This window comes from Nicotiana tabacum, chromosome 13, assembly GCF_000715075.1.
Source record: "Nicotiana tabacum cultivar K326 chromosome 13, ASM71507v2, whole genome shotgun sequence".
In the NCBI taxonomy this organism is placed as follows: Eukaryota; Viridiplantae; Streptophyta; class Magnoliopsida; order Solanales; family Solanaceae; genus Nicotiana; species Nicotiana tabacum.
The window spans coordinates 48524820-48596908 of NC_134092.1; the positions used below are offsets into that span (position 1 = coordinate 48524820).

At 39.2% G+C, this 72089-nt stretch overlaps 1 protein-coding gene across 3 annotated transcripts; it reads right to left on the reverse strand.

Annotated features, from left to right (window-relative positions):
- Window positions 1-3692: 3692 nt before the first annotated feature.
- Window positions 3693-35048, reverse strand: LOC107805567 (uncharacterized). 3 transcript variants are annotated; one of them, XR_012698003.1, is made up of 8 exons: window positions 34764-35048; window positions 6690-8533; window positions 6425-6601; window positions 6069-6335; window positions 5113-5394; window positions 4058-4252; window positions 3863-3955; window positions 3693-3791 (listed from the first exon to the last, which is right to left on the reverse strand). XR_012698003.1 is itself a non-coding variant. In XM_075227968.1 (6 exons), the coding sequence occupies exons 2-6, from the start codon at window positions 6889-6891 to the stop codon at window positions 4712-4714; spliced, it is 1248 nt and encodes a 415-aa protein (XP_075084069.1). In that variant the 5' UTR covers window positions 6892-8533; window positions 34764-35048; the 3' UTR covers window positions 4698-4711. The 3 variants fall into 3 exon arrangements, 2 of the variants coding, with proteins under 2 accessions (XP_075084069.1, XP_016488848.1); XM_075227968.1 differs by lacking the exons at window positions 3693-3791; window positions 3863-3955; window positions 4058-4252 and adding an exon at window positions 4698-5031; XM_016633362.2 differs by lacking the exons at window positions 3693-3791; window positions 3863-3955; window positions 4058-4252; ... (2 more) ...; window positions 6425-6601; window positions 6690-8533 and adding an exon at window positions 27086-31864.
- Between the last annotated feature and the right edge of the window lie 37041 nt (window positions 35049-72089).

Genomic DNA, 72089 nt, shown 5'->3' on the forward strand with positions numbered 1-72089 from the left:
AAAGTTTGGCTTCATTCCGAAATGTTTTAAGTGTAATTCGAACGCGTTCGTCGAAGTTTGAAAGTTAAAAGGAGGATTTGATCGTCAATTCATGGTTTTAATATTGTTTCGTGTGATTTGAGGCCTCTAGTAGGTTCGTGTTATGTTTTAGGACTGATTTGTATAATTGGACGGTGTTCTGGGGGCCTCAGGTGTGTTTCAGATGTGTTTGGGTTATATCGCGCTCTTATTTGATGTTTCAATGTCATTTCTTTGGACATAATGGGTACCATATTGATAAAACTACCTTGGATTTGTGGTTTTATTGAACCATTAGACCTGTATCATAATTACGGAACCATAGCAACAAGAATCTTTGTATTTCGAGGTCGTATGAGAGAGTTATGCCTATTTCCGTGTCGAGAAAGATTGCTGGTTTCTGGTACGGACCTTTTTCTTCGCGAACGCGAGGGAGGTCCCGCAAACGAGAAGAAGGAAATTTTGGTTGACCGGTCAACGCAAAAAATTGCTCTTCACGAATGCGATGGTGTCCCGCGAAAGCAAAGAACAAAATTCGCCACGACAGTGTTTTAAATGGATAGACCGAGCATTTTAGTGTTTTGAGCATATCTTGAGTTCTAGAGCTCCGTGTGAGGTGATTTTTGCGGCGTTGTTCTCGTCTCCGCAAGGGGGTAAATATATGACCTTTATTGTGATTTTTTACCATGATTATTTTCGTTGGTTATTATTTTTATCCGTGTTTGGATTGTAGAAATTGGGGTTTTGAGCCCCAAAGTTATGAGATGGTAAATCCTAAATTTGAGGGTCAATTCATGGACGAAATTGGATGATTTTCGGAATATAAACTATATAAGTTATGGGTAATAATTATTTTTGATAATTTTCAAAATCTGGACGCGCGGGCCCTGGTGTTGACTTTGTTGACTTTACTTGAGGAACTGGGAATTTATTTCTACTTGTTAAATTATGAGTATTGTAGTATATTTTGATTGGTTTGCACGTTCTTTGATTAGTTTCGGATCGTTTGGCATCGGTTTGAGGTGTTAGAAAGGCGTTGAAGCCGGTTATCGAATTTCGGAGTAAGGTAAGTCTCCTGTCTAACCTTATGAGGGGGAAATTACCCCCTAGGTATTATATTTGTTATGTGCTACATGTTGTGGGAGCTACACGCATATGAGGTGACGAGCGTCCGTGCGTATTCTAGAATTCCTGATTATTTCCGGGTAGACTTAGACTCACGCCATGCTTTATATGTATTATTTGCGTTATTCTTGCATGTTCAATTGCTTTAATTCACGTTATGACCTGAGACTAGATTCGCGTAAAATAATGGACTCGCTACTTGTTCAGTTGTAGAAATTGTACTCCCCTTACTGATTTCTTCCACGTTGTGCGTATCGATCGAAAATATTTCTTGAATATCATAACTCACACGTATATTTGTGAGTGGGGTCAAATACCAATAAAAGCTTTATATTCTAATAGGATCAGGCCATTCGCCTCGACAACTTCATGAAATACTCTTATGGGATCAGGTCGTTCGCCTCAGCAGTATCATGTAACACACTCTTAAGGGATCGGGGCGTTCGCCTTGGCAACTTCATGAAATACTCTTATAGGATAGGGTCGTTCGCCTCAGCAGAATCGTGCGTAATATTTGACAAGGAACCAGTGTATCCGTGAGTTTTCCTGACTTGAGTTGTGATGACCTATCTGGTGGGGACCACATTATATACTCAATTTGAGGAGGTAACTAATATTTGAGGACTTGTGTTTACTGTTCAGCTGAGGATCGTATCATGTACTTATATTTGCTTTCATTGTTTAATTACCATGCTTTATACTTTTTACTTTCTATTGTACTTGATTTATTGGACCATTAGTAAGTGTCAATGTCGACCCTTCGTAACTACTTCTCTGGGGTTGGGCTAGATACTTACTGGGTACGCATTGATTTACGTACTTATACTATACTTCTGCATTTATTGTGCAGGTATATATTTCTGGTGGTCTTTTAGGCGCAACTACTGCGGGGACTTTACGGTGAACTGCATCCCATGTTACGATCCGCAAGTATACAGAGTCTCCATCATAATTATTTGCATTATCCTGTCTATCTTGTATTCCAGACAGATGTTGAATTGTTATTGTACTTCCTAGTAGATGCTCATGCACCTGTGACACCAGGTTTTAGGGTGTTCTAGATTTTGTTTATGATTTTGCTTACCATTAAGACAATTTTACTTTATATTTGACTTAAATCATACGTATCTACGATTTTTGATGCATCAATCTCTCTAACTAATAAGATTCATGATTTCAAAAATAATAAAATGAACAATTAAGTTGGTAGTTCATCGTTGGCTTGCCTAACAACGACGTTGGGTGCCATCACGACCTACAGTGGGTTTTGGGTAGTGACAGCTTGGTATCAGAGCTCTAGGTTCACTTGGGTCTCACAAGTCATGAGCGAGTCTAGTAGAGTCTTGCGAATTGGTACGGATACATCTGTACTTATCTTCGAGATGCCATAGGGCTGCTAGGAGCACTTCCCTTCTTGATTCTTCGTCGTACAATTTGATTCTATTAAAGCTTATGCCTTCATTTTCTTCCTACTCTTTCTTATACGATGTTGAGCTCTTGTTATCAATTGGGCATCGAAGAGTTGTAGTGGTACTGCAAGTATGGTACATGATATTCCTTCTTGCGTATTCAAGTAGGCTATTATCATCGCCTTGTGGAAGATATTCATACGTTTCAGTCCAATGTTATTATTGCCTATGGTTTTGAGGCTATGCACATATTATTATGATGTTCATGCATTATTATCGCGTAGTGTTATTGTAATGGCAGGGTGCTTATTTATGTGTCGAGGTAGTGAATGACTCAAAAAGAGGATTTCTCGGTGCATGGTTTAGACGTCCGACACTTAATTCTAGAGGAGTAAAAGCAATTAGACTATGGGTGTTCAGACCTTGGTTGACGGAGTAGCGAGATTTGATATTAGAGACTGATGGATATTGATCCTTGTTAACTGTACAGTTGATTGCTAGTAGTAGTTTCAACCTACTTCCTTTTCCTTCTTTGAGTTGTTTTTAAGAGTTGAAGGGGGGAATCTCTCCTTCAACCAATGTTTAGCAAATATTGTTGCATATAATTATAATTATTATTGCAAACTGTTTCCCTATGCACAACCAGCAAACTCGTAATCAATGGAAGATATAAATTCCGCAAATGATATATAATAACATACACTTAAATAAACAAAATAAATTGATGTTTCGGGTAAGTTGTTACTCACTTGGTATCATCAAGGATCCGAATAGTCATTCTCCTGAAATGGAGGCTGTTCCGCTAAAAATAATTGCTTCAGTTCTTTCATCTCATTTTCAAAGTTAGACAAATGATCCTTCAAAGACTGATTTTCGTTTTGAGTTGAACATAGCTTAGCCAATAATTCAGCTTTTGAGGAAGTTCCACCTTTCAAATCTTTCGCCTTTAACCCACCCCCGAAGCCAAATACATGACTATGACTTTGAGGTCCAGAGCATTTTTCTACAATCTCTATGCTAGGAAGTGACGGTTCGGACTGCACCAATTCCTTGATTTGAGCCTACAAAGTATATAGAGAGATTTTTGTTAGATCCCATAATAACTAAAAGTAATGAACTTGTTCAATTAACCAAACGCACATGTTTCTCGATTGTTTCAGAATCAACAAGTATGTTCTTCTTCTTGCGAGTCTCGAAGAAAATAGTTGCCAAATCTATTGGTTTGCCATCTTTCTCGCCCTTTACATAAAAGTACATATGTCAAATAATGTCTCGTCAATATTAAGAAAAAATAGATTTGATGATAACACCTTTTGATAAATAATCTCTCTAATTGGCTTGCTACCAATATGATGAAGCATCTTCAACTTAGTTCTATTTGCTGCATTCCTGTTACTTCTCGCCTATATTTGAGTAACAATATTAAATTCAAATGCTATAAATAAATTGTCAGTTAAAAGATAATAGTATAAAATAAAATTACACAACTAAGTATTATGTCAAACCTGAAAACTTTCAGTAGAAAAATATTCCTTTACCAACCACTCCCATTGTTTCTTGTCTACCCCCTTGGGCACATGCTTAAGAGCCTCTTGTACATACTTTGCATGCAATTGTCCTCTCCATTTGTTCCATAACTCTTTCATCCATCCCAAAATATGATTGCGATGAATATCCATGTCATCACTCTCAAATTTATCCTGCAATATATCATGAGGATAATATAGGTTGATAGCCAATATCATCACAGAAACTCCATGTGATAGAAGAAAATATAGTTCTACAATCAGTCTTGAAATGATCTAGCCAAATTATTTTTTAAAAAAAAATTAGCTTTATTTCATTTTTGTGAATTTAAAACATAGAACTCACAATTTTATTACTACCTCCGTTTCAGTTTATGTGAACCTATTTCCTTTTTGGTCCGTTCCAAAAAGAATAACCCCTTTCTAAATTTGAAAATAATTTTGCTTAAAGTTATAATTCTACCCTTAATGAGAAGCTTTTATAACCACACAAATACTCTGGGCCCTTTTTGAATTGCGTAGGACCATAAATTTCAAAAGTCTTCATTTTTTCTTAAACTCCGTGCCCAGTCAAACAGGTTCACATAAATTAGAACGGAGGGAGTATATTTTAGTGAAAAACGTGATAAGAACTCAATAATTAAGTTCCAAGAATGGTAAGAAAAGAGGAATCAAAGAATAAACTAGAATAATCCATCCAGTTGCCGTAACAGCTGCCCACATGTGATTTAACTTTTCCTCCTTAATGCGATCCCACGATGATACTCCCAGTGGACATATATTACAGTCATGAACTATTTTTCCCAAGTGCCTCGAAAATAGATTGCTATTCTTTCCAACTGTTCGATTATTGTAAAATATTACTTTTAGCTTCTCTCCAACTTCAAGTGATGCAACTTCTCTGCATTTGTTACTTCCTCGAACCTTTTTTACCTTTTCAGCAGCACATGAACCTACATTTGCTTAATTTATAAATATCAGAAAATATTATAAAAATGATAAACATGGGATCAAATAGATTTGAGAAACCATACTTGTTTCAACTGTTTGGGTGGACTGCATAACTTGATCAATAGAAGGAGAAAATGGAATATCAGATTGCATATTCTCTTTGTCATGAACCAAAGAATTTTTATTCTTTGTTTGCACTCCTTGAGCGGCAAACATGGTTGTGTCTAATCTTGTACTCTTAGAAGGTCTTGACATGCTTTGACTTGCATAATGAGCATTATGATGAAAGGATCGTTCCTCATTTTCAGACTCTTCAAAGGAGCACATAGATCTAAGCTCTCGCCTTCGTCCTTTCCCTAGAGTACCTGATGTAAGAAATCATATTACTAAAAGTTTGGTATTAAAGTAAATTCAGTTAAAAAAAAGAATTGAATTGAGAAGTTACAGCATATTACGCCGCAAGCTGTTTTCATTATTTTACTACAGAACATTTTCAACACCAACACTTGAAATAGGAAAGCATTGTTATGGAAAAAGGTCAGTGAGTGTACTAAATAGATCCTACAACCTTTAACCTGATGCATAGCCTATAACTATCTTAATAACTAGGACAACCACAAGATATCATGTGCTCAACACCTTAGCAAAGCAATATAATTACTAAGTACAAGAACTATAAAAACCATCTATCAATGAACAATTTTGACATATCTTTGGTGTTGTCCACATAGACAGATGAGAAGTGAACGAGACCATTTTTCTCTATTCTGGTTCTGATCCTCAACATGCCAATAGGAAGTAACTCCTAAAATGAACTGAGAAACCATTGGTCAACATATATTATATCATTCATAGGAATGTGGATCATTTGGCATCCTAACAGTCATGTACGACAAATTTTGGCCAGTCCAGAGTGATGTAAAAGCATGACGCAAACAACAGAATACAGAAAAAGACATACACCAAGCAGTCATTATCATCAACTAAACAATCTACATTCACAACTATACTAAATGTCTCAATCGAAAAAAACACATACTTGTTTCCACTTTTTGGGTGGATTGCATAACTTGATCATCAGAAGGAGAAAACATAATATTAGTTTTCATATTCTCTTTGTCATGAACCAAAGGGTTTTTATTCATTGTTCGCAATCCTTGAGCAGCAAACATGGTGCTCTTAGAAGGTCTTGACATACTTTGACTGGCATAATGAGCATTCTGATGGAAGGATCGCTCCTCATTTTCATACTCTTCAAGGGAGCACATAGATCTAAGTTCTTGCCCTCGTCCCTTCCCTGGAGCACCTGGTGCAGGAAATCACATTAGTAAAGAAAATCAAATCTAAATAATTACAATTTTTATTCTAAAAGATAATAGCTTTTAGAAACCCTACTCATTGAATTTTGTTGGATGTATTGCATAACATCATCAATAGATGAAAAAGATGGAATATCAGTTTGCACATGCCCTTTCTTAAGAACCAATGAATTTTTATTCGTTGGTCCCAGTCCAGATACCCCTAAAGAACACAGAGATCTAAGCCCTCGCCCTCGTCCCTTCGCTACTGCACCTGGTATAAGAAAATCATGTTAGTAAAAAGTTTAGCACTAAAATTTAAGTGTACAAATTGATAACAAAATAAATTTGAGAAACCATACTCGTTTCAACAATTTGGTTGTACTGCATAACTTGATCAGTAGACTGAGAGGATAGAATATCTGGTCCAGATACCCCTAAAGAGTATATAGATTTAAGCCCTCTCCCTCGTCCCTTCCCTATAGCACCTGGTGCAACAAATGCATATTTGGTAGTAGCTTTCACAATGGATGCCACCTCATTTTCATTCTTTGAAGGTTTCATATCAAACCTACAAAAAACAAATTAAGACATTATAACAATAATGTACTAACAAAAAGATCATGTAATCAGAATGCATACCAATATGAATATGGTAATGGCATAAAGAGATACTTACCTCAGTTGTTCTTTTTCGTTTATTTTGTGTAGGATTTTTTAAATCTGCAACATCACCATCCATTTGTTGCAAAATCTAATAGGAATCACGAGGTTGCGTCTTTCTTGCTACACGCCAACCCTTATTGGAATTATTATTAGCATAAAATACTTGATGTGCCTGGTCTGCTAATACAAAAGGCTCATTTGTTTTCAAAAACCATTCCCAATTAACACTGACAATGCCATATTCATCTGTTTTAATTCCTTTCTTTTTATCATACGCATCAAACCAATTACATTGAAATAAAATCACTCTTCTTCCGGTGAATTGCAATTCAAGAACATCAGTTAAAACTCCATAGTAATCAATATTCTCACTATGTTCACCAGTCTCATCGACAACAACCACACCACAATTTTGAGTCCTTAAATGTTTATCATAATCTTCTACATGAAATCTATATCCATTAACAATGTAGCCATTATAATGTAATACATATTGGGTAGGACCACGTGAAAGTGCAAGGAGATCTTCCATGAGCTTACTATCATCTCCTTTATATAATTGTGCAACCTATCAACGAGATAAAGTTAATTACTTTAGAATGAGCAATATAATATTTGATTTTCAAATTTGATATGTATATATTACTCACCCTATCTTTAAACCATTCGATAAATTGTCAGTTCCATTCTGTATAAGACAAGTGTTGAGTAAAATCTACATGAATTTGTGCAAACTCTCTACAAATTTTAATCGAACCACAAATGTCATACATAAAGGAGAAATAATCCTACACGAAACAAGGAAAACAAAATATGATATGAAGGAAAAATTTCATACTCTAGAAATGGTAGAACTTCATCACAATTCTTCAGTATGTATATATGTGCTTGCTCCAATTCATCTGCTTCAAGATCATGATGTTTTGGAGCTCCTAAAGTTTTACCAGATTTACAAAGTAAAGATAAACCTCCATCAGAATTTTTTAAACCACCATCATAATTTCGTTCTGGCCGATTAAACTTTGTGTCGATTCTATGCAGATACCTTGAACATAAGGTCATACATTCATTTCCAAGGTAACCCTCTGCAATGGAACCTTCTGGACAAGCCCTATTACCAATGAGAGATTTCAAAAAATATAACCATCATTCTATAGGATACTGTCACGATCCAAAATCTAACTATGGTCGTGATGGCGCCTATCGTGTTACAAGGCAAACCTACTTCCCAAAATATTTCTACTAAACCGATTATAAGAATTTAATAAAACATTTCAATATTTGAATTTTTCATAAACTAAATCAACTCTAAATATAATTATACAAAATACGGAAACGAGCCCCAAACATCGGGGTGTCACTAAGTCATGAGCGTCTAAATCTATGAACTAAGAAATGAAACTGTCTAACGGTCAATACAATCCAAAAGAAGAAATGATAAAAGGAGTAACGAGGTCCTGCGGACGCTAGCAGCTACCTTGCAATCTCCACAGATAGCCGGCCTGAATTCAACGATCGTCGCGCTTTAACTCACCTGAATCTGCACATAAAGTGCAGGGTGTAGCATGAGTACAACCACCTCAGCAAGTAACAGAAATAACTAAGGAACTGAGAAATAGTGACGAGCTAAGTAAAACAGCCCAATTATTTATTTTTCACAATTTAAAAATAAACAGAAATAAATGGGTAAATTCCATAACTTAGTAAATGCCACAAAGAAGTTTAACAGATAAATGCAGCAACAACACAAATAAATACAACCTCACATCAGTGTCACTCCATCACTCATCACTCGTACTCAGCACTCAATACTCAAAACACTCAACACTCTGCACTCACTAGGGGTGTGTACAGACTCTGGAGGGGCTCCCAAAGTCCAAGCGCTAAGCACGGACAACTCACGCGCTATGGTATTAATACCTGGACCCGCACGGTCAACTCTCGTGCTACGCGGACAACTCACGCGCTATGGTATTAATATTCTCACAACCAGGCCCTCAGCCTCACTCAATCATCTACCTCACTAGCCTCATCATCACCAACAAATAAGGGAACACAACCCACATCAAGTACCACCGCATATTAGCAAATAATAGAGACTAAGGTAACATGTACAATAATTTCTATGACTCAGTACAAATAATGTGAGCATGAATTAAAGCCTAAGCATGATCTCTAACATGAAGGCAAACAAGTTCAACAACAAAGAAACACATAACCACAGATAATAGCCAATTAGGCCTCACAGCCTCAAGGGACAGACCAAGCCTCAATCACTCGCGGTGCACACCCACACGCTCGTCACCTAGCGTGGGTATCACTTCCAAACAATCACGTGATGTCAAATCTCCGGGTTTATACCCTCAAAGCAAGAGTTAAAACTGTTACTTACCTTAACAACGTAAACATCCTACTCCGGGATGCCCTCGTCTCTGGACCCGGTCTCCAAATGCTCTGAATCTAATCACAATCAGTACAACACCATCAATATACGCTAATGGAATATTTTCCACAAGAAAAACTACAAAATATGCCAAAAATCCGAAACCAACCAAAACCCGACCCCCGGGCCCACATCTCGAAATTAGTCAAAAATGGCAGAATAATAAACCTTGTCCTCGCCCGAGTCTAACCATAAATCGAACTCCGTTTGGTCCCTCAAATCCTTAAATTAATTTCCAAAATTTCCAAGCCCTAACCCCTCATTTTCACTAATTACCATGATTAAACAACGAAAAATCATCATATATACAAGTATTAGGGGTCAAGTAACTTACCTCTACGAAACCCCCTTGATTCCCTCTTCAAATCTCTCCCAAAAGCTCCAAAAACCGAATAGAAATGGTGAAGAACGCACCAAAATTTGCGAAGTGAGATATATACGGTCTGCCCCAGGGATTCCGCACATGCGAACCCTTTCTCGCACCTGCACTTCCGCATCTGCGGACTCCGGTGCGCACCTGCGCATTCAACTTAACTGGCCAGACTTCGCACCTGCGAGCCCGCAGGTGCGATCCACTCTTCGCATTTGCGACCATCTCTGCATCTGCGAGCCTCCCACGCACCTGCGATCATCGCACCTGCGGTTCCCAATCCGCAGGCGCGGACACACCAGAATAGCAGCTCCAGCTGCCTTTTCCAACTTCCAAACTCCCCGATACCCATCCGAAATTATCCCGAGCCCCTCGGGACCTCAACCAAAAATACCAACAAGTCATATATCAACATACCAACTTAATCTAACCTTCGAATCACTCGAAACAACATCAAATCATCAAATTACACTCAGATTCAAGCCTAAGAACTTCTAAATTTCCAAATTCGGCACCAGATGCCGAAACCAACCAAACCACGTCCGAATGACCTCAAATTTTGAACACACATCACAGATGACACTACGAACCTACTCCAACTTCCAGAATTCCATTCCGACCCCGATATCAAATTTTGTTTCCACTGCCGACCGAAATCGCCAAATTTCCAATTTCGCCAATTCAAGTCTAATTCTACCACGGACCTCCAAATCACATTCCGGACGCACTCCTAAGTCGAAAATCACCTAACGGAGCTAACGGCACCATCAGAATTTAAATCCGAGATCATTTACACATAAGTCGACATCCGGTCAACTATTTCAACTTAAGCTTCCAACATGAAATTCATTCTTCCAAGCTAACTCCGAAATACCTTAAAACCAAAACAGATAATTTACACAAGTCATAATACCTCATAGGAAGTTATGCAAGACCTCAAATAGTTGAAAGGAGTGTAAATTCTTAAAACAACCGGTTGGATCGTTACAATCTCCCCCACTTAAACATACGTTCGTCCTCGAACGTGCCAAGAGTTATTCTCAAAACCATCAAGAACTCTCTCTGAACCCCAGTGGCACAAAATCAATCCGTCAGGACTGAATCCTTCTAACTCAACCAAGCTACGCAGACCACCAAAAACCCAAGGACATTGCCAGAAAATACCTGTAAAACTCATTACCTCATACACACCCAAAGAACTAATCAGACCCATTACCATGCCAATCCAACCTGCTACCAAGATGTCCTATCTATCCGAGTTCCTTCTAAATTACCTTCAAATTGATACTTCTCCCCTCCATAACACCACAATCCTCAACCCAGACTCACCATATGAGACCGCCGCTGAATACTCTCTTAAATATCCCCAAAAGTACCACAAGCATGCGCTCACACAATCAACACCTCAGTGCTCAAGCTATAGTCAAACCCCGGCCTCGAGTCCTCCAGACTGGCCCAATATCAACACACAGAAATCACATCTCGCACCTCATCCAGGGAATCACAAGCCATCGAGGCACAACTGATACTGAGCGCTCATGTGCGCATACGAATGCGTGAAAGGAATTCAAAGAGTTACACTTCAAGTTGAATCATTACAGCACGATAAGAATCCAAGAATGTGAAATTTCGTAAGGGTTCTGCAGCCTCTTGAAGATAAGTACAGACGTCTCCGTACCGATCCGTAAGACTTTACTAAACCTGCTCATGACTCGTAAGACCTATGTTACCTAGAGCTCTGATACTAACTTGGCACGAACCAAAATCTAACCATGGCCGTGATGGCACCTATCGTGTTACAAGGCAAGCCTACTTCCCAAAATATTTCTACTAAACCGATTATAAAAATTTAATAAAACATTTCAATATTTGAATTTTTCATAAACTAAATTAACTCTAAATATAATTATAGAAAATACGGAAACGAACCCAAACATCGGGGTGTCACTAAGTCATGAGCGTCTAAATCTATGAACTAAGAAATAAAACTGTCTAACTGTCAATACAATCCAAAAGAAGAAATAATAAAAGGAGTAACAAGGTCCTGCGGATGCTAGCAGCTACCTTGCAATCTACACAGATAGCCGGCCTGAATTCAATGATCGCCGCGCTTTAACTCACCTGAATCTGCACATAAAGTGCAGGGTGTGGCATGAATACAACCACCTCAGCAAGTAACAGAAATAACTAAGGAACTGAGCAATAGTGACGAGCTAAGTAAAACAGTCCAATTATTTATTTTTCACAATTTAAAAATAAATAGAAATAAACGGGTAAATTCCATAACTCATTAAATGCCACAAAGAAGTTTAACAGATAAATGCAGCAACAACACAAACAAATACAACCTCACAGCAGTGTCACTATATCACTCATCACTCGTACTCAGCACTCAATAGTCAAAACACTCAACACTCTGCGCTCACTAGGGGTGTGTACAGACTCCGGAGGGGCTCCCAAAGCCCAACCGCTAAGCACGGACAACTCACATGCCATCATATCAATACCTGGATCCGCACGGTCAACTCACGTGCTACGCGGACAACTCACGCGCTATGGTATTAATATCCTCACAACCAGGCCCTCAGCCTCACTCAATCATGTACCTCACTAGCCTCATCATCACCAACAAATAAGGGAACACAGCCCACATCAAGTACCACCGCATATTAGCAAATAATAAGGATTGAGGTAACATGTACAATAATTTCTATGACTCAGTACAAATAATATGAGCATGAATTAAAGCCTAAGCATTATCTCTAACATGAAGGCAAACAAGTTCAACAACAAAGAAACACATAACCACAGATAATAGCCAATTAGGCCTCATAGTCTCACGGAACGGACCAAGTCTCAATCACTCGCGGTGCACACCCACACGCTTGTCACTTAGTGTGGGTATCACTTCCAAACAATCACGTGATGTCAAATCTCCGGGTTAATACCCTCAAAGTCACAGTTAAAACTATTACTTACCTTAACAACGTAAACATCCTACTCCGGAATGCCCTCGTCTCTGGACCCAGTCTCCAAATGCTCTGAATCTAATCACAATCAGTACAATACCATCAATATACGCTAATGGAATGAATTCCACAAGAAAAACTACAAAATATGCCAAAAATCAGAAACCGACCAAAACCTGACCCCCGGGCCCACATCTCGAAATTAGTCAAAAATGGCAGAATAATAAACCTTGTCCTCGCCCGAGTCTAACCATAAATCGAACTCTGTTTGGTCCCTCAAATCCTTAAATTACTTTCCAACATTTCCAAGCCCTAACCCCTCATTTTCACTAATTACCATGATTAAACAACAGAAAATCACCATATATACAAGTATTAGGGCTCAAGTAACTTACCTCTACGAAACCCCCTTGATTCCCTCTTCAAATCTCTCCCAAAAGCACCAAAATCCGAATAGAAATGGTGAAGAACGCACCAAAATTCGCGACGTGTGATATATACGGTCTGCCCTAGGGATTCTGCACCTGCGGACCCTTTCTCGCACATGCACTTCTGCATCTGCGGACTCCTGTGCGCACCTGCGCATTCCACTTAACTGGCCAGACTTCGCACCTGCGGAAGTCTCCTTGCACCTGCTAGCCCCCAGGTGCGATCCACTCTTCGCATGTGCGACCATCTCCTCATCTGCGAGCCTCCCACGCACCTGCGATCATCGCACCTGCGGTTCCCATTCCGCAGGCGCGGACATACCAGAATAGCAGCTCCAGCTGCATTTTCCAACTTCCAAACTCCCCGATACCCGTCCGAAATCATCCCGAGCCCCTCGGGACCTCAACCAAAAATACCAAGAAGTCATATATCAACATACCAACTTAGTCTAACCTTTGAATCACTCGAAACAACACCAAATAATAAAATTACCCTCAGATTCAAGCCAAAGAACTTCTAAATTTTCAAATTTGGCACCCGATGCCGAAACCAACCAACCACGTCCGAATGTCCTCAAATTTTGCACACATCACATATGACACTACGAACCTACTCCAACTTCCGGAATTCCATTCCGACCCCGATATCAAATTTTGTTTCCACTGCCGACCGAAATCGCCAAATTTCCAATTTCGCCAATTCAAGCCTAATTCTACCACGGACCTCCAAATCACATTCCGGACGCACTCCTAAGTTCAAAATCACCTAACGGAGCTAACGGAACCATCCGAATTTAAATCCGAGATCGTTTACACATAAGTCGACATCCGATCAACTATTTCAACTTAATATTCCAACATGAAATTCATTCTTCCAAGCTAACTCCGAAATACCTTAAAACCAAAACAGATAATTTACAAAAGTCATAATACCTCATAAAAAGTTATGCAAGACCTCAAATAGTTGAAAGGAGTGTAAATGCTTAAAACAACCGGTTAGGTCGTTACAATCTCCCCCACTTAGACATGTGTTCGCCCTCGAACGTGCCAAGAGTTGTTCTCAAAACCATAAAGAACTCTCTCCGAACCCCAGTGGCACAAAATCAATCCGTAAGGACTGAATCCTACTAACTCAACCAAGCTACGCAGACCACCAAAAACCCAAGGACATTGCCACAAAATACCTGTAGAACTCATTACCTCATACACACCCAAAGAACTAATCATACCCATTACCATGCCAATCAAACCTGCTACCAAGATGTCTTATCTATCCAAGTTCCTTCTTAATTACCTTCAAATTGATACTTCTCCCCGCCATAACACCACAATCCTCAACCCAGACTCGCCACACGAGACCCAAGCATAAAACCACACCGCCCTAAGGCTCATAAGCCGCTGAATACTCTCTTAAATATCCCCAAAAGTACCACAAGCATGCGCTCACACAATCAACACCTCAGTGCTCAAGCAATAGTCAAACCCCGGCCTCGAGTCCTCTAGACTGGCCCAACATCAACACACAAAAATCACATCTCGCACCTCATCCAGGGAATCACAAGCCATCGACGCACAACTGATACTGAGCGCTCATGTGCGCATACGAATGCGTGGAAGGAATTCAAAGAGTTACACTTCAAGTTGAATCAATACCGCACGATAAGAATCCAAGAATGTGAAATTTCCTAAGGGTTCTGCAGCCTCTCGAAGATAAGTACAGACGTCCCCGTACCGATCCGTAAGACTTTACTAAACCTGTTTATGACTCGTGAGACCTATGGTACCTAGAATTCTGATACCAACTTGGCACGACCCAAAATCTAACCAAGGTCATGATGGCACCTATCATGTTACAAGGCAAGCCTACTTCCCAAAATATTTCTACAAAACCGATTATAAGAATTTAATAAAATATTTCACTATTTGAATTTTTCATAAATTAAATCAACTCTAAATATAATTATAGAAAATACGGAAATGAACCGCAAACATCGAGGTGTCACTAAGTCATAAGCGTCTAAATCTATGAACTAAGAAATGAAACTGTCTAACTGTCAATACAATCCAAAAGAAGAAATGATAAAAGGAGTAACAAGGTCCTGCGGATGCTAGCAGCTACCTTGAAATCTCCACAGATAGCCGGTCTGAATTCAATGATCGCCGCGCTTTAACTCACATGAATCTGCACATAAAGTGTAGGGTGTAGCATGAGTACAACCACCTCAGCAAGTAACAAAAATAACTAAGGAACTGAGCAATAGTGACGAGCTAAGTAAAACGGTCCAATTATTTATTTTTCACAATTTAAAAATAAACGGAAATAAACGGGTAAATTCCATAACTCAATAAACGCCACAAAGAAGTTTAACAGATAAATGCAGCAACAACACAAATAAATACAACTACACAGTAGTGTCACTCCATCACTCAGCACTCAATACTCAAAACACTCAACACTCTGCGCTCACTGGGGGTGTGTACAGACTCCGGAGGGGCTCCAAAGACCAAGCGCTAAGCACGGACAACTCACGTGCCATCATATCAATACCTGGATCCGCACGGTCAACTCACGCGCTACGCGGACAACTCACGCGCTATGGTAATAATACCTGGACCCGCACAGTCAACTCACGTGCTATGCGGACAACTCACGCACGGTGGTATTAATATCCTCACAACCAGGCCCTCGGCCTCACTCAATCATGTACCTCACTAGCCTCATCATCACCAAAAAATAAGGGAACATAGCCCACATCAAGTACCACTGCATATTAGCAAATAATAGAGACTAAGGTAACATGTACAATAATTTCTACGACTCAGTACAAATAATGTGAGCATGAATTAAAGCCTAAGCATGATCTCTAACATGAAGGCAAACAAGTTCAACAACAAAAAAAACACATAACCACAGATAATAGCCAATTAGGCCTCATAGCCTCACGGGACGGACCAAGTCTCAATCCCTCGCGGTGCACACCCACACGTTCGTCACCTAGCGTGGGTATCACTTCCAAACAATCACGTGATGTCAAATCTCCGGGTTTATACCCTCAAAGTCAGAGTTAAAACTGTTACTTACCTTAACAGCGCAAAAATCCTACTCCGGAATGCCCTCGTCTCTGGACTCAGGTCTCCAAATGCTTCGAATCTAATCACAATCAGTACAATACCATCAATATATGCTAATGGAATGAATTTCACAAGAAAAACTACAAAATATGCCAAAAATCCGAAACCGACCAAAATCCGACCCTAGGCCCACGTCTCGAAATCAGTCAAAAATGACAAAATAATAAATCTTGTCCTCTCCTGAGTGTAACCATATAAAATTCATCAAAATCGGACTCCGTTTGGTCCCTCCAAATCCTTAAATTACTTTCTAAAATTTCGAAGCCCTAACCCCTCATTTATACTAATTACCATGATTAAACAACGGAAAATCACCATATATACAAGTATTAGGGCTCAAGTAACTTACCTCTACGAAACCCCCTTGATTCCCTCTTCAAATCTCTCCCAAAAGCTCCAAAAACAGAATAGAAATGGTGAAGAACGCACCAAAATTCGCGAAGTGTGATATATAGGGTCTGCCCCAAGGATTCCGCACCTGCGGACCCTTTCTCGCACCTGCGCTTCCGCATCTGCGGACTCCGGTCTGCGCATTCCACTTAACTGGCCAGACTTCGCACCTGCGGAAGTCTCCTTGCACCTGCGAGCCTGCAGGTGCGATCCACTCTTCGCATCTGCGACCATCTCCGCATCTGCGAGCCTCCCACGCACCTGCGATCATCGCACTTGCGGTTCCCAATCCGCAGGTGCGGACACACCAGAATAGCAGCTCCAGCTGCATTTTCCAACTTCCAAACTCCCCGATACCCGTCCGAAATCATCCCGAGCCCCTCGGGACCTCAACCAAAAATACCAACAAGTCATATATCAACATACCAACTTAGTCGAACCTTCGAATCACTCAAAACAACACCAAATCATCAAATTACCCTCGGATTCAAGCCTAAGAACTTCTAAATTTCCAAATTCGGCACCCGATGCCGAAACCAACCAAACCGCGTCCGAATGACCTCAAATTTTGCACACACATCACAGATGACACTACGAACCTACTCCAACTTATGGAATTCCATTCCGACCCCGATATCAAATTTTGTTTCCACTGCCGACCGAAATTGCCAAATTTCCAATTTCGCCAATTCAAGTCTAATTCTACCACGGACCTCCAAATCACATTCCGGACGCACTCCTAAGTCCAAAATCACTTAACGGAGCTAACGGCACCATCAGAATTTAAATCCGAGATCGTTTACACATAAGTCGACATCCGATCAACTATTTCAACATAAGCTTCCAACATGAAATTCATTCTTCCAAGCTAACTCCGAAATACCTTAAAAAAAACAGACAATTTACACAAGTCATAATACCTCATAGGAAGTTATGCAAGACCTCAAATAGTTGAAAGGAGTGTAAATGCTTAAAACAACTGGTTGGATCGTTACAATCTCCCCCACTTAAACATACGTTCGTCCTCGAACGTGCCAAGAGTTGTTCTCAAAACCATCAAGAACTCTCTCCGAACCCCAGTGGCACAAAATCAATCCGTCAGGACTGAATCCTTTTAACTCAACCAAGCTACGCAGACCACCAAAAACCCAAGGACATTGCTAGAAAATACCTGTAAAACTCATTACCTCATACACACCCAAAGAACTAATCATACCCATTACCATGCCAATCCAACCTGCCACTAAGATGTCCTATCTATCCGAGTTCCTTCTAAATTACCTTCAAATTGATACTTCTCCCCACCATAGCACCACAATCCTTAACTCAGACTCACCACATGAGACCCAAGCATAAAACCACACCGCCCTAAGGCTCATAAGCCGCTGAATACTCTCTTAAATATCCCCAAAAGTACCACAAGCATGCGCTCACACAATCAACACCTCAGTGCTCAAGCTATAGTCAAACCCCGGCCTCGAGTCCTCCAGACTGGCCCAACATCAACACACAGAAATCACAGCTCGCACGTCATCCAGGGAATCACAAGCCATCGAGGCACAACTGATACTGAGCGCTCATGTGCGCATACGAATGCGTGAAAGGAATTCAAAGAGTTACACTTCAAGTTGAATCATTACAGCACGATAAGAATCCAAGAATGTGAAATTTCGTAAGGGTTCTGCAGCCTCTCGAAGATAAGTACAGACGTCTCCGTACCGATCCGTAAGACTTTACTAAACCTGCTCATGACTCGTGAGACCTATGTTACCTAGAGCTCTGATACTAACTTGGCACGACCCAAAATCTAACCATGGCCGTGATGGCACCTATCGTGTTACAAGGCAAGCCTACTTCCTAAAATATTTCTACTAAACCGATTATAAGAATTTAATAAAATATTTCAATATTTGAATTTTTCATAAACTAAATTAACTCTAAATATAATCATAGAAAATACGGAAACGAATCCAAACATCGGGGTATCACTAAGTCATGAGCGTCTAAATCTATGAACCAAGAAATAAAACTGTCTAACTGTCAATACAATCCAAAAGAAGAAATAATAAAAGGAGTAACAAGGTCCTGCGGATGCTAGCAGCTACCTTGCAATCTCCACAGATAGCCGGCCTGAATTCAATGATCGCTGCGCTTTAACTCACCTGAATCTGCACATAAAGTGCAGGGTGTAGCATGAGTACAACCACCTCAGCAAGTAACAGAAATAACTAAGGAACTGAGCAATAGTGACGAGCTAAGTAAAACAGTCCAATTATTTATTTTTCACAATTTAAAAATAAATAGAAATAAACGGGTAAATTCCATAACTCATTAAATGCCACAAATAGTTTAACAGATAAATGCAGCAACAACACAAATAAATACAACCTCACAGCAGTGTCACTATATCACTCATCACTCATACTCAGCACTCAATAGTCAAAACACTCAACACTCTGCGCTCACTGGGGGTGTGTACAGACTCCGGAGGGGCTCCCAAAGCCCAAGCGCTAAGCACGGACAACTCACATGCCATCATATCAATACCTGGATCCGCACGGTCAACTCACGTGCTACGCGGACAACTCACGCGCTATGGTATTAATATCCTCACAACCAGGCCCTCAGCCTCACTCAATCATGTACCTCACTAGCCTCATCATCACCAACAAATAAGGGAACATAGCCCACATCAAGTACCACTGCATATTAGCAAATAATAGAGACTAAGGTAACATGTACAATAATTTCTACGACTCAGTAAAAATAATGTGAGCATGAATTAAAGCCTAGGCATTATCTCTAACATGAAGGCAAACAAGTTCAACAACAAAGAAACACATAACCACAGATAATAGCCAATTAGGCCTCATAGCCTCACGGAACAGACCAAGTCTCAATCACTCGTGGTGCACACCCACACGCTTGTCACCTAGTGTGGGTATCACTTCCAAACAATCACGTGATGTCAAATCTCCGGGTTAATACCCTCAAAGTCAGAGTTAAAACTGTTACTTACCTTAACAACGTAAACATCCTACTCCGGAATGCCCTCGTCTCTGGACCCAGTCTCCAAATGCTCTGAATCTAATCACAATCAGTACAATACCATCAATATACGCTAATGGAATGAATTCCACAAGAAAAACTACAAAATATGCCAAAAATCTGAAACCGACCAAAACCCGACCCCCGGGCCCACATCTCGAAATTAGTCAAAAATGGCAGAATAATAAACCTTGTCCTCGCCCAAGTCTAACCATAAATCGAATTCCGTTTGGTCCCTCAAATCCTTAAATTACTTTCCAACATTTTCAAGCCCTAACCCCTCATTTTCACTAATTACCATGATTAAACAACGGAAAATCACCATATATACAAGTATTAGGGCTCAAGTAACTTACCTCTACGAAACCCCCTTGATTCCCTCTTCAAATCTCTCCCAAAAGCTCCAAAAACCGAATAGAAATGGTGAAGAACGCACCAAAATTCGCGAAGTGTGATATATAGGGTCTGCCCCAGGGATTCCGCACCTGCGGACCCTTTCTCGCACCTGCGCTTCCGCATCTGCGGACTCCTGTGCGCACCTGCGCATTCCACTTAACTGGCCAGACTTCGCACCTGCGGAAGTCTCCTTGCACCTTCTAGCCCCCAGGTGCAATCCACTCTTCGCATATGCGACCATCTGCTCATCTGCGAGACTCCCACGCACCTGCGATCATCGCACCTGCGGTTCCTAATCCGCAGGCGCGAACATACCAGAATAGCAGCTCCAGCTGCATTTTCCAACTTCCAAACTCCCCGATACCCATCCGAAATCATCCCGAGCCCCTCGGGACCTCAACCAAAAATACCAACAAGTCATATATCAACATACCAACTTAGTCTAACCTTCGAATCACTCGAAACAACACCAAATCATCAAATTACCCTCAGATTCAAGCCTAAGAACTACTAAATTTTCAAATTCGACACCCGATGGCGAAACCAACCAAACCACGTCCGAATGTCCTCAAATTTTGCACACACATCACATATGACACTACGAACCTACTCCAACTTCCGGAATTCCATTCCGACCCCGATATCAAATTTTGTTTCCACTGCCAACCGATATCGCCAAATTTCCAATTTCGCCAATTCAAGCCTAATTCTACCACGGACCTCCAAATCACATTCCGGGCGCACTCCTAAGTTTAAAATCACCTAATGGAGCTAACGGAACCATCAGAATTTAAATCCGAGATCGTTTACACATAAGTCGACATCCGGTCAGCTATTTCAACTTAATCTTCCAACATGAAATTCATTCTTCCAAGCTAACTCCGAAATACCTTAAAACCAAAACAGATAATTTACAAAAGTCATAATACCTCATAAAAAGTTATGCAAGACCTCAAATAGTTGAAAGGAGTGTAAATGCTTAAAACAACCGGTTGGGTCGTTACAATCTCCCCCACTTAGACATGTGTTCGCCCTCGAACGTGCCAAGAGTTGTTCTAAAAACCATCAAGAACTCTCTCCGAACCCCAGTGGCACAAAATCAATCTGTAAGGACTGAATCCTTCTAACTCAACCAAGCTACGCAGACCACCAAAAACCCAAGGACATTGCCACAAAATACCTATAGAACTCATTACCTCATACACACCCAAAGAACTAATCATACCCATTACCATGCCAATCAAACCTGCTACCAAGATGTCTTATCTATCCAAGTTCCTTCTAAATTACCTTACAATTGATACTTCTCCCCGCCATAATACCACAATCCTCAACCCAGACTCGCCACACGAGACCCAAGCATAAAACCACACCGCCCTAAGGCTCATAAGCCGTTGAATACTCTCTTAAATATCCCCAAAAGTACCACAAGCATGCGCTCACACAAACACCTCAGTGCTCAAGCTATAGTCAAACCCCGGCCTCGAGTCCTCCAGACTGGCCCAACATTAACACACAAAAATCACATCTCGCACCTCATCCAGGGAATCACAAGCCATCGAGGCACAACTGATACTGAGCGCTCATGTGCGCATACGAATGCGTGGAAGGAATTCAAAGAGTTACACTTCAAGTTGAATCAATACCGCACGATAAGAATCCAAGAATGTGAAATTTCCTAAGGGTTCTGCAGCCTCTCGAAGATAAGTACAGACGTCTCCGTACCGATCCGTAAGACTTTACTAAACCTGTTTATGACTCGTGAGACCTATGTTACCTAGAATTCTGATACCAACTTGGCACGACTCAAAATCTAACCAAGGTCATGATGGCACCTATCATGTTACAAGGCAAGCCTACTTCCCAAAATATTTCTACAAAACCGATTATAAGAATTTAATAAAACATTTCAATATTTTTCATAAACTAAATTAACTCTAAATATAATTATAGATAATACGGAAACGAACCGCAAACACCGGGGTGTCACTAAGTCATAAGCGTCTAAATCTATGAACTAAGAAATGAAACTGTCTAACTGTCAATACAATCCAAAAGAAGAAATGATAAAAGGAGTAACAAGGTCCTGCGGACGCTAGCAGCTACCTTGAAATCTCCAAAGATAGCCGATCTGAAGTCAATGATCGCCGCGCTTTAACTCACCAGAATCTGCACATAAAGTGCTGGGTGTAGCATGAGTACAACCACCTCAGCAAGTAACAAAAATAACTAAGGAACTGAGCAATAGTGACGAGCTAAGTAAAACGGTCCAATTATTTATTTTTCACAATTTAAAAATAAACGGAAATAAATGGGTAAATTCCATAACTCAATAAACGCCACAAAGAAGTTTAACAGATAAATGCAGCAATAACACAAATAAATACAACACAACAGTGTCACTCCATCACTCATCACTCGTACTCAGCACTCAATACTCAAAACACTCAACACTCTGCGCTCACTGGGGGTGTGTACAGACTCCTGAGGGGCTCCAAAGCCCAAGCGCTAAGCACAAACAACTCACGTGCCATCATATCAATACCTGGATCCGCACGGTCAACTCACGTGCTACGCGGACAACTCACGCGCTATGGTAATAATACCTGGACCCGCACAGTCAACTCACGTGCTACGCGGACAACTCACGCACTGTGGTATTAATATCCTCACAACCAGGCCCTCGGCCTCACTCAATCATGTACCTCACTAGCCTCATCATCACCAACAAATAAGGGAACATAGCCCACGTCAAGTACCACTGCATATTAGCAAATAATAGAGACTAAGGTAACATGTACAATAATTTCTACGACTCAGTAAAAATAATGTGAGCATGAATTAAAGCCTAAGCATGATCTCTAACATGAAGGCAAACAAGTTCAACAACAAAAAAACACATAACCACAGATAATAGCCAATTAGGCCTCATAGCCTCACGGGACGGACCAAGTCTCAATTCCTCGCGGTGCACACCCACACGCTCGTCACCTAGCGTGGGTATCACTTCCAAACAATCAAGTGATGTCAAATCTCCGGGTTTATACCCTCAAAGCCAGAGTTAAAACTGTTACTTACCTTAACAGCGTAAAAATCCTACTCCGAAATGCCCTCGTCTCTGGACCCAGGTCTCCAAATGCTTCGAATCTAATCACAATCAGTACAATACCATCAATATACGCTAATGGAATGAATTCCACAAGAAAAACTACAAAATATGCCAAAAATCCGAAACCGACCAAAATCCGACCCCCAGGCCCACGTCTCGAAATCAGTCAAAAATGACAAAATAATAAACCTTGTCCTCTCCCGAGTGTAACCATATAAAATTCATCAAAATCAGACTCCGTTTGGTCCCTCAAAATCCTTAAATTACTTTCTAAAATTTCGAAGCCCTAACCCCTCATTTATACTAATTACCATGATTAAACAACGGAAAATCACCATATATACAAGTATTAGGGCTCAAGTAACTTACCTCTACGAAACCCCCTTGATTCCCTCTTCAAATCTCTCCCAAAAGCTCCAAAAACCGAATAGAAATGGTGAAGAACGCACCAAAATTCGCGAAGTGTGATATATAGGGTCTACCACAGGGATTCCACACCTGCGGACCCTTTCTCGCACCTGCGCTTCCGCATCTGCGGACTACGGTGCGCACCTGCGCATTCCACTTAACTGGCCAGACTTCGCACCTGCGGAAGTCTCCTCGCACCTGCGAGCCCGCATGTGCGATCCACTCTTCGCATCTGCGACCATCTCCGCATCTGCGAGCCTCCCACACACCTGTGATCATCGCACCTGCGGTTCCCAATCCGCAGGCGCGGACATACCAGAATAGCAGCTCCAGCTGCATTTTCCAACTTCCAAACTCCCCGATACTCATCCGAAATCATCCCGAGCCCCTCGGGACCTCAACCAAAAATACCAACAAGTCATATATCAACATACCAACAAGTCATCTCCGGGTTTATACCCTCAAAGCCAGAGTTAAAACTGTTACTTACCTTAACAGCGTAAAAATCCTACTCCGAAATGCCCTCGTCTCTGGACCCAGGTCTCCAAATGCTTCGAATCTAATCACAATCAGTATAATACCATCAATATACGCTAATGGAATGAATTCCACAAGAAAAACTACAAAATATGCCAAAAATCCGAAACCGACCAAAACCCGACCCCCGGGCCCACATCTCGAAATTAGTCAAAATGGCAGAATAATAAACCTTGTCCTCGCCCGAGTCTAACCATAAATCGAACTCCGTTTGGTCCCTCAAATCCTTAAATTACTTTCCAACATTTCCAAGCCCTAACCTCTCATTTTCACTAATTACCATGATTAAACAACGGAAAATCACCATATATACAAGTATTAGGGCTCAAGTAACTTACCTCTACGAAACCCCCTTGATTCCCTCTTCAAATCTCTCCCAAAAGCTCCAAAAACCGAATAGAAATGGTGTAGAACGCACCAAAATTCGCGAAGTGTGATATATATGGTCTGCCCTAAGGATTTTGCACCTGCGGACCCTTTCTCGCACCTGCACTTCCGCATCTGCAGACTCCTGTGCGCACTTGCGCATTCCACTTAACTGGCCAGACTTCGCACCTGCGGAAGTCTCCTTGCACCTGCTAGCCCCCAGGTGCAATCCACTCTTCGCATATGTGACCATCTCCTCATCTGCGAGCCTCCCACGCACCTGCGATCATCGCACCTGCGGTTCCCAATCCGCAGGCGCGGACATACCAGAATAGCAGCTCCAGCTGCATTTTCCAACTTCCAAACTCCCCGATACTCATCCGAAATCATCCCGAGCACCTCGGGACCTCAACCAAAAATACCAACAAGTCATATATCAACATACCAACTTAGTCTAACCTTCGAATCACTCGAAACAACACCAAATCATCAAATTACCCTCAGATTCAAGCCTAAGAACTACTAAATTTTCAAATTCGGCACCCGATGCCGAAACCAACCAAACCACGTCCGAATGTCCTCAAATTTTGCACACACATCACATATGACACTACGAACCTACTCCAACTTCCGGAATTCCATTCCGACCCCGATATCAAATTTTGTTTCCACTGCCGACCGAAATCGCCAAATTTCCAATTTCACCAATTCAAGCCTAATTCTATCACGGACCTCCAAATAACATTCCGGATGCACTCCTAAGTTCAAAATCACCTAACGGAGGTAACGGAACCATCAGAATTTAAATCCGAGATCGTTTATACATAAGTCGACATCCGGTCAACTATTTCAACTTAATCTTGCAACATGAAATTCATTCTTCCAAGCTAACTCCGAAATACCTTAAAACCAAAACAGATAATTTACAAAAGTCATAATACCTCATAAAAAGTTATGCAAGACCTCAAATAGTTGAAAGGAGTGTAAATGCTTAAAACAACCGGTTGGATTGTTACAATCTAACCCACTTAAACATACGTTCGTCCTCGAACGTGCCAAGAGTTGTTCTCAAAACCATCAAGAACTCTCTCCGAACCCCAGTGGCACAAAATCAATCCGTAAGGACTGAATCCTTCTAACTCAACCAAGCTACCCAGACCACCAAAAACCCAAGGACATTGCCAGAAAATACCTGTAAAACTCATTACCTCATACACACCCAAAGAACTAATCATACCCATTACCATGCCAATCCAACCTGCCACCAAGATGTCATATCTATCCGAGTTCCTTCTAAATTACCTTCAAATTGATATTTCTCCCCGCCATAACACCACAATCCTCAACCCAGACTCACCACATGAGACCCAAGCATAAAACCACACCGCCCTAAGGCTCATAAGTCGCTGAATACTCTCTTAAATATCCCCAAAAGTACCACAAGCATGCGCTCACACAAACACCTCAGTGCTCAAGCTATAGTCAAACCCCGGCCTCGAGTCCTCCAGACTGGCCCAACATCAACACACAAAAATCACATCTCGCATGTCATCCAGGGAATCACAAGCCATCGAGGCACAACTGATACTGAGCGCTCATGTGCGCATACGAATGCGTGAAAGGAATTCAAAGAGTTACACTTCAAGTTGAATCATTACAGCACGATAAGAATCCAAGAATGTGAAATTTCGTAAGGGTTCTGCAGCCTCTCGAAGATAAGTACAGACGTCTCCGTACCGATCCGTAAGACTTTACTAAACCTGCTCATGACTCGTGAGACCTATGTTACCTAGAGCTCTGATACTAACTTGGCACGACCCAAAATCTAACCATGGCCGTGATGGCATCTATCGTGTTACAAGGCAAGCCTACTTCCCAAAATATTTCTACTAAACCGATTATAAGAATTTAATAAAACATTTCAATATTTGAATTTTTCATAAACTAAATTAACTCTAAATATAATTATAGAAAATACGGAAACGAACCCAAACATCGGGGTGTCACTAAGTCATGAGCGTCTAAATCTATGAACTAAGAAATAAAACTGTCTAACTGTCAATACAATCCAAAAGAAGAAATAATAAAAGGAGTAACAAAATCGGACTCTGTTTGGTCCCTCAAAATCCTTAAATTACTTTCTAAAATTTCGAAGCCCTAACCCCTCATTTATACTAATTACCATGATTAAACAACGGAAAATCACCATATATACAAGTATTAGGGCTCAAGTAACTTACCTCTACGAAACCCCCTTGATTCCCTCTTCAAATCTCTCCCAAAAGCTCCAAAAACCGAATAGAAATGGTGAAGAACGCACCAAAATTCGCGAAGTGTGATATATAGGGTCTGCCCCAGGGATTCCGCACCTGCGGACCCTTTCTCGCACCTGCGCTTCCGCATCTGCGGACTCCGGTGCGCACCTGCGCATTCCACTTAACTGGCCAGACTTCGCACCTGCGGAAGTCTCCTCGCACCTGCGAGCCCGCAGGTGCAATCCACTCTCTGCATCTGCGAGCCTCCCACGCACCTGCGATCATCGCACCTGCGGTTCCCAATCCGCAGGTGCGGACACACCAGAATAGCAGCTCCAGCTGCATTTTCCAACTTCCAAACTCCCCGATACCCATTCGAAATCATCCCGAGCCCCTCGGGACCTCAATCAAAAATACCAACAAGCCATATATCAACATACCAACTTAGTCGAACCTTCGAATCACTCAAAACAACACCAAATCATCAAATTACCCTCGGATTCAAGCCTAAGAACTTCTAAATTTCCAAATTCGGCACCCGATGCCGAATTCAACCAAACCGCGTCCCAATGACCTCAAATTTTGCACACACATCACTGATGACACTACGAACCTACTCCAACTTCCGGAATTCCATTCCGACCCCGATATCAAATTTTGTTTCCACTGCCGACCGAAATCGCCAAATTTTCAATTTCGCCAATTCAAGTCTAATTCTACCACGGACCTCCAAATCACATTCCGGACGCACTCCTAAGTCCAAAATCACCTAACGGAGCTAACGACACCATCAGAATTTAAATCCAAGATCGTTTACACATAAGTCGACATCCGGTCAACTATTTCAACTTAAGCTTCCAACATGAAATTCATTCTTCCAAGCTAACTCCGAAATACCTTAAAACCAAAACAGATAATTTACACAAGTCATAATACCTCATAGGAAGTTATGCAAGACCTCAAATAGTTGAAAGGAGTGTAAATGCTTAAAATAACCGGTTGGATCGTTACAATCTAACCTACTTAAACATACGTTCGTCCTCGAACGTGCCAAGAGTTGTTCTCAAAACCATCAAGAACTCTCTCCGAACCCCAGTGGCACAAAATCAATCCGTCAGGACTAAATCCTTCTAACTCAACCAAGCTACGCAGACCACCAAAAACCCAAGGACATTGCCAGAAAATACCTGTAAAACTCATTACCTCATACACACCCAAAGAACTAATCATACCCATTACCATGCCAATCCAACCTGCCACCAAGATATCCTATCTATCCGGGTTCCTTCTAAATTACCTTCAAATTGATACTTCTCCCCGCCATAACACCACAATCCTCAACCCAGACTCACCACATGAGACCCAAGCATAAAATCACACCGCCCTAAGGCTCATAAGCCGCTGAATACTCTCTTAAATATCCCCAAAAGTACCACAAGCATGCGCTCACACAATCAACACCTCAGTGCTCAAGCTATAGTCAAACCCCGGCCTCGAGTCCTCCAGACTGGCCCAACATCAACACACAGAAATCACATCTCGCACCTCATCCAGGGAATCACAAGCCATCGAGGCACAACTGATATTGAGCGCTCATGTGCGCATACGAATGCGTGAAAGGAATTCAAAGAGTTACACTTCAAGTTGAATCATGACTCCGGAGGGGCTCCCAAAGCTAAAGTATTAGGGCTCAAGTAACTTACCTCTACGAAACCCCCTGGATTCCCTCTTCAAATCTCTCCCAAAAGCTCCAAAAACCGAATAGAAATGGTGAAGAACGCACCAAAATTCGCGAAGTGTGATATATAGGGTCTGCCCCAGGGATTCCGCACCTGCGGACCCTTTCTCGCACCTGCGCTTCCGCATCTGCGGACTCCGGTGCGCACCTGCGCATTCCACTTAACTGGCCAGACTTCGCACCTACGGAAGTCTCCTCGCACCTGCGAGCCCGCAGGTGCGATCCACTCTTCGCATCTGCGACCATCTCCGCATCTGCGAGCCTCCCATGCACCTGCGATCATCGCACCTGCGGTTCCCAATCCGCAGGTGCGGACACACCAGAATAGCAGCTCCAGCTGTATTTTCCAACTTCCAAACTCCCCGATACCCATCCGAAATCATCCCGAGCCCCTCGGGACCTCAACCAAAAATACCAACAAGTCATATATCAACATACCAACTTAGTCGAACCTTCGAATCACTCAAAACAACACCAAATCATCAAATTACCCTCGGATTCAAGCCTAAGAACTTCTAAATTTTCAAATTCGGCACCCGATGCCGAAACCAACCAAACCGCGTCCGAATGACTTCAAATTTTGCACACACATCACAAATGACACTACGAACCTACTCCAACTTTCGGAATTCTATTCTGACCCCGATATTAATTTTATTTTCACTGCCGACCGAAATCGCCAAATTTCCAATTTCGCCAATTCAAGCGTAATTCTACCACGGACTTCCAAATCACATTCCGGATGCACTTCCAAGTCCAAAATCACCTAACGGAGCTAACCGAACTATCAGAATTCAAATCCGAGATCGTTTACACATAAGTCGATATTCGGTCAACTATTTCAACTTAAGCTTCCAACATGAAATTCATTCTTTCAAGCTAACTCCGAAATACCTTAAAACCAAAACCGATAATTTACACAAGTCATAATACCTCATGGGAAGTTATGCAAGACCTCAAATAGTTGAAAGGAGTATAAATGCTTAAAACGATCGATCGGGTCATTACAGATACATCAACCGATACTGAACAGGTCCAGCAAGCTTAGCTTCATTAGCTAAGTGAGTAGGCAAGTGCACCATGATAACAAAAAATGAAGGAGGGGAGACCTTTTCTAACTTACAAAGAGTTATAGGAATTTGAGCTTCAATCTGATCCAAGTCATTAGTCCTTAATACCTTTGCTCCCAACACATTAAAAAATAAAGACAACTCGATAAGGGGTTCACACACAGTTTTAGACAACATACCACGTAGTGTAAGAGGGAGTAAATGTTGTAGAAGAACATGACAATCATGACTCTTTAAGCTAGAAATCTTATGCTCTTTCAAGTTAACACATTGAGAAATATTAGACGAAAATCCATATGGAACCTTTAAATTCTTTAAGAAAAGGCATATGTTGTGCTTTTCTTGGGGAGATAATATATAACATGCAGTTGGAACTTCATATTTTTCTCCATTTTTAATAGGGTGCAATTCCGGTCTAATGTTCATTTCTTGCAAATCTAGTCGAGTTTTAATGGTATCCTTGGTCTTTCCTTTGGCATTCATTATCGTCCCCAAAATATTATCACAAATATTTTTTTCGATATGCATAACATCCAAATTATATCGCAACAAGAGAGATTTCCAGTATGGAAGTTCAAAAAAGATACTCCTCTTATTCCAATTATCTTTTCGAACATCATGTGATATCTTGATCCTTTTCATTGGATCCTTTGTCAATTGGAACCCTTTAAGATCTTCCACTTGATTAAGTATCTCAATACCAGAACGCATTTTTGATGGGAGCCTTTTCTCTTTTGTGCCATCAAATGATTCCTTATCATTCCTCCATTTGTGATTAAGAGAAAGGTAACGCTGATGACCCATAAAATATTGTTTCTTACCATTCTTCAATCTGATTGAGGAAGTGTCAATGTTGCAACATGGACATGCCAATTTACCTTTTGTACTCCATCCAGATAAATTTTCATATGCTGGAAAGTCATTGATGGTCCATAACAAAGAAGCATGTAACTTAAAATTCTGTCGAGTTGATGCATCAAATGTCTCAATACCAATTTCCCACAACTCATTTAATTCCTCTATCAAGGGTTGAAGATATGTGTCAATTACATCACCTGGACTATCGGGACCAGGAATAAGCATGGACATAATGAAATTTTCATGTTTCATACACAACCAAGATGGTAAATTATAAGGAATAAGTACCACAGGCCAAATACTATATGAGGTTTTTGAATTCCTAAATGGCTGGAATCCATTACTAGCAAGTCCAAGTCAAACATTACGAGGCTCGGCCGCAAATGAGGAATGAAATTCATCAAATGATTTCCATGCCATTGAATCAGCTGGGTGCCTCGTTGTTCCATCATCAACTCTTTCATTATGATGCCATGTCATTAGAGAAGATGTCTTTGTAGACATAAACAACCTTTGAAGCCTAGGCTTCAATGGAAAATAGAGTAACGTCTTTGATGCTATTTTTTTACCATTCTTATTCTTTGCTTCCCCGCTATGTTTATCTGTTTTCCATCTGGATGCACCACAGACTCTACAGGAATCAAGTAAGTTATTTTCCTTCCAATATAACATGCAATCATTTATACAAGCATCAATTTTTTTGTAGGACAACCCAAGGTCCCGAATCACCTTCTTTGCCTTATAATATGAATTTGACACATTCGCTCCATCAGGCAACAACTCATCCTTCAACATTTTTAATAACATTGTAAATAACTCATTGCTCCAACGACCCATACTTTTTATGTGAAGCAGTTTAACAAAGTGGAAAGTTTTGAAATTTTCGAATTTTGGTATAGTGGCTTTTCGAAATCTTTCGATAGGTTGTAAAACTTTTTGGCTTCAACATTCTGTTCCTCTACAAGTAAATTATTATAATTAACGTCTGCAGTACCTCCATCATGATTAGGATACAAATCCCTCAGCATTTCATGTATTTCATCCTCATCCTCATAATCTTCTACTTCATTATCATCTTCAACTTCGCATTCCGACTGTGGCTCACCCAAAACTTCACCATGATGATATACCAAAAGGTATAATTTCGAATTATTCCATATACTTTTAAATGTATCTCGACTGTCTCACGTGTTCCCAATGTTGTGTTACAACATTTGACACACGGACAACGTATTTCATACAATTCTCCTGTTCTTCTAAAGGCATAATCCAAAAATTTTTGCACCCCAATTAAATAGGGTTCATCAAGTCGATTATCAACAAGTTGCATCCATTGCTTACTTGGTGACATAACCTTGGAAGTAAATAAAAAAAAAAATTAAATAATTAAGATAACAAAAGTATTAAGATGCACATTACTTTAAAAAAGAGTACTAAGATGCACATTACTTGTTATCAAACTTGTTACACTCATCTTTATGATTAAACTTCCTACGATTTCACAAGAATGAGATAAACTACAAGTTGATATGCATAACATATAACACACAATTGCTTAAGAAAATGAGAAATTAAAACACATAAGATACTTCATAGCTAAATTACTGAGTTTCTATCTTAAAGGTTAGATGCATAGAAAGCTTGCATTGCAGCAAGGATAAGTCAGTTCGTACAACTAGAAGGCCAAAGATATGTGATTTTTATTTTAATAGATTGGTGCATACTTGTTACTTCAGGTGCTTTAAACTTAAGAAAAGAATAAGCAGAAAAGTTTTCCATAGTATTCTATTGGTTCAGAGTGATGCAGTGGCAACTGAGTAAGTTGAGATTCATGCTCTTATGGGCTCTGTAAATTAAGTGAAAACTTAAAATGGTCTTCTGTATAAATTCAAACATCATATGTCATTGAAAAACTGATGCTACCACACTGATGTAGACCACTTATAAACTGGAGTAATTTTCTAGTTAAACGATCTTTTCATCTAACAACCATTACAGCCTTCCACACTTAACGAGTATTAAACAATTACTAGCATATAAGGGAAGTTTCAAAATGGTGATTCATGGTCTATTTGCAATATTGTCTAAGAAACTTTTGAATTGCATCATCAGTTGTTGACCTAGCTTGATGAGCGGGTCTAGTGCATGTTTACTACTTTGTTAAGTCTTGCAAGAAATTAAGATGCAGCTGCTTATTAAAGGCATCCTCTGCAATAAATCCGGGAATAGATAACTGATAATTGAAATCATTATATGCCAAATGGTACTGTTTAACTAAAGCCAACAAAGATAGCAGACTGTAACTTATCACAACTTAATGTAAAAAAAACAACTACTATGCTTCGTCACAACCAAATTAGGATCCGCTATTTGTATCCTCACTATCCATCCCATGCCATTTAAGACCGTCTCAGTCCAAAATGATCATAACTTAATATACCACCCATAGATCCATTATTACAAGAGGCTCGAATATGTATTAATTACGGTACCTAAATTTCCATGGGTGCTCGCTTTCTACTAATAATAATAATAATAATAATAATAATATGAATAAAATAATACCACTAGCCTTTTGGTCTTTACATAAGATAAAATAAAGTTTAAAAAATAAAACAACTAGGCAGCCGGCCTTGCCTTCATTGTGTTCCTAGATATTTATTTACTCATTGGATTTGAAAGCTATTGTCAGTGTTTCCACTTTTTCCACAGGTTGACCCCGTACCTATGCCATCATCATGTGCAAAAGGTCTTCATATACCTTATGGTTCTTCATCTACGAATTTTAGAACCCAAAGATGATCTTATTAATAAATGGTTTTCATACGGCTAGACTAGTCCATTGTTGTGGCATCAGTGGAACGTACAAACAGGTATATTCCTTTAAGTAGTTATCATTTCTTTATACTTGATGGATGTTTTACTGAATCCACGGCTTCAACACAACACACGATGGCTTGACAACCAGGTTGCTCTATTGTGTTCACGAGTTGTATAGCTACCAACAATATGAGATGCAAAAAACAAAAGACAGAGCCAGTGATACATTGCCACTGCAAGGAAAGCCAGCAAGTTGCTTCCTACATCCATGTTTTAAGGCAAGTTTAGTCCTTTTTGCTATTTTGTTTGAGGGGTTTATCAGTTAGCAAGACCTTTATTATATATGACGTCGCGCTAGTTTGTTAGTTTAAAGCAAAAGGAACTGCCTTACTGGACCAGGACCTATTTATCCCTGCAATATCTCTAGAACATGAGGAGGACTACATGCATTACACAGTGCAAGAAAGAACATAACAAGAGAAAACAAGGTGGCTTGATTGAAATGTTAAACTGATATTTATGTAGGGTAAATGGTGCAATAACTCTTCAAAATCCATAAATAAAGTAATAACATGGCAAATCGTACTCGTTGAGAGACGTGGGAGGAGGAAAAACAAAAAACAAAAGAAAACCTTACATTCAGTTGATCTAGGAAAATCTACGCAGTGATACTGAAATGCTAAATGTCATTTCCCAAGAGTATGTGGCTGTCATAATTGTTGAAAGAGATTGGACAATCTCATCCATACCAGGGCAATGTGAAGGATCTTTCTTGATGCAGTTATCGATCAATCTTTCCACCAAAACCACAGGTTCTCCTTTTCTTTTTTCTAGTACCACCATTCATCTCTTTTTCTGAACTAGTAGATCGTCTTATCATCCCTTTCCCATAGTGCGTGTACATATAAATTTTTTTATCATTAAATTCTGCAATGTGATTCAGTCCATTTTTGCTAGATTTTATCTCAAATCATTTGAATTCCAACTAAAGTCTCCATCTTTTTCTTTAAATTGCAGGTTTTATTTATTGAATATGCCCATAGCGATGGAATTAGGGGATAACAAAATTTTTTAACGTAGGGTTGCTGCTAGCAGCGACCCTACTGGGAGCCAAACTCATGACCCTTCAAGCAAGTCCCCGGAAGAATTGTATAATGCAAATCGCAAAGGAGAAAACTATCGCAGAGACGAAACACTACAAGAAAAACTCAAATTTCTCCTCCTTGACCTACGAGCCCCATCTTTAAACCAATACTCTCACTTTTATCGCTCACACAATAACTATCAGTACTCTAAACAACCCAATTGCAGAAAACAACTAAAGAAGCAGAAAATTACAAAACCCGATTTACGATTTCTGGCTCAATAAAAAAAAATGCAAGAAGAAGAAAAAAGGAAACGAAACAGATAAAAGAGAAAGAAATTAAACTTACTCTTGATTAGGCAGATAATCCAATAGTAGAGTTTGTGTAAAGTCCCTCGGAGAGAGATTAGAATTTTGACGCCAAAGTTCGGAGTGATGAATCTTGCAAGCTTCTGAGGTCTGACCGATGAATTTTGCAACCTTTGTGAACTTTGAAGAGAATTGAAGTTGCTGGGATTGTAGCGTGAAAGTGATTTTTTGGGGGAGATTTTAGGGTGAAAGTGAATTTCTAGCGGGATTTCACAGTGAAAATATATTTTTGGAGGGTTTTTTTTACTTTACTTTCAGATTCCCGCTCCTATCCCGCTAAAATTGACTATTAGAGACCATATATTAAATTTTATATAGACCAGAATAAGCCTGCTAGTGTATTTAGAAAATAAAATTGGGTATTAGATACCAAAATAAAAATTTATCCCTATAAGTACACTTTTAGGTACCATATAAAAAATTTGTCGCTAAATATTGGTCCCTAATAAGTCTTTTTCTTGTAGTGCATGTTTGAGTAGTTAATTTATTTATTAATTTTTTTTTAAAAGTTTATTTTAAAATAAATTTTGAATGTCCAAATTTATAGGAGATTTGTCCTAAAACGTGACACTTATTAAATTTTTGTTCTTAAACTTGGTATCATAATATTTATTTGCCTCTCCTATTATATATATATATATATATATATATATATATATATATATATATATATATATATATATATATATATATTTGTTTTAAATTTTATTTTATTGTTCTCAATAATATTGTCTAAACTTTAATGAATAAATGCACTTTTTATTTATAAAAAAGGAAAATGATTTAAGCAAAAGAAACAATGAAATTAACTAACTTAAGTCAACACTCACCTATGTTTGAGTAGTTAATTTTTTCATGTCTTTTTTTGTTCTTTTTAAATATTTTTTGAATCTCCCATTTATAGGAGGTTTGTCCTAAAATATGGCAATTATTAAATATTTTTTGTTACACTTGCATCATCACATTGATTTAATTTTTATTTTTTTTAAATAATTTTAAAACTCCAACTTAAAACTACTCCCCAATTTGAATTAATTTATTTTTTAGTTTTCATCTTTTATTTTAAAATAATTTTAAAACTCCAGCTTTGTCGAAGCTTTGTCCTAAAAATCTACACTTTTTAAAATTTTGTGATGGAAAGGTTTTTTTTAATTTTGAAATGGACAATTTTTTTTAAAATTTTGAAATGGACAATTTTTTTTGAAAATTTCGTTTCTTATTATAAAATATTTTATTTTATTATTTCATCGATATTTTAATTCAAAATCAATAACCAATAACTAATTATTAACTATTTATGCCATGTGATTTTTTTCTAGGTTGTCACTTGACTTAATGTGGTACATTTTTCTTTGGCTTTTAATAATATATAGATGGCCTAATACTCTATTTTCAGCCATTTTATAATAATTTATTTCTATTAACTATTACAAATGGGACGCCGCTTGCCTTTGTGAGCTCGAAAGAGAGGAAGGAAGGGTTATTATTAGTAGTAATAATGAAATTAACTAACCTAAACCAACACTCACCCATGTTTGAGTAGTTAATTTTAGGTAGTTAATTTCTTTATGTATTTTGTTTTATAAATAATTTTTAAATCTTCAAATTTGTGGGAGCTAACCTAACTAATTTTGTCCTAAAATTTAACACTTGTTGAATTTTTATTATGACACTTGACATCATTACATTGATTTGCTTATCCTATTCTATATAAATCTAGATTCTAATATATGACTTCATTAATCCTTTTGACTTTTAAAAAATTCTACACTTAAACAATATTAGTCTTAACATATGCGCATTGCGCGTGTACCCATGTTAATAAAAATAAAAAATTTAAAATAATATAAATAGTATATTTAAAAGATATTTGTGACAAATAAAAATTAGCAAAAATATGATTTCCAAGGATAATGCTTTCAACCCACACTAATTAACTTTTTCAAAAGCTAAAATTCTCATCATCTTGTGATAAATACGTTTTCTTAGCTTTTTGTAATGATGTTAAATTCTAGGACATATTACGCCTGTTGATGTTATAATTATATTATTTTTTTATTAGGCGAATATGTTATTTGATATTTTATATTTTGCTTAACGTCTATATTTGTTGATAAAGTAATTTTTAATAAATGAAAAGAATTAAAATTGCTAGTATTTGGCCATATGAAAATAAAAAGATGAAGAAAGAGAAAAGAATAGTCAAAAAATATTTTTCTGCCCAATACCTTGCTTTAAATTGATATATTATTTGGAGCCAGATTTCATATATTTTTTGTAAGAAAGCACGAAAAGAAAAAAAGAAACTAATAATTTTTCAATACTGATCTACACCAAACAATGTTGATGGAAAACCCCGAGAAGACATAATAAGCCGCCGACCTCGAGAAATTTTTCAATGTTTATTAGGATTTATAAAAGTAAAATCATATTTGATTTTAAAATTTTAAAATTAGGTATTCGTACATTTTTCAAATAAAAAGGTTTAGAATCTTAACTGTTTGAAAAATAATTAAATTACTATTCTTAAATATTAAAAAATAATAAACAACTATTTTGTCTAGTGAGTAGTGTCCATAATGAAAGATTTAGAACTCTAATATATGTTGCACATGTATGTGTTTATATAATTTAGAAGGATTTAGAACAAACATTAACAATACAAAAATTTCTTTATAATTCGTACAATATATTAATCGTTGGCAGAAGGTTACTCTTCTTAGACTATCAACCACATTTACTTTATAAATTAATATACTTGATTTTTAAATACCCAATAGAATAACAATGTTTTTATTTAGCATAGAAAAGAATATCAACTAATTAATACAGTCTAAACCTAAAAGGAATACAAAGTGGCAAAACTTTGTATAATTCGATATATTAGGAAATTAATTTAATGACTATTTCTAAATTTTAGAAAAATAATTAAATGATTATTTTTAAGTATTAAAAAAATAATAAATGACTATTCCTAAGTATTAGGCAATTAATTGAATTACTATTTTGTGTAGTGCGAACCCTATTTTATAAGGGTAAAAAAGGCGAACGACATTTTACTAATGGCCTTCGTGCTTTTAATATAGTACTAGTTTTAGTGTACGTGCATTGCACGTGTGCATCAAGTTCATACATTATATATATATATATATATATATATATATATATATATATATATATATATTGTTATTATTATTGACACAGTAGATGAATTCAATATCTTCAAAATGACGTATTTAGTTAAATTAGTTATACAATATTTATACTACAGTAATTACATAAAAGTCTCATCTATGAAATTGCATGATTCTTACAGTTAACAATTTTGTCCTAGAATTTCCTCATAATAACTGACATTATCCAAAAGTAAATTAGTATTGCATAGCGATTAAAAGTCTGAAAGCCGAAGTCATGTCATATTATGCAAACTTTAGAATCTCAAAAGCAGTTAAAGAAATAAGTTCACATGCTATGACAAAATTCAACTCGAAGAAAATTTATGAGGCTTACCTTTGAGATTGTCACTATGGTGTTCTATTCTTTACAAAGCTGCACAAAAAATATAATGAACTACTTATCAAAAACTAAATACTCGAAACACCTCCGCATAGCTTTTTGTTTTCTTTCTAAAAAGTTATAGCACTACTTTCGTTAAAAATAAAGATTTATAGATATTAATAACGAATATAGCAACTTGCTAACTCTACATATTGTGTAATCTATTTTTGATATGTTAGAAAATTTTATTATGCACTTAAAATATTCAACTGAAATGAAAGGAAAAATACTATCAATCTAATTAAAAGGCTAAGACAAGTCTTTCAAGTTTTAATTATACGATTAAAAAAAAGTACAGTAATACCTTGACTTATACGATTAAAAGAAAATAATGTATAGTGACGCCTTGAAGATCTATAAGAAAACACGAGAGACCATGTTCCCATATTTCTTTAAGTAAAAATGCTGGCACGCGTCTCTGTAGTATGAGAGAAAAGAGAGTGGAGGAAATTAAATTAATCTTCTCTAGTAGGGACATACGAAAATTAATATTATCCTTGACAGTGATAACTCTGTTTATACATAAATTTATGTTAAGATTATTGCTCATATGTAGAGGAATAATACATGGTAAATATTTTGAAGAAAATTTTGACAATCAACTTTCACTAATTGGCCTTATGCATTACACATGTATGTATACATATCAATAAATATGTACAAGTAAAGATATGTATGCAAATAGACCTCTAAAGATTAAAAATCTTTCTTTGCCTTTAGTAGTACGAAGTAATACAATTTATGGCATGAATTATTGTGCCATGAATCAACCAAATCTATGGAAGGATCTATTAACTATGTGCAAACCACAGTCTACGTAAGTTATAATAGATTGTATAATTTAAAAAGAATACAATCTCAAAAGAGAAAATTATTGAGCATGGTCTTAAGGTGTTTTTTTTTCCGCCCATCGCTGGAATTCTTTATAGACATATGCATTTTTACAATCATAATAGAATTTTATTTGCAGCTAAAATTCGGAGATAGTATTTAACAACAAATATATTTCTTAAAAAAATTAATTCAATTTTATTTATTATTAAACACTTAACAAAGTTGCCAACAAAACCATAGGAATAGGAGTCCTGAGTTCTGACGTGGATGGAAACTAATTTAGAGCCTCTTTTCCTTATTTTTCTTTGTGTTGATTTAATGATCAAGATTCTATATATATAGAATTCAAAGTGGCATGTTCATAATTGACTTCAAATTACTAAAAAGAAGCAATATTTTCTCAGGGTTTGCAGCGCGTGAACTAGGAGTTTAACTTAAAAAACGGAGACTTTGTTCAATTGCATTCAAAAATACCTATGAATAATAACAACTATGAATACTAATCTATTATAATTCTATAATACAAACTAAGAAACCTACAATACCATATGTGAAAACGATAATTTCCTAGTTTTCCTTTAAAGAATGTTCTCATGATCAAATATGTCATGACCCAAAATCCGCTAAAGGTCGTGATGGCGCCTAACACCGCCGTTAGATAAGTTAATAGTGATTGATCAATTTAATTACTCATTCTAGTACTTTAAAGTCCTAATTTTTACTAATTAAATCGTATGAAATAGATTTTTACAGAGTAAGTGATAATATTTACACAATTACAATAACGAACAACCCGTAAGAACCCCCAAAACCTGATGTCACAAGTGCATGAGTATTTTTTAAGGAATATAATAATAATACAACATCTGTCCCGAATGTAATAAGACAGAATAAAATAAATAGTATAATGGAGACTCGGTGGACTGCGATGCGTAGCCTGGAATGCAGCTCACATAAAGTCTCCTCAACAGGTGCGCCTACGCGCCAAGGTGTTCATCAATGAACCTGTCAGATCCTGTACATTTAGTGCAGAAGTGCAGCATGAGTACGTAAATCAACGTGTACCCAGTAAGTATCTAGCCTAATCCCAGAGAAATAGTGACGAGGGGTCGACATCGACACTTACTAGAGGTCCAAATAAATAATAGGATATTTCATAGCAGATATGAAGTGTACAGCTATAGTGAAGTAAATTTGTAATCTCATAATTTTCCAATTTATTCCCTTTAAAGCATAAATTTTTTCAATCTTGTATTCTTCCTTAATATCTCAGAACATGCCAAGTGTCAATACCAAATAAATAAGAAATACCATAAAATGACGGGCGTCAGTGGAAAGATTAGCTCGTGAATATTCGGGCTAGTAACGATATAACGCACGATATTGTCGAGGTCGTTCGGCCCGATTCGGAATAATGTGTACACTGCCGAGAGTCGTGCAGCACGAACCATAGATGCATTTATATACTGCCGAGGCATTCGGCCCGCTCCACAAGAAAAGCAAGGAAGTTATCGAATTACGAGACACGTATTTACAATACCGTACATGGGTACAAAATAAATATAATCTTTACCGTTTCTCAAATAACTCGCCCACAACTCAAACTGTTAAGGCTTGGCCTAGTATACATATATTTATTTCTAAATCAATTCATTTATAACTTCAATCAATAAAGCCAACAACATGAGTTTAAATAATTCAAATACTGCAAAATAAGATCCTAAGTCTCCCCGGACATGAACATGCTTTAGTTATGTACGTACTCTCGTCACCTCGTGCGTACGTAGCACCCACAACTAGTTGCACATAACAATAAATATCACCTAGGGGTAGTTTCCCCCTTACAAGGTTAGACAGGAGACTTACCTCGCTCCGAAGCTCCATAACCGTCTCCAAAGCCTCTCTAACACCTTAAACCGATGCCTGTCGATGCAAAACTAGTCAAACAAGGTGCAAATCAATCAAAATATACTCTAATATCCATAATTTATCAATTTAGACAATTTCCAACTCCGCTCGAAAAGTCAATAAAGTAAACTCTCGGGCCCACGTGCCCGGATTTCAAACATTTTCGAAGATAAACCTTATCCATAACATTACTAACTCATATATATAATTTATTCTTAATTCTATTTCCAAAATCGTGGTCAAAATCCAAAATTATCAATTCTAGATTTTCTACCAAAATTCCACAATTTTCCTAAATTTTCCTCCTTAAATACACATTTAAACCTTACATTTAGCTCACAACAAGTGAAAAATTACTTACCTTGTGTTACATGATGAAAACTCCTCAAAATCGTCGAAAAATTGAGCTCCCAAAATCTCAAACAAAAATGACGAAATGACCAAGTTCGATCCCCTTATGTTCTGCCCAGTTTCCGCTTCTACGGACCTATTTGTGCATCTGCGGCCTCGATTTTGCGAGCCAAAATGCGCATCTGCGGAAGCATTTTCGCTTCTACGTAGGCGCTTCTGCGATGGCCAATCGCGCATCTGCGGACCAGCCGCTTCTGCGTCTTCATTTCTCGCTTTTTCGATTCCGCAGGTGCGGGAATTTCTTCGCACCTGCGACCACTGCCTTGTCCCTTCCCATTTTGCTTCTGTGATCTCGACCTCACTTCTGCGATGTCGCTTCTGCGACCAAGACATCGCATAAGCGAGCACACCAGCTGCTGCCCAGCTTCAGTATTTCTTAAGTCCAAAAATCAATCCGTTAACCATCCGAAATTTACTCGAGGCCCTCGGAACCTTTACCAAATATACCAACATGCCCCAAAATACAATACGAACTTAATCGAGCCTTCAAATTACATCAAACAATGCTAAAATCACGAATCGCATCCCAATTCAAGGTTAATAAATTTTAGAACTTCAAACTTCGACGAACGCATCCGATTCATACTTAAATATTTTGGAATGACGCCAAACTTATGGACAAGTCATAAATTACGATATAAACCTATTTCAAGGCTCGGAACCCCAAACGGACATCGATAAGACCAAAGTCCACCTCAAACCAAACTAAGAAAATTCTAAAACCTTCAAAATGCTAACTTTCCATAATAAGCGCCGAAATGCTCCCGGGCAACCTGATACTCAACCCGAACATATGTACATGTCCGAAATCATCATACGAACCTATTGGAACCTTCGAGTCCCGATTTCGAGGTCGTTTACTCAAAAGTCAAACCTTAGTGAACTCTCTCAACTTAAAGCTTCCAAATTTAGAATTTTCTTTCCAAATCAACTTTGAACTCCCGAAATTCAATTCTGACCACACGTACAAGTCATAATACCCGAAGTGAAGCTACTCAAGGCCTCAAACTGCCAAATGACGCACTAAATCTCAAAACGACTGGTCGGGTCGTTACATTCTCCCCCACTTAAACGTACTTTCATCCTCGAACGTGCTAAGGACTTCTCCGGAATTGTCCAAAATCTCTGTTTAACACTTCGTGCACCTACCCGTGCCACCACAATCAAGTTGAACACATTAGCTCGAGCCAGACTGAAAATCCTCCCTATAACCTTAGCTAACAAGCTTAAGAACCAAGTTCCAACTTCCGAATTTCTTTACAAGGCCTGATTCTAACACAAGAACACCGTACCCATCACCACACACTGTACCAAAACATGATCATACACCTATGCTGAAATCACACCATGTACCACATAAGTCGATTGCCCATGATAACATCCTCTGACCACAATAGTTGTAATTTCACGAATCCGGTGCCCGCAATACATCTCACGACACATATAAATCCTATTACAAATCTCGCAATACTTCCACGATGAAAAAGACGTGTAGAAACTCATAACCATCTGCCGAATCAATAATTCATAGTCTCTCCTTCTGACAAGAACCATCCCACCTTATATTTCCACATGCACATCGACCCCTATCCTTATACTGCCACATGTACATCAATATCACATCACAATAATCAACTCGCACCACACGTGCCTATATGCCACAACATTTCCAAAATCAACAATACCAATGTTACCACAACACATAGGCCATGGCTCAACCACAATATGTACAAGAATCTCAAAAATAACAAAATGAATGGGAAACAACTCAACAAGGAAAGATATCCCAATAATCAACAACTTCAACCATAAAGTGTTAATAGCTTTCATAACTACAACCTCAATAACTCAACAATGAAGGTATTCTCATGAAATGACAACTTCCAATTAAGGTACATAACATAAGCTTAACAATGAAAGAGATAGAATAGAATAATAACTACAACTAAATACATGAGAATAGCTCAACAATGGAGAGAATAGCATGTAACAACAACTACAAACAAATGCATAAAAGGGAAACCTCGACAATGGAAACTAGGACCTATATTAATAACTTCAATTAAAGCATGTAAGAGTAAACTTGACGACAAAAGATAGAACAAATAATAACAACTTCAATTAAATGCTTACAAGTAACCTAAGAGTCCAAACCGGTCAGTTGTTCATATATAAGCCCGTGTACACACTCGTCATCTTATGTACATGCTTTCCACATAATTCAAATAGTATAATCAAACCCAATACTAAGGGGTAGTTCCCCCACACAAAGTTAGGCAAGATACTGACCTCAAACAAGTTAAGTCAATCCACTAGTAAGCCCTTTCCACGCAAATCTAACTCTTGACGGCTCGAATCTATCCAAAATAACTTAATATTATAAATAAAAGCCATAGGAAACAATCTCGGATAATAAAGATTTGATCTTTAACTATAATCTAAAAGTCAATCCAAAAAGTCAACCCTGGCTCGCACCTCAGAATCCGACAAAACCCATAAATTTCAAACAACCATTTCGATATGAGTCCAACCGTACCAAAATCATTCAATTCCAACCTCAAATCGGCCTTCAAACTATCAATTTATATTTTAGAGAGTTTTTACTAAAATCCTCAATTTCTCCAATTCAAATACTTAATCAAACACTGAAAACGGGGTTGGAATGATGAAATAATAAAAAATCGGAGTAAAAAATACTTACCCCAATCCAAGTAGTAAAATCCCCTCCAAAATCGCCCAAAACCGAGCTCCAAAATCTTGTGAGAAAAAATAACTAAATTTTGAAAGAAGAAAAAAATACAGTAGTTGTTCCAGCTCGAATCAGGTCCTAGATGATCCCTAAATCCACATTTGATAAGCCAAATATGATCCTTGCGAGATTACACCCAAGATAGCCTATTGAATCACCCAATTTGGCCTTAAAATGAGGGAAATATAATGTTTTGAAGTTTTAAAAGAAATCTAAAATTTTCTGGGACATAAATGGCATTTTCGTAATTACTTACACCAGAAAAAAAAAACCAGCAATAAGAAATCTTCGTTTTAGCACCCATAACTCATTCGAAACCTCCTTGGCACAAATCGTATATATGCATTGCAATCATAAAGCACGTTGCGAACTTGCTCGCTCACTCAAAACACCGAAAAGAGGTCATGTTGACCCGATATTGACCATGGTCAAACTTCAAATCCTTAACTAGTTTCTCAACCAATGATCTAAAACACATCCGAGCCCCTCGGGACCCCATCCAATCATATCAGCAAGTACAAATACATCATCCAAACTTATCCAAAGCCTCAAAACACCCATGAGAATATCACAACAAAGAATCGAGGCTCAAACCGAATAGAATTTCTCTTGAGTTGTTAAATCTTCATTCTTTTAAAAGAGTGTCCGAATCACACTTAAACACTTCGGATTACTTTCAAAATTTGCACACAAGTTCAATTCAACTATATATACCTATCCAAAGTATCGGAACACCAATTGGAGTCCAATAAAATCAAAGTCAACTCTTGGTCAAACTTATGAACTCTTACGTTTCTCAAATTGCCAACTTTCGACAAATAGTGTCGAATTCTTCTAGGAACCTCCAAAACCAAATTTGAACATACGTACAAGTCTAAAATCATCATATGAACCTATCGGAAAAATCAAAACCCGATTCCGAGTATGTTTACTCAAAAGTCAAACCTTGGTCAACTCTTTCAACTTAAAGCTTCTAAAACGAGAATCATTCTTCCAAATCAATCCCGAACCACTCGAAAACCAAAACCAACCATACACGCAAGTCATAATACATAATATGAAGCTACTCAAAGTCTCAAACCACCGAATGGAATGCTAAAGCTCAAAACGACTAGTCTGGTCATTATATTCTCCCCATTCGTCCTCGAACGTGCCAAGAGTCATTCCAAAGCCATCAAATCGCTGTATAAACTTGCCATACACATACCCATTAGTGATCCCACATCACCTCAACCTATATAAGTCTGGCAACATAATCTAACTAAAGATCTTTACCTCAAGCTTAGCTCACACCCCTTAGAACCTAGTCTCCAACTTCCAAAATTCATTATAATACCCGATTCTCACATCTATACGTTGTATAAGTCTGAATCAAGCTACATCATGCCATAACCATATCCCAAGTATAATCACATGATATTTCACATAACCCATATACACATAGCAATAGCTCCCAACCACAATAGCTGCTCAAATATCAATGAAAACTTTGTTCCAAATCTTCGTACACTGCCAATGATGAAAGAAACATGCATAAACTCATAACGAGCCATCACATAAACTCATAACGAGCCATCACATAATCAAGTCATGGAGCTTTCTTGCCCGACAAGAACCTTAGCCGAAATCTAAGTTGACTAGTGACGTTATTCTTCCAAACATACCTTAACCAAATCCAATGACATTTATTCCAGGTCAAATAACCTCACTATATCTAGTACAAACTGCTCTACCAACATGGCACACTAATCCTATTTAGAGTCACACACCATGTAATCGGTGCACCAATGAACACTAGCTCATATATACCCAATAATGGAAAGGGAATGAAATGAAAGAACCACCTCGCTAGCTCAACAGATACCATCACCAAGCGTAATACTACAAAACCATCACATAAAGAGAAACAAACATACTGGATACGCTCAAGGATCATATCCCAACATAACCCTGTTGCTATACGTGACCGAATCCAGGCACCAGTCCATATGGAATACGTCGAGCTATGAGGCTTGCAATCAACAACCGTATGCATATCAACAACAAACACGCGAAGCACATGACCATAGCCATGGAGAAATAGAGATCACCATATATAACAAATAGAAGACCATAATCAAGGCGCAGTCAACCATGCAACACTCCAAGAGCCACCTGAACTGAATTTCCCTAACTCAACCAAGTCACGTAAGCCGTCAAACCCAAGAGTACTGCCACAAAATATTGGTAAAGCATTACCACACCAAAAGAACCAATTACCTTTATTGCTATGCTGACCCAACATCACCTAACTGACCCATTTCTTTGAATCCTCCTCGTCTTGTCTTTATGTTAATACATCCCCTTGTTGGTACACAATTATCTTAAACCAAATTCCACTGCAGGAGATCCTAGCACAAACCACGTCGTTCGAAAGCCCATAGACCACTGTATTTTCTCTGAAGCACCCAATAATACCGTAACCGAGGTACCCACTTTGAAGAGAAATTTTGTGTATCTGAAGCTGTTTTTCCAACTTTTCTGATACTGAAATGTAGAATTTACAATGATACAGAAATATTGCAAGTCGCAGCATTATCCCATGCAAATATCTGACCCTTAGCCATATACAATTTCAGGGAATCCTTCAATACCACAAATATAACTCATACAAAAACTGATATAACACATGACCATGCAATCTGACCGTCGATAGTAGACTCCCCCAATTGGCGCGAAGCCATAGGAAATATCATCTGATGATCCACATACCCACCTTCATTGAGATTTAGACCTCAAATTAAGGTTGAATTTTGAAACAAATCACACATTCGGGCTCAGGGATGAATGTGTAATCTGGATTTGGTCTTAATTTTGGATTTCAACCACGTGGGATCTAGTTTACTTTTTGTTGACTTTTCTAATTATGTTAAGATTGAACCTTTTTTGTACAAGGGTAGTTTTTAAAGCTTGTTTGACTTATTTGAGTAATAATTGACTAAATTCGGGTGGTTTGAAGGCTTGTTCCAAAGGGAAGGTCATGTTGGATTATTGATCTTGCCCTATAAAGAGGTAAGTTTCTTGGTCAACATTGATTGAGGGAATTAGGGTGTAATTAAGTCTATTTGCTATGTGATCTATGTGTTGTGGCCGTCGTATATACAAGGTGACGAGTGTATATGCATTGGCCATGAGATAAGCATGCGGGTAGAACTAGCCTTAATTGTGCTATGTTACTTTGTGTATTATGTCTTCCATGCGTTAGATAAATTGTAAAACTCTTTGATTTCTCGTGTTCATGTTGTTTCCTATGTTGATCTTATTGAGATATTGAGCGTTGAGATCATTGAATTTTTAATTGGTTGTTGGTGCAAAAGTGTTGGTTAATTCTCATATGGAGAGTTATGTTCAAATGTTACATTTGATGTTGTTTATGCTTCCCACCTTTCTTGGTATTGTGTTTTATGTGATACTTGGTGAGTAAGAGTGAAATGGACGAAGGGTATTGCCGTGCTTGTGACGTAGAGTGATTGGTTTCTTTTGTTGTTTCGTTGTTCCTTTCTTTGTTATTCGGATTGTTGACTTGGCTTTGTGGTTTCGTAATTTACTTTTGAAAGATTGTCAGAGTTGTTGAAAAAGCATGAGTTGTTGTTCACTTAGTGATACCTTCCTTTACTATCTCATTTTATCTTCCTTTACTTATGTACTTATTGTCTTTCTCACACGTTATTATCCTGCTTTATACTTTGTACTTGTCATCTCGCATTTCTTGATATTATAACTACTCAGGTTTAGTTGTAGGAGTCTTGTCTTAGCCTCGTTACTACCTCATTGAGGTTAGGCTCGACAATTACGGAGTACGTTGGGTCAGTTGTACTCTTACTACACTTCTGCACTTCTTGTGTGTCGATTCATACATCGGTACTGGTGAAGTCCCAAGAGGTGCTTAGCGGATACCACATAGATGACTCGAGGTAGAGCTGCATTCCGTTCGCAAGCTTTATAGTCATCTTCCTATTTCTATTGTACCATTTCTACTTTCCAGAGAGTATTGTATTTCTTTCAAAATAATGTATTTAGTAAACTCTAGTAGCTCATGTACTTTTGACTCCACGTCTTGGGATGGTTGAATGTTAGTGTTGATCTTAGACTATCCATGTATACTTTGGAGTTGCTTTTACATCATATTATTATGTTGATGTTAGTCGTAAATTGCAGTTTTTTCGTTTTTTCTATTGTGTATTTTCTTGCCTAGCAAGCGGTATTAGGCACCATCACAACCCTAATTGGTTGGGATTTTGTATCGTGACAAGTTGGTATCAAAGCCCTAGGTTTCATAGGTCTCATGAGTCATGAGCAAGCTTACTAGAATCTTGAAGATCGGTACGGAGACGTCTGTACTTATCTTCTAGAGGCTATAAGGCTTTAGGAAACTTCACTTTCTTTCTTTCTCTATCGTGCAACTTTGTTCTATCATTAAGATTGAATCTTTCTTCTCTTATCTTTCACAGATGGTGAGATGCCTATGTCATCCATAGCTGATCAGGAGTCAGAGCCCCAAATTGTAGGCAGTACCAGGGATAGGGGCCGAGGCAGAGCCAGAGTTATAGGCAAAGCTCAGCCTAGAGCACACGTAGTAGCACCCGTTGTCAAGCCTTAGATAGAAAAGGATGATGAGATCCAAGTTCTGACTAAGCCATTAGGACCAACTCAGGTCCCAGAGGGGTTCATTGCTACCCAGTACTTCAGGATGCCTTAGTCAGCATGGTTGGCTTCATGGAGAGTATGGCTCAGGACAGTGTGTTTTATGTGGCACCATCCATTTTTCAGGTTGGGGGAGGAGTTCACACTCCCGCTACTCATACCCTAGAGCAAATGGTCCATGGTTATCAGACCCTAGTAGTTCTACTAGTTAGGGCGGCTTGGCCCATTATTGCTATACAGCCCGGGGACAGACCCGCGATGTCAACTGATGAGCTGAAGAGGTTTGATAGGTTTACTAAGTTTCCCCCTTACTTTAGTGGTGTACCTTCAGAGGACCCAAGACTTCTTGGACCATTGCCATGAGATTTTGCGCAACATGGGACTAGTGGAGTCTAATAGAGTTGATTTCACTATTTTTTTCAGATGTATGGTTCCGCCAAGAGGTGGTGGAAGGTTTACGAGCAAGACAGGCCAGCAGGATCACCTCCTCTCATATGGGCTCAGTTTTGGCAGTTATTTTTGGAGAAGATTATTCACTTCACTCAAAGAGAGGAGTTGCACAGTCAATTCGAGCTCTTTTTGTAGGGTAGCATAACGGTTTCTCAGTATGAGACTTAATTTTTTGATTTGTCATCCCATGCAGTTATCCTGATCCCTACTGAGAGTGAGAAGGTACGGAGGTTCATAGAGGGTCTTATATGTGGCATCAGACTTTAAATGACCAGAGAGATCGAGGCTGAGATTTCTTTTAACTCAGGAAGTGGAGATCGTATGGAGGATTGAGCGCATTAGAGGCCAGGCGAGGGAGACGACCTCTGACAAGAGGCCCCGTTATTTTGGAGGATTCAATGGTGCCTCATTTGGAGGTAGGGGTTCCTTTAGTATAGGACATCCTATCAGACCGATACAGTCAGCTCTACAGGTCACCCATGGTACATCAGCCAGCCCCAATGCTTATGGATCTCATTTTGAGCAGCTATCATTCAGTGCACCTCCAACTCCGGCTAGTGAACCTCCGATATAGAGTTACTAGAGTAGTTATTCAGGTTGTATGGAATAGCTCCATGTTAAGATGCCATATCAGTAGAGGGATTATTATGTATGTGGGGATCTGATGCACGTCATTAGGTTTTTCCCAAGGTTGCAGAGCAATATGCCACATCAAGGTACTCATGCCATGATTTTGGCATCGGTGGCTCCACCACCCGCTCAGCCAGCTAGAGGCGGGGGTTAGGTAGCTCGAGGTGGAGGACAAATAGTTAGAGGTGGAGGTCTGTTAGTGAGAGTCGCCCTAGAGATGGAGGATATGTTGGTGGGATTCATCCCCATTGTTATGCATTTTCGGCTAGACCTGAGGTGGAATCGTCCGATGCAGTTATTACAGGTATTATCTCAGTTTGTCATAAAGATTCTTCCGTGTTGTTTAATCCGGGTTTCTTATGTGTATTCATATTTTGCTTCGCATTTGAGTATTTCTCATGAATCTCTTGATGTTCCTATTTTGGTATCTACACAACTTAGAGATTCCATAGTAGTTGATTGGGTATACTGGTCTTGTGTTGTTACTATTAATGGTTTTGATATTATACTTGATCTTCTGTTGCTAAATATGGTGGATATTTAGGTAATTCTTGGTATGGATTGGTTGTCCCCATATCACACTATCTTGGATTATCATTCCAAGACTGTGACTTTATCCATGCCGAGGTCTCCTAGATTAGAGTGGAGAGGGACCCTTGGGCACTCCACTAGCAGGGTGGTCTCATATTTGAAGGCTCGATGTATGGCCGAGAAGGGCGTTTAGCGTATTTGGTTTACATCCGGGATTTTATTGTGGAGGTTCCTTCTAAGTATTCAATACCGGTTGTGAGTGAGTTTCTAGAGGTGTTTCATACAGATTTTCGGGGTACGGCACCCGACAGGGATATTAACTTTTGCATTGATTTGGTTCCAGACACTCATCCTACTTCTATTCCACTGTACCGTATGGCTCCAGTTGAGTCGAAGGAATTGAAGGATCAATTGCAGGATTTGCTTGACAAGGGATTCATTAGACCTAGTTTTTCACCGTGGAGTGCGCAAGTGTTGTTTGTTAAGAAAAAGGATGGATTGATGAGGATGTGCATTGCCTATCGGTAGTTGAACAAGGTCACTATCAAGAACAAGTATCCATAGTCTAGGATTGATGATTTATTTGACTAGATTCAAGGTGCCAAGGTGTTTTCCAAGATTGATTTGAGAACTAGTTACCATCAGGTGAAGATTAGGGCATCAGATGTCCCTAAGACAGCTTTTAGGACAAGATATGGTCACTACGAGTTCTTGATGATGTCATTTGACTTGTCTAATGCTCCAACATTCTTCATGGATTTGATGTACCGAGTATTCAAGAATTACTTGGATTTCTTTATGATTGTCTTCATTGATGATATTTTGGTTTACTCCCATAGTAGGGAGGAGCACGAGCAGCACCTGTGTAATATACTTTAGACTTTGAAGGATCATCAGCTATATGCCAAGTTTTCGAAGTGTGAGTTATGGTTGGACCCTGTCCCTTCTTGGGTCATATTGTGTCCTCGGAGGGTATCAAGGTTGATCTTAAGAAGATAGAGGCAGTTCAGAACTGGACATACTTCAGCTATAGAGATTCGGACATTGGTACTAGTGGAATCCCAAGAGGTGCTTAGCGCAACGACTCGAGGTAGAGCTGCATTTCGTTTGCCGACATTAAAGCCATCTTCCTATTTCTATTATATGGTTTCTACTGTCTAGATAATATTGTATCTCTTTCAAAAAAATGTATTTAGTAAGCTCTAGTAGATCATGTACTTGCGACTTTACGTCTTGGGATGGTCGAACGCTCTAATGATCTTAGAATATTCATGTATACTTCTGAGTTGCTTTTACATCATATTATTATCTTGCTATTAGTCGTAAATTGAAGTTCTTTCATATTTTCTATTATATGTTGGCTTGATTAGCAAGTGGTGTTAGGCGCTATCACAACCCTGATTGGTTAGGATTTTGGGTCGTGATAAGTTCGGAGCTTCTTGGGTTTGGCGGGCTACTATAGTCGATTCGTGAAGGGGTTTTCATCTATCTTAGCCCCATTGACCAAGTTGATTTAGAAGGGCACTCTTTTCAGATGGCCTGACAAGTGAGAGAAGATCTTTCAGAAGCTCAAGACTGCCTTGGCTACAACCCCAGAGTTGGTGTTGCCCATAGTGTTGGCGCGGTATTGATGCAAGATGGTAGGGTGATTGCCTACGTGTCTTGTTAGTTGAAGATCCATAAGAAGAATTACCCTGTGCATGATTTGGTTAGTAGCCATTATTCATGTGCTCAAGATTTGGAGGCACTATCTATACAACGTGCCATGTGAGGTCTATGTCGATCATCGGAGCCTCCACCATATATCCAAGCAAAAGGATCTTAATTTGAGGCAACATATATGATTGGAGTTATTGAAATACTATGATATCACCATATTATATCATCCGGGGAAGGCCAATGTGGTGGCCGATGCCTTGAGTAGGAAGGCGGAGAGCATGGGCAGTTTGGTATTTATACCGACAGTGGAGAGGCCATTAGTTATGGATGTTCAGGCTTTGGCTAACTGGTTCATGAGGTTGGATATTTTGGAGCCTATTAGGGTTCTTGCTTACGTTGTGGTACGTTCATCTTTGTCAGAGCGCATCAAGGCTCACCATTTCGATGATCCTCACTTGTTGGTGTTGAAAGACACGATGCAACGGGGTGGTGCTAAGAAGGTCGTGATTGGGGATGATGGTGTTATGCGGCTTCAGGGCCAGATTTGTGTTTCGAATATTTTATCTATTTTAGACATGCTTATAATGTTATGAGTACACCAATTGGGTTTCATGCATGTTGGTTCGCCTAGCGGGTTGGATTAGGTACGATACGGGTGAAATCTGGATCATGATAAGTTGGTATAAGAGCCTAAGTTTCACAGGTCTCACAAGTCATGAACATGTCTAATAGAGTCTTGCGAATCGATATGGAGACATCTATACTTACTTTGAGAGGCTGCAGGGCATTTAGGAAACTTCCCTTTGTTTTTTTCCTTATCGTGCTACTATGTTTCATCCTGAAGTTTGAATCTTTACTCTTTTATTCTCTCATAGATTGTGAAGACACGTGTATCGGCAACTGCTGAGCAACGACCAATACCACAAGACAAAGCAATGAAAAATGGGTCAGGGTAGGGCTGGAGCTCAAATTAGGGCATATACGGTAGCACCCTTGAGGGGCAGAGCACATACATATACTCATGGTCATATTAGAGTTGCTTTAGTTAATCCACCTACAAATCTAGAGGTAGACCAAGTCCCAAATAAGATAATTCCATCGGGTTCAGCACAGTTTCCCGAGGGCTTTATTGCTACCCTAGTATTTCAGGAAACCATGATCCAAATTTTGAGTTTCTTTGAGGCCATGACATAGGTGAGGATAATTCCTATGGTCCAAGATGCTAACAGTATGTGTGTGTGTGTGTGTGTGTGTGTGTGTATATATATATAGTAGTTCAGTTAAACATATTTATGATGAATTACTCCATATCTATGGAGTAGTTCTCTTTAGGGATTGATGGATTTGGGGTATTGATATTTGTTTGTGGATATTAACTCTAGTTTTTATGTATTGAATCGTTTTGGGTGTTTTAATGGTTGCATCTGTATTCATATGTTCATGTAATCGATAGAGACATAACTTGTGGTGATGTTGCATTATCTTGTTGGTTGAGTTCATTAATTCTCCTTAGTAATCTAAAGAGGCTAGTTGTATTGTACATTAAACTTAGTTAGGAGGATAATCAAAAGAGGTTCTCCTAAAGACCAATCCATTATGAATTCTTGCATATCTTCACCGAGCTTAAATTGGTTCTAATTGTGAGGTTGAGACTTAATCGAGAGAGGAGTTTCTGCTAAACGTTTAAACTAATAATTGAGTGAATTCGAGAGACTCTCTTGAACATTAGAAGTGAATTAACTAGAGTTAAATCCCAGACAATTATCTTGCACCTATCCAATCAACCCCTATCTTCTCCCATTGATATCTTCCTTGCTTACTTGTGTTCGATTGTCGTTAGTCAATTAGCGCTAGTTTCTTTGTTAATTTTAGTTTTAATTCATATTATACTCAATTGTTGATCATCTTGGATAGTAATATAGCTACAAAATACAACAACACTATTTAAATCTAATCCCTGTGGATACGATATTATACTATACTATCTTTGACTAGCGAGTAATATTTAAGTGTATGTTTCAAGCTCATCAGATACTCAAACTTCTCCCAGTTATGATCCTTTGTGAAGGCACCCCACACTTAGTTTCAACCACCTGCTCGCTTATGCATATGCCTACTAGCTTTGATTCCATGCTCCTACTCCAATAAAATACAAAAATAACACTACAAAAATAACACAAAAAGAATAAAAAAATAAAAAAAAATACTAGAGTTGGGTTGTCTCCCAACAAGCGCTTGATTTAATGTCGCGGCACGACGCCATAACTTTCACCACTTTTCCTTTCACTTTGAGGATATGAATTGCGCCCCCAACTTTGCATCAATTTTCCTATCACGTTCCTGGAGTGGTGGTGTGAAAACAAACCCAAGCAATAGATATCACATTTTCTTCTTCTTGGCCTTTAAGTGAGGGATGTTATTTTGACTCCTTGGCATCGCAAATTTAAGAATATATACACTTTGTTCCTCATCCATTGACTCCTCCATAGGCTCGAATGGATCAATTTTCGTGTCCCTAACTAAACACAATGTTGAAAAGTGTTTAGAATGAGGTCCAATACACTCCAACTGCAAAACTGCATTATTTTTGACATCCTCAATAATATATACTCCCTCAACCTAGGCATCATCAACAAGAACATGGTCTAATGATTGGTATTCTTGTTTTAGCTCCTTAATTTGGCCTAGAAGATCTTTTTCAGCTTCACAACTCATCACTAAATTGTTGGGAGTTACACGCATCAAACTTTGCACTCAATTGAGCCTCCAATTCGTGAATAGAACTGCCAAATTGGTCGATCTCTTGTCTCAACTCAAATCTTCCTTATATAAAGTGTTGTATCTCATTCATAATTTTCTCACGGAAACCTCCAGATTCCTCTAATAAGTTCCCATGCATATCAAGAATGCGAACATCGTGTTCCACATTATCCAATTCGTTACTCCAGTCAAACTCACAAGAATTATTAGAATCATCATAAGAGGGGATTGGAGTAGGATAACAACACTTAGGATAATTATTTCAATTACCACCACAAATAGTATAGAATTGAGATGGTGCACACAACTCAGTCCTGGGAATATTTTTACACCGTTGACACAAGTGGGGTCCTTTACACATGGATCAAGATCACAAAAACAAGATTACTTACCATTCCACCACTTTTCGTTCAAAGATGCCATGTAAAAAAATATAACACTTGCCAACTCAGTTTTCCTTTCGCATGCTGAGCGCGCGTTAGTGCCTAAACGCGCTGTTTTTGCCAATTTCAACCAACTTTTCAAACTTTATGTTTTTACTTTCTTTTGCTATTTTGGCACTCCCAACCACCTCAACTTGAACTATACATACATTATCATGTTTCGATCACCTCTATCCCCTTGTGTGGGTCCGCACAAACTCTGAGATTGACTCTATTACCAGCTAAACCTTACATAAATAGCTCGAGTCAACTATGCAAATTTACGGGGCTTTACACGTTAACATTTATCAACCACAATAGAATCTTCGACAAGCATTGACACATAAACATGTGTCACGACCCAAAATCCCACTGGGACCGTGATGTCGCCTAACACCGCTTGCTAGGAAAGCCAACACCAGATATGCGAAATTAAACTCAATAACGATAAGAAATAGTCTCAAATAGAGGAATAGCATAAATAATTGAAGTCATAATGACAATAGAAATGAAAACCACGCTAAAATATGGTGTCACTGAGTACACAAGCTCTATAGTATAAGTAAATACAAGGCTTGAGTCAAATACAATACTGTCCGAAAAATTAATTAGTAATAACATGAAATAAGGAAAGGGACCTCAAGGCCGAATGGAACAACAATGCTACCTCGAACTCTCCACGCATATACAACTCTCTAGCAATCACCGCTACCAGCAACACCTGGATCTCCGTATAAAGTGTAGAGTGTAGTATGAGTACAACCGACCCCATGTACTCAATAAGTAGAAAGTCTAACCTTGGTTTGGAAGCAATGACGAGATTGGCAAGGTCCAATTCTCACTTTCAATAGTCAATACCAATGATAACAACATAATAATAGTAAAAGGAAGAACAACTCAACTATTTCAGGATTTATCTTTATCACGACAAGAGGAAAATAAGCATACTTTCCAAATTTATCAGTCAAGGCATCATTTTTTCTTGAGGAGAATACAACTCTATGCCTGAATGACAAGTATACATGCCAAAAATCAACAACATCACAGTTTAATCATCAAGTAAACATAATCTCAGCACATACATAGTGCGTGGCCTAAATACCCCTCAATCATACTCTCAACATGCTCTCGGTGCTTGGCTGGAAGACCCTGAATCATTATACACCCACACACACACACACACACTCAGGACTGTATGAGTTCCTGGCATAAGCCCCTCATTAAGCACATATTAAGTGCCTGCACTCATAGGTTTTGACCTGACTCTGGAGGGGCGGATCCTAGCCCAAGCACTGATCGGAACAAAAGTCAACGATAAATATCACACAGCCCAATATGGGGCCTGACGCCGCGTCCCCTCACAATCAATATCAACACTCAAGCATAAATTCCATTAAGCCCAATAAGGGGGCTGAACGCAAATTTCACCTCACAATTTATATCAACACGGCTCTATGGCCCAAGATCAGCCATCAATCCACTCAAATCTCAACATGCTCACATCTCACAGTACCATAATCATAATACCGCATGGAATATACCAACGTTCCACAACTCAGCTCAAACCTGTGTCTCGCAAATAGGGACACCAACAACATGTGAGATAATCTATAAAGAGTTCACAGAGATAGAGATTCAACACACGTATATAATGTTATGGTTGAAACTGTGAGTACACTTAAGGAAAATATCTCAACATAGCAAAAGTAGCTCTATCATATCTCAAATAAATAAGCACACAATCTAGACATGATTTGTAGCATGAATCATTGCTCTCGTAGTCATACAAGTGAAGAAAAAAGGTATAAAAAGGTTTTAAAGCAAAACAAGGTGTATAATAGCCTACGATCTACCTGGGTAATGAGTAACCACAACACACGCATATGTGCTTGTCACCTCGCATATGTGTCACCCCAACATATATTAAACATGATAGCCTACGGGAAAATAACCTCAAGCCAAGCCTAGGAAAGATACTTACCTCAAATGTGCGAGAATCAATGCTCCAAAAATCCCCTGCCTCTCGAAACAGTCTCCGAACGGGTCAAATCTAGCCAAAAATAACTCAATAACGCCAAACAAAGCTATAGGAATCGATTCCAAATAATATAGCTTCAATTTTTAATCAATTAAACAAAGTCAACCAAAATGTTAACCCGAGCCCGCTTTTTGGAACTTGACAAAACTTACAAATCCCGACTACAAATTCAAGTATGAGTCCAAATATACAAGTTTCATCAAAATTCGACTCTAAATTAGGGCTTAAATATCAATTATTCACTCTCCAAAATCTATCTTGAAAACCCCCAAATTTCACTTTCAAATCCTATAACCTATGTGTAATAATCCATAGGAAACAATATATAATATGAAAATGAAGTAAAAATCACTTACCCTCAAATTGGTGATAACATTCTTCCCAAGAATCGCCTCTAGTCAAGCTCCAAAACTCAAAATAGTGAAAATAGACCACACTCTCGAAATATAAGCTCCTGCCGGTGATTTCCGCATTTGCGGTCACATTGGTCGCTTCTGCAATGTCGCATCTGTGATTTCGCAATGTCGGAAGAACCATTGCAAATGCAAGATTCACAAATCCTGCCGACATGTTGCTTCTGCGACCCTTCTCCACTTTTGTGGATGCGCTTCTACGCACTCACCCTCCCACCAGCGGCTCCGCATCTATGCATCTCCATTGCAGATGAGATCTTACTGGGCCTCATCCAACTTTCGCTTATGCAGACAATCAGACATACGGCTTCGTAGGTGCAATGCTTCTGGCCGTAGGTGCGATGCACCAGATCTTTGCAAAAAACCAGCAATTCCATAACTCACCAACATAGCCCATAATCAATCCGGAATACTCCCGGGCCCCCGGTACCCCGTCCGATCATACCAACAAGTCCGAACACACTATCCAAACTTATCCAAATGCTCAAAGTACTACGAAAACATCAAACCAAGAATCGATGATCAAAATTAATCTCCTAGTTTCAAACATTCCAACATCGCCGAACATGTCCGAATCATGCCTAAACATTCCAGATTCCAACCAAACTTCGCACACAAGTACCAAACCACTAAATGAACCTATTCCAAGTCTTGAAACAATAATCCGAGTATGATATCATCAAAGTCAACTACTGGTCAAACCTATGAATCTTCCAAACCTTCAAATTACAAACTTTCGACAATTAGAGCCAAAACACCCTAGGAACCTCAAAATCCAAATCCGTACATACGCCTATATCCAAAATCACTATACGAACCAACTAGAATCATCAAATCACTAATCCGAGGTCATCTACTCAAAAGTCTAACCTTGGTCAACTCTTACAACTTAAGCTTCAAACAACGGAACTAAGTATTCCAATTCACTCTAAAACCTTCCCAAAACCAAACCAACCATCCCCTCAAGTCAAAAAAATAACAAACAAGAATACGAGGAGCATCAAATAGGGAAATGGGGCTCAAATACACAAAATTACCGGCCTGGTCATTACATTCTCCCCCTCTTAAACAAATGTTAGTCCTTGAATGAGTTTAGAATCATACTTGGGATATTAAAAAGATGAGGATATCTGCTTTACATATCATGCTCGGTCATTCGATTGACCTCTCCATTGTACCTTCAATTATGCAATATCTTTATACCTCAACTTCCAAACCTGCCTATCTAAAATGGCTACCGGCTCTTCTTCATAATCTAGGTTCTCATCCAACTGCACTGAACTGAAATCCAACATGTGTGACTGATCCTCATAATACTTCCGAAGCATAGAAACATGAAACACTAGGTGAACTCCTGACAAGCTAGGTGGAAAATCAAGTTTGTAGGCCACCTCACCCACTCTCAACTAACACCTCAAATGGACCAATATACTGAGAGCTGAACTTGCCCTTCTTCCCAAATCTCTTAATGCCCTTCATAGGTGAAACTCGGAAAAGAACCTTCTCACACTCCATGAAAGCCACATCATGAACCTTCCTCTCAGCATAACATTTTCGCCTTGACTGCACTGTATGAAGCCAATCCTAAATCAATTTCACTTCTCCTTAGCATCACAAACCAAATATGTGCCCAATAACATAGCCTCACTAGGCTCAATCCAACTAACCAACCAACCACCTGAGAACGACATCATCTCCTATATAAGGCCTCATACGGAGCCATATTGATGCTTGACTGATAGTTATTGTTGTATGCGAACTTCTATATGGAAGAAACTGATTCCAATAGCCACCAAAATCTATAACACATGCCCTCAACATATCCTCCAAAATCTGAATAGCCCGCTCAGACTGCCCGTCCATCTGACGGTGAAATACAATACTCAACTCAACCTGTATGCCCAACTCATGCTGAACGACTCTACAGAAGTGCAAAGAAAGCTGAGTGCCTCGATCTGAGATGATAGACACAAGCATACCATGTTAGAGGTCAATCTCTGTGATGTAGATCTTAGCCCACTACTCTAAAGTGTAGGAAGTCACGACTGCGATGAAATGTGCAGACTTGTTCAGTCTGTCCATAATGACCTACATAAACATCATATCTTCTTAATGTCTGTGGCAACCCTGCCACAAAGGTGGCAACCCTACCACAAAGTCCAAAGTAATGCGCTCCCACTTCCACTCAGGTATCTCAATGAAATGCACAGACTTGGTCAGTTTGTCCACAATGACCCAAACAATGTTAAAAACCTCAATGTCCGTGGAAACCCTACCACAAATCCCATAATAATGCGTGCCAGTTTCCACTCCGGTATCTTAATCTTCTGAAGCAACCCACCCAGTCTCTAATGCTCATACTTGACTTGCTAACAATTCAAACACCATACAACAGATCCAACAATGTCCTTCTTCTTCCTCCGCCACCAATATTGATCCTTCAAATTAAGGTACATCTTCATAGAACCTGGATGAATAGAATATCGCAAACTATGTGTCTCCTCAATAATCAACTCCCTGAACCCATCAACATTAGTAACACAAATCCGACCCTGCAGTTGTAATACACCATCCTCACTGATAGATCATCTCCTTAGCACCACCTTACACCACCGTGTCCCTAAGGATAAGCTAATAGGGATCATCATACTGACGAGCCTTGATGAGCTCAACAAGGATGACTGCACCACAACACAAGCAAGAACTCTGATAGAGTAAAAAATATCCAATCTCATGAATCTATTAGCCAAAGCATGAACATTCATAGCAAAAGGTCGCTCTATAGCTCAGATAAATGTCAAACTCCCCATGCTCTCTGCCTTTCTACCAAAGGCATCTGCTACCATATTTGCCTTCCCTGGGTGATACAGGATAGTGATATCATAATCCTTCAACAACTCCAACTACCTCCGCTGCCTAAAGTTCAAATACTTTTGCTTGAATAGATGCTAAAGACTCAGATGATCCGTATACATCTCACACGACACACCATATAAGTAATGCCTCGAAATCTTGAGCATGTGCATGATAGATGCTAACTCCAAATTATGTACTGGATATTTCTTTTCATGAGGCTTCAACTGGCGCGACACATAAGCAGTCACCCTACCATCCTGCATCAACACACATCCCAAATCCACACGTGAAGTATCACAATAGTATACATCCCCGATCATTAGGGAAATACCAAAACTGGAGCTGTAGTCAAAGTAGTCTTGAGATTTTGAAAGCTCTCCTCACACCCATCAGACTATATGAATAAAACACCCTTCTGAGTCAACTTAGTTAATAGAGTTGTGATAGATGAAAATCCCTTTACAAAGCGGCAATAGTAGCTGGCCAAACCCAATAAACTCCTGATCTCTATAGCAGTAGAAGGTCTGGGCCAATTCCAAACAACCTCAATCTTCTTCGGATCCACCTTGATCCCATCAATGGACATCATGTGGCCCAAGAATGCCACTGAATCCAACAAAAACTCACACTTGGAGAACTTAGCATAGAGCTTCTTCTCCTTCAAAGTTTTGAATCACAATCCTCAAATGCTGCTCGTGTTTCTCCCTACTACGGGAATACACAAATATATCATCAATGAACACAATGAAAAAACATTCCAAATAAGGCTGGAACACTATTCATCAAATGCATGAAGGTTTATGGGTCATTAGTCAAAACAAAAGACATCACCAAAAACTCATAATACCCATAGCGAGTTTTGAAAGCCGTCTTAGGGATGAGGGATGTCTGAAGCCCTGATCTTTAATTGGTGATACCCCAATCCAAAGTCAATCTCTGAGAACACCCTAGCACCTTATAGCTGATGAAATAAATTATCAATGCGTGATAGTGGATACTTGTTCTTGATGGTAACCTTGTTCAACTATAGTTAGTCAATACACATTCTCATAGAACCATCTTTTTACTTAACAAACAACACCGACGCACCCCCAAGGTGATACACTAGGCTTGACGAACCCCTTATCCAATAACTGTTGTAGATGCTCCTTCAATTACTTCAACTCAATAAAAGCCATGCGGTAAGGTATAATAGAGATAGGTTAATTTCCTAGTGCCAAATCAATACCAAAATCAATATACCTATCGGGTGGCATGCCCGGTAGGTTTGAAAGAAACACATCCAGATACTCGCTTACTACTAGAACTGACTCAACAATAAGGGTATCAACACTGACATCTCTAACAAAAGTTAGATACGCCAAACATCCCTTCTCAACCATCCGTGGAGGCTTCAAAAATGAGATCACTCTGCTAGGAGTGCAACCAAGAGAACCCTTCCACTTCAACCTTGGAAACTTCGACATAGCTAACGTCATGATCTTAGCATGACAGTCAAGATGATCATTGTACAGTGATAACAAATCCATACCCAAGATCACATCAAAGTACACCATATCTAACAATAGAAAGTCAACCCTCATCTCAAAAGCACATATAGTGACCACACATGACCAATAATCTCGATCCCTCACAATGGAATCCTCAACCGGTGTATATACAGGAACATGGGTAGAAAGCAAATCATATGGCATATCCAGAGAAGAAGCAAAGTATGATGACATATATGAATAAGTAGAGCTAGGATCAAATAATACCGAAGCATCCTTGTGGCACACAAAAACAATACCTATAATAACTACATCAGAAGCAACAACCTCGGTCCTCCTTGGAAATGCATAGCATCTGGCCGGACCTCTATTAGACTGAGCTCCCCCTATTGGACGACCACGTACTGAATGACCTCCACCCCGGGCTGGTGGAGCGGTGGTGTAGAAATCGGCATAAGAATCATAGTCGGATCTCCCTGCTACCCCGAACCTTTATGGAAAGGTGGTAGTATTTCCTAACATGCCCCAAATCCCCACATTTGTAGCAACCTCTAATCGAAAATGACTATGGGGACAATATAAGCCAGAATATCCACCAGAAGTACCTAGTATTGATGAACCCTAAATAGATGGAGCACGATGAGAACTCTATGCCGGAAGTGCACTGAATGAAGACTTCACAAAAGCACCTCAACTTGATGGTGGTGCATGATAAACTGGCTTGCTAGAATGGCCTCTCCCAAATAGACCTTTGCCTCTAGAAGAGGCACCACTAAAGCTACTTGAATGACAGGACTTTATGTCTCTACCCTGCATCATCTCTCTAGTCTCACTATGAATGTGCTAAATACGATGCACTATCTCCACAACCTAGTGAAATGAAGTCCCTATCTCTACCTCTCTAGACATTGCTAGGCGAATGCTATGGTGAAGACTATCAATGAATCTCCTCACTCTTTCCTCTTCCAAGGGAATCAAAATAGTATCATGGCACGACAACTCTATAAACCTCATATCATACTTAGTAAATAACATTTTCCCCCTACTGAAGGTGCTCAAACCGCCTCCTTAGCTCCTCTCTCCTGGCGGGGGGCACAAACTTCTCCAAAATGACCTTGGAAAACTGAGCCCAAGTAAGAGGACGTGATCCAGCTGGCCTTCCCAGCTCATAAACTTGCCATCACCTCTTGGCTGGACCCTACATCTGGAAGGCGATGAAGTCAACTCCATTGGACTAAACTAGTCCCAAATTATGAAGAATCTCATGACAATGATCCAAGAACGCATGTGCATTGTTACATCCCGTACTTTAATACTAGGATGAGTCGTAGTAATCCATATGAGCTTGAAGGGATTAAGACCATTCACGAGGTTATAAAAGATTTGTGATTATCTTATTGTAAGACCCCATAAGTTTAACAACCTTGATACCGTTATATACATTTGATATGGTATTTTGAATGGAGCATTCTTGTAAAATTTTTTTTTGAAAAATATGATTTTATATAGTTATTAATATTACTACTTTCGAATATGCTTTAAATTATACACATAATATGAGAAAGTTTATGAGATTTTCTTTATTGTAAAGATAGAAATTATTTTTTTTTTCATAAGAAAAGAAGGTTATCTTTTTACCATTTTAAGAATTTAAGCGTACGCAATTTTGTACTCTTTATATGAGATTAAGAAAATTAGAAGTTGAGAAAATATATGTATTTTTATATGGATGTTTTATTGAAATAATAGTGTATGCATTAATTTTATACAGTACCATAATTTATTAATATTTTAATATTTTAATAGTAGTACAAATATATGGGGATAAGTATGTAGTAGATGCCTTTGTATTAGTAAGCACTAGTTGTCATAAATGTAGGACTCCCACCGCCAATTCATGGCCAGGTGGAAGCCAAACATTTAATGACCTTTTGCTCTACAATAACAACAACAACAACAACCCAGTATAATCCCATTAGTGGGGTCTGGGGAGGGTAGTTTGTACGCAGACCTTATCCCTACCCTGGGGTAGAGAGGCTGTTTCCGATAGACCCTCGGCTCCTTCCCTCCAAGAACTCCCCACCTTGCTCTTGGGGTGACTCAAACTCACAACCTTTTGCTCTCATTTTTGGAAAGGATATTATAACATTCACCCTTCATTTGGTGTGACGAAGGAATTAACAAACGTTCAGCACCGTTAGTTAAGGATTAACTCATTCATTTTGGGAATTCATGCCAACACCTTGAGGATAATTCTTTTGAATATGATCCAAGTTTGAATGTTCATCTACGACCTTCTCGAGTTCTTATGAGCAATTAAGGTATAGATAATCAGTTTGACGAGCCCTCATCGTAGATGAGGTTAGCATTCAGTAAAGGATCGGTAAGACTCCACCTCATTCGGAGTGCTACCGAGTCTATAAGTCATCGTGTCAGAGTTTTGCTATAAACTTATGGGTAGGCCGGTACCCTGTCCCATTTGATGTCCAATAATCTTAGAGGCTTTGTAGACAAAGATTTATTTTGTACAGTATGTCAGAGGCCTTGACGGCCCATATGTAAATATATTTTAAGAACGATGGTTCGTTGATACAACGCCTGCCACTTATAGTTATACATTATTAGTTGTGGCCATATTGGACCATGATAGTTAGAAGAAAAAAATGAGTTAAAGAGTGGTTCGCTCGGGCCAGTACAACACTAGGTGCCAGCCACGCCTCCGTAGGTTTGGGGCGTGACAGGCATCCTCTGATGAGGTACTGCTGAGGTGAGGAGGATCAATTTTGTGAACTTATCCAACCTCTCCAGCTCATTAGCTGACATCGCCGGCATATCCTCAGGCTGCACGACAATAGTAGGCTAAACTCCCCCAACTGGTAACACTCCGGGGGTCTAATAACCATGGGACATTTACTCTGGTGTACGAGTAGCTTGAGTCTGTGTTGCACCCCCTGCTTGGGAAGTAACTAGTGCAGTAGGAAATGGCCCAATTTGAGCCAAACTTTCAAACCAACCATACAGACTAAAATGTCCTGAACTGTAAGGCCCCGTAAAAGTTTGCCGAGGATTTAAGGTTTTTCTAGTGCTAGGTTAAAGCTTATGTGTTTGGAAGGGTGTCAGATATGTTTTGCGGTGAGTTTGATTTGTGGATTGCACGATGCGATGCAAATAAGATAGAAGAATTTGCATGAGAGGTCGATTCTGCAGTTGGTTATGCAGACTATGAATTGGTTTCGCTGACCGCGGTATCATTGCGGATTCGGCAGAAGCAAACCAATGTATGAGGCCTTTTGCGGTGCGTTATGCTTTCCGCATGTCATTTTTGCGGATCGTAGATCCATCACGGAATCAATGGGGCTACTTGGAGAAATTATTGAAAGAGATTTTGTGGTGTAGTATGTGAATCACAAAACCACTATGTAAATCGCAGAACCACTATGTGGATCGCAGATCCGCTGCATACCTATCCAGTTCCAATTCAAATTTGGAGAATCATTTCTTGGTCTATTCCGCGGACCACAGAAGCATTTTGCGGTCCCTTCCTTTACCGCGATCGCAGACTTGACCCGGAGGGGTATTTTTGGAAAATTCCTAACCCGATTATATTTAATAAAAGGCCAAAGAAGCTTATTTTTGAAGGGAAATCAGATTGTTTTGGAGGAGAAGAACACTCTTGAGCGAGAGAGAGGGAAGAGCTTTAACAATTCCACACTCCTATTCTTGCCCTTTTCTTTAAGATTCAAGGGAAGAACTCACAAGAGCTTCTATAGGTAAGTCCTCATCCCTAGCTCACATGCAATGTTTAATAATGAATTTATAGGTGAGATTTTAGCGCTGGGGATTGTGGAATGATAATTGGAAGACATAAGCCCTCAATCTTGAATTTGGGTGTATGTGAGGAATGGGAGATGTGATACTTGGGTTGGAAATGAATGGTAGGGCGTGCATGTGCTAATGGAGGTTGTTGGTTAGGGGATGGTGGTAGATGAAGTGGGGCCCCGTATCTCTTATCCTTGTATATCACATTTTGAGGTATAGCTGGGGCCTTATTGCCGGCACTGTCATAATACTCTTTTATTTCTATTAGAGGCTCCGTAGACATAGTGTGGGTTGTACCTGTGTTTGGGAAGGTAAACTAAAAATGCTGTAATCATATCATTTGTTCCATTTTAACTATGATTGTACTATGTTCTGTCCCAAAGACTTGTTAATGACGTAACTAATGGAAATGAACTGGTGTTATTCACATGACCTTTTTCGATCTAATTAATGAAATGTATTCTTCTCTTTATTCATGGGTGAGTTGGGTAGATGTCACTGTGCAGGCTTGCTCGACTGGGGTAACTCTGTTGAGCACCGGTTGCGCTCCCTGAGGTCGGGGCATGACAGGTCTCTTTGGGCAGGATCAGACTGCAATGGCCGAGGCCACTGGGTATCTTTGATGCGTCCGATGGCAGATATGATACTGACAACATCGACGCTGAAGTTGTATTTCGATAATTACGGTGCCTCCCTGGCCCCAAGTGGCTTGTCGAAACCGTTTTTACTCATGAGTCCCTGACTATTATAACCTCGATCGCTCCTTTTTTCATTCCTCGCAGGGTTACATCCGGACCCCGCTACCCTTTTGATCTTCACTATACAGTTGATACCGAAATCCCATTGTAGGCACTTGTAAAAAAGTATGCACATTAGGTGTTTGAAAAAATGTCTAAAAGACCTAAAATATGAGGATAATTACTAATAATTATTCAATTGAACTATGTTAATGTAGATTGAAGTTGCTAAGAGTAGTGGGACATCGTAGAGATCCTAATAAAAGCTCGATCAAGGTATGTTGGCTAAACTTCTTCTATAGAATCAGATTCCATGAACTCCAAGTATGGTTTATCCAAGTTTCTATTCCTATTGTTTTAAATTGCCTCAAATGAATGATTTATCAAATTCCTATGTACTCAAGTCTTATTTCGATTACCATCATGATGTTCTCCTTTGAAGAATATTTCAAAAGTAATTGATTTAATGAATGTGTATGAATTCCATTCATGTTTCAGTTGAAATTGCTATGCTCTCCTTTTCGAAACATTTCAAGTATTTTAAGCTCTTATGTACTCATGTATTCCTATCTATGACCCTCAAATGTTTTTAATATCTTTGATGTCTTATCATAATCTATGGCAAGTGAATGTATGAAATGATGAAATGTGGCTACTTTCTCATTACTTCTATGTTTCCCTCTCCTTATGTTGGCATTCAATTCCATGTGAAAGTGATTAGCTTTACATACTAGTACTATTCTATATGTACTAACGTCCCTTTTTTCGGGGATGATGCTTCTTTAATGGGTGTAGGTTACCTCAGTAGGTGTCATGGCTTCTCGATAGGTGTGTACCCTCATCTCAGCTAATTCAGTGAGCCTTACTCTATTTTGGGGCCTTTTGTTGTATTGTTCCTTGTACATTATTTTTAAGGTATAGTCGGGGCCTTGTCACCGGCACTTCCATAAATTTTCATGTCTGTCTAGAGGGTCCGTTGATACATTGTTGGTCATGTATGAATGGGGGAATCTATAAATGTTGTTTTGTCTATTTCTTCCACTTATAAACTATGAACTTGTATTATTTTGTTATCTATCAATGAAACTCCTTAATCAACAAAAATCAGTGTTGTTCATTCATATCTTGTAGATTGACTATCTCATATCTTTTCTATTTAAATTGTTCATGGGAAAGGTTAGATAGTAGGAACCAAGTAGGCTTGCTTGACTAGGTTGCCTCGGTTGAGTGCCAGTCCTGCTCCACAAAGTCAGGACATGACAAGCTTGGTATCAGAGCCTAATATTTTAAAGTGTCCTAAGATGTCTCAGAGATATGTCTAGTACAGTCCTTCTTATAGGTGTGAAGTTCACTGCATCTATAATTAAGAGGATACTTGGGAATTTAGGAATATCACCCTTATTTGATACTCTAGATCGCGCGATTCAACTTGACTACAAGATTGTCCTCTTAACTCGTGTGGTATTCAAATTTTTAGTAAATGGCACCTAGAAAGTAGGCGAAGACTAGCCAAAGGGAAAATGCCACCCCAAGAGTGGCAGTCAATGTAGTGCTTGGGACTACGGGTGAGAACCTAAGGGGTGAATGCACTCCCCCAACGATAGCACCTCCTACTTCTCGTACCCCTGCTGAGATTCTGACTGAGAATGTACAGATGCCTCCCCAAACCAATACTCCAGCTCCACCTCCAACTTCATTCTCCGGTCTTACTGCTTTCAATGGATACCTTAGGGGAGACATCCAATTGTTGACCAGATAGCGGCTTCCAAAGCTCAGAGATTGAATGCTACATCTATCTTCATCTAGTCTCAAAGGGATTCAGCTAGTTCCAGGGTGAACATATTCCTCAAGTTGGATCATTCGGTATTGACCGATACTAAGCCTTGGGAGGACCCACAAGAGTTTATTGATGAGATGCATAAGAGTCTCCGTGTTATGCAGTCCACTGAGACACGCGTAGTGGAATTGGCCTCTTATCGCCTAAGGGAAGTGGTGTATAATTTATATGAGTTGTGGGAAGAGTTCCGCAAGGAAAGTGACCCTCCAGCAAAGTGGAATGAGTTCGCATATGCTTTTATTGATCATTTCTTGCCTGCCGAGACTAGGGCAGCTCGTGATGTAGAGTTTGAGAATTTGAAACAAGGTAATATGAGTGTGTGGGATTACCACCTGAAGTTTGTGAACCTTTCAAGGTATGCCCTCTACATATTGCCCACTCTTGAGGCTAGGGTGTGCCGGTTTGTGTATGGACTTAGTCCCTTAGTTATCAATGAGGCCGCTACCGCTGCCTTGAATTATGATATGACTTATGGGAAGATGGGGGCATTTGATCAAGCCACAAAAATCTGGAAAATGAAAAGCAGGATGGAGCGGGACAACAACAAGAAGGCCTGGTCTGCAAATAATTTTAGTGTCTCTTACATCGGTGGTGGTGGTGGAAAGGCAATGCTCAGGAGGGGGTCATATGGACCATCACAGCCAGTTTCTCATTCTTCAACTAGTGCACAGCAATAAGGGCCTAGTCAGCAGTGGGGTTATGTCTTGCCAAACCAGGGTAGCATGGGACCTTATTGGTAGGTTCAATCAGGTGGGAGATTCCATCCGCAACAGAGGTCTCTATATTCTAAGTGTGGGAGGAAGCATCCGGGAGTAAGCCACATAGGCCCAGGTATATGATATAGATACAGTCTAAGGGGCGACATAGAGAGACTGCCCTTCATCGTGACAAAATTCTAGTAGTGGTAAGGTACAACCCGCCAGTTCAGTAGCCACCACTTCCATAGCACCTCCCCCGGCTCTGGGTACTCCGACACCCGCAGGGCGTGGTGCAGCCGGAGGTGGTGCACAGGGTTCAGGAGGACCCGGTAGATTCTATGCCATGATGGGCTTCCAGAGTTTAGAGCATTCTCCAGAAGTTGTCACAGGTATATTGACCGTTCAATGTCATGATATGTATGCTCTTATAGATCCCAGTTCTACATTATCTTATGTCACTCATGTTGCTATGAAACTTAGGATATATCCGGAACATCTTCGTGAGCCATTCTCCGTATCTACTCTAGTTGGTGAATGTATTGTGCACACGCACGTCTATAGGGATTGTATTGTAACAATGCATGGTCTAGACACCACAACTAACCTCATTGAATTGGTGATGGTGGACTTTGATATGATAATGGGGATTGACATACTTTACTCGTTCTTTGCTAAGCTTGATTGCCAAACCAGGACCGTTAGTCTCAAGTTTCCAGATGAGCCAATCATTGAGTGGAAGGGGTATGGTGTTGTGCCAAAGAGTAGATTTATTTCTTACCTTAAGGCCTCGAAGATGATCACATGTGATGTATCTACAACCTGGTCCGACTCACGGACACAGATGCCGAGGCACTGACACTTTAGTCCGTGCCAATTGTGAATGAATTTTTGGAAGTCATTCCTGATGAGCTTCCTGGAGTCCCACTAGATTGGGAGATTGATTTCAGGATCGATATTTTGCTGGGCACACAACCTATATCAATTCTATCCTATAGAATGGCTCAGACAGAGTTGAATGAAGTTAAAGTGCAGTTGAAGGACTTGCTAGAGAAGGGATTCATCCGACCGAGTGGGTCGCCTTGGGTGCACCAGTTCTCTTTTCAAGGAAGAAAGATGGGTCATTGAAGATGTGCATCAACTATCGGCAACTCAACAATGTCCCAATTAAGAATAAGTACTCGTTGCCAAGGATAGATGAACGTGTTTGACCAGTTATAGGGTGCTAATACTTCTCCAATATTGACCGAAGGTTAGGATATCACAAACTGAAGATAAGGGAGAAGGATATTCCAAAATATCTTTTAGGACCGGTATGTCACTTTGAATTTCTAGTGATGTCTTTTGGGCTAACGAATGCTCCTACAACTTTCACCGATCTTATAAATTGAGTCTTCAAGCCTTTCCTCGATCTTTTGTGATAGTATTCATTGTCGACATCCTTGTGTATTCACGAAGTGGATAGGACCATGCCGGTAATCTTAGGGCGGGTTTACAAACTCTGGATCAACACAATTTATATATGAAGTTCTCCAAATGTGAGTTTTAGCTTAAGTCAATCACTTTTAATTAGGTCATGTAGTCTCTAGTGAGGGAATTAAGGTTGATCCTCAGAAGATTGCAGTTGTGAAAAATTGGCTTAGACCCACAACTCCAATAGAGATCCACAATTTCTTGGGCTTAGCTGGGTATTACAAGAGGTTCGTGGAGGGGTTCTTCTCTTGCCTCTCCACTGACAAAATTAATAGAAAAGGCAACTAAATTCCAATGGTCATATGCTTGTGAAAGAAGCTTTCAAGAGTTGAAGTCAAGGTTGACAACGACAGTTGTGTTGATTATATCAGAAAGTATAGATGGGTTTATTGTATATTATGATGCTTCAAGGGTTGGACTTGGGTGTGTATAAATGGAACTTGGCAAAGTGGTCGCTTATGATTCGAGGAACCTCAAGAACCACAAGAAAAAATATCCAACATATGACTTAGAGCTTGCAGTAGTGGTGTTCGCATTGAAGATCTGACATCATTATATGTATGGGGTCCATGTGGACATATTCATAGACTATAACAGTATTTAATACATCTTCAAATAGAATGAGTTTAATGTGAGGTAAAAGAGATGGCTTGAATTACTTAAAGATTATAACATCGACATCCTCTATCATCCGGGGGAAAGCTAATGTTAAGGCTAATGCTCTTAGCCGGAAATATATGGGTAGTTTGTCTCACTTAGAGGCATACCAAAGGATGATGACCAGGGAATTTTATCAGTTGGTTAACTTTGGAGTCCGACCGTGGACTCAAACGAAAGTAGAGTGCTTGTGCAAAATAGAGCTGACTCACCACTGGTAGTGGAAGTTAAGGAGAAACAATATGCCGACCCATTCTTGGTGGAATTGAAGGAGGGGATTCATAAGCAAAAGACCGTAGATTTTTCTCTTAGTATGAATGATGGCTCACTAAGGTAACAAAGGCGATTGTGTGTTCCAAATGTAGATGGTCTCTGAGGGAGAATTATGACCAAGGCTCACAATTCCAAGTATTGTGTACACCTAGGCTCTACGAAGATGTACAATGATCTCAAAGAGGTCTGCTGGTGGAATGACATCAAAAGGGATATAGCGGAGTTTGTGGCTAGATGCCCGAATTGGTAGCAAGTGAAAGCCGAGCACTAGAGGCATGGTGGTTTGGTGTAGAGTATAAAAATTCCAGTGTGGAAGTGGGAGGTGATCAACATGGACTTTGTGGTAGGTCTCCCTCATACACCTCATAATTTTGACTCTATTTGGGTTATTGTGGATCGACTCACGAAGTCAGCACCTTTCTC

Coding starts and splice junctions, on each gene's coding strand:
- LOC107805567 (XM_075227968.1), bottom strand. CDS start 6,891: ATGAAACCTTCAAAGAATGAAAATGAGGTGGCATCCATTGTGAAAGCT. Junction 6,336..6,424: donor CATCCAACAAAATTCAATGA/GTAGGGTTTCTA, acceptor TTCCTGCACCAG/GTGCTCCAGGGAAGGGACGA. Junction 5,395..6,068: donor CACCCAAAAAGTGGAAACAA/GTATGTGTTTTT, acceptor TTCTTACATCAG/GTACTCTAGGGAAAGGACGA.